This window comes from Oratosquilla oratoria, chromosome 12 (assembly GCF_046742065.1).
Source record: "Oratosquilla oratoria isolate Oo_2021 chromosome 12, ASM4674206v1, whole genome shotgun sequence".
Taxonomy (NCBI): domain Eukaryota; kingdom Metazoa; phylum Arthropoda; class Malacostraca; order Stomatopoda; family Squillidae; genus Oratosquilla; species Oratosquilla oratoria.
Window position 1 is genome coordinate 61,600,697 of NC_134788.1, and position 72,089 is coordinate 61,672,785.

The 72,089-nt window shown below is 38.9% G+C and overlaps 3 protein-coding genes across 3 annotated transcripts; all 3 read right to left on the bottom strand.

Moving 5' to 3' along the window:
• Positions 1–9,990: 9,990 nt before the first annotated feature.
• LOC143030825 (uncharacterized) lies at positions 9,991–20,567 on the bottom strand. Its single transcript, XM_076194042.1, has 2 exons — positions 20,505–20,567; positions 9,991–12,412 (listed from the first exon to the last, which is right to left on the bottom strand). The coding sequence occupies exon 2, from the start codon at positions 12,285–12,287 to the stop codon at positions 11,664–11,666; it is 624 nt and encodes a 207-aa protein (XP_076050157.1). The 5' UTR covers positions 12,288–12,412; positions 20,505–20,567; the 3' UTR covers positions 9,991–11,663.
• A 6,102-nt stretch (positions 20,568–26,669) lies between these two features.
• LOC143030445 (uncharacterized) lies at positions 26,670–37,337 on the bottom strand. Its single transcript, XM_076193594.1, has 2 exons — positions 36,924–37,337; positions 26,670–26,857 (listed from the first exon to the last, which is right to left on the bottom strand). Exons 1-2 carry the CDS (start codon positions 37,237–37,239, stop codon positions 26,670–26,672), a joined length of 504 nt encoding a protein of 167 aa, XP_076049709.1. The 5' UTR covers positions 37,240–37,337.
• A 14,182-nt stretch (positions 37,338–51,519) lies between these two features.
• LOC143030826 (uncharacterized) lies at positions 51,520–53,430 on the bottom strand. The gene has a single exon (XM_076194043.1). The coding sequence runs from the start codon at positions 53,231–53,233 to the stop codon at positions 52,022–52,024; it is 1,212 nt and encodes a 403-aa protein (XP_076050158.1). The 5' UTR covers positions 53,234–53,430; the 3' UTR covers positions 51,520–52,021.
• Between the last annotated feature and the right edge of the window lie 18,659 nt (positions 53,431–72,089).

Genomic DNA, 72,089 nt, shown 5'->3' on the forward strand with positions numbered 1-72,089 from the left:
TCATGAGCAAGAGATAAAACAACAGGGACTGAGGTGTCACTAACTGTGCCACGTCGTGCTCAAACACTTTTACTTCATGAGGGATAACACTGTCTTGCAAGGAGAATTAAGACAGACGAACAGGCAAGTTTGACAAGGTATCGTCATTGGCAAAGTCTAAGGCATAAATGACAACAGACCAAATGGGATTCTCACGTTGAGCTTTGGCTAAATCTCGCAGGGAGAAGTTGTGAATTACTGCAACAGTAGCTGTAGGTACATTTCGTGAAAGTGCACCAGCAACATTGTTTGCACATCCCAGGATATGCTTAAGGGCTGGATTGAACTCCTCAATAGTAAGAAACCATCTGGCTAGGTGGCCTGAAAGATTTTTGCCCTTGAAAATCTGTGACAGCGATGTGGTCTGTGTGAACTGTGATAGAATAACCAAGGATGATGTCACGATTTTTTTTTTAGAAACCACACCACTGCTAAAGCTTCCAGATGTGTAAAAGAGTAGTGAGACCCAGCATGCTTGAGTATGCGACTAGCATATGCAATGGCATGTGGACGACAACCATCTAACTGCATTAGGGCAGCTCCAATACCTAAACCAGAAGCATCAGTGCAAATGGTAAAGGGGAGACTATAATCTGGGAATGTCAACACAGGCGCTTTAATAAGTGCATGCTACAAGGAGTCAAAACATTTCTGATGAGCATCATACTAGTGGAAAGAAGCATCCTTTTTGGGGGAGAAGATTAAGAGGTGCAATGGACGAAACTTATTTAACAAAAGCATGATATAATCCTGTTCAACTGTCTTAGGTGTAGTAAATTTTTTAACAGACTTTATCTTATTAATGAAATCTTTGTCAACCACACGAAAAAAAAAAAAAAAAAAAAAAATGCTGGACTTTCTATATATATATTTATATATATATATATATATATATAAATATATATATATGTGTGTGTGTGTGTGTGTGTATGTGTATATATATATATATATATATATATATATATATATATATATATTATATTTGGGTAAATTGAGCTGCAAGTCAGCTTCAGGAAAACGTTAGAAGACTTAAGGACAACTTATGGAAACGACTTTCCACATCCTTGGAAACTAGAATCAAGTCATCCAGATACACAAAAAGTCCATTACCCACTTGTCCATGAAAATTGAATTAATAAGGCGCTGGCGTGTTACAGAAGCACTCCGCAATCCCATGAGACAGCAGAGCCATTCATAATGACCTGACGGAGTCGAGAAGGCCGTGATCTTATGAGACTTTTCTTCCAAAGGAATCTACCAAAAGCCAGCTTTAGGTCAAAGGTGGTGAACACTGTATTAACTGATCCTATGGACTGAAGATGACTCAACACAGGTAAAGGGTAATGATCTGGAACTGTGACATTGTTGACAAGCCTATAATCCACAACAAGGGAGAATGATCTATTCCTCTTAGGTACAAGAAGGAGCGGGGAGTTCCACTCGGAACGAGACTCTTGGATGACACCCTTACTCAACAACTCGTCAACTAGAGACTGAGCTACAAGTCGACGAGAATGAGGCAACCTTTAAGAACGTACGTAGACTGGACCCACTCATGGTTTAAGATTAATGCTATGGACAACACGATTCGTAACTCCCAGTCGATCCTCAGGTAAGACCAGAGCTTGACGATGTCACAAACAATTTAATGAGACGGTCTCTTACCCCAGGAAAATCAATGGTACCTACATGTGTAGCATACTGAGAGGCTAAATGAGCTGTGTCACTTGCACGTGTAGACTATTGAATAGAAGCTGCTATGATAGGGTGTGAATCCTGGACAGTGTCGACATCAAAAGAACCCAAATGAATACCAGAAGAGAGTGTGATGGGAGCACCAGAAATATTGGTTATCAGGGCTGTGGTAACATGGTTCTCACGAACAGTGGAAAGAGTACCCTCCAATGCATGATGTCTAACACGAACAGAGTCAAGTAGAGATAAGACGTCAGAACCAATTGGAGCATCTGAAATGCACACCGGGACTCGAACTGCACTAGGACTAATATAGTGCTCACCTACAACAACAGATGACTGCCTGGTCAGACCATGCACAGAAGGTGAGCTATGTATAGAAACTGGCCTGTCCATTGCAGAAATGACTTTGTTGTCGAAAATAACCACACGGTGCCGAGGAGACTTATCTATAGTATGAGTTGCTAAAGTAACACCTAAAAGACAATCACGCTGAAATATGAAATCAGAAATTACCACAAAGTTTACATGAAACTATTTAGCATAGGAAAAAAATAAGGGAATACAAATAGATCCAAGAATAGACATGAGAGAGCCTTGTACAGCTTGCAAAACACTACAAGAAGGTAATAATGGAAAGTAAAATTCCTTGAGAGCATAATATGCCTGGTTGCCCATAAAACTACATTCTGCCCCCCAGTGCCTACCGCTATAGAGATAGGTAACTGGTCCACATAACACTGAAAGGTAAAAAGTTAGAAAGAGCAGCCAATCCACTAAAAGGACGATCTTGGACTGGTCACTGTTAGTCAGTCTTTGGGATTTTGACACGGGCACTTGTTAAGATGGGACTGAGTATGCCTGGGGATTGAATTATTTTCTACTCTAAACTTTAAAACCTTGGAACACTGATCAGAAGAGTGGCTACACTGTCCATGGACATGGCACTAGCTAGATTAAGGCTGAAATGACATTCTTGAAAATCATGTGTGATGCTAGAGGAGGAATTAGTGAAACGTCTATGTACAGGATTCTACCTAGACTTTCGCTCATGGCACTTACGAAGGAAACAGAAAACATTAGAATGACTTACTTTGTTACAATACGTACAAGTAAGCACAGTAGATACATGTGGAGATGAAGGAGTGCTCTGTGTAAGTGTCAAAGACAGAAGATATGTGGAGGAGTATTCTGTGTAGATGTTGAATACAGAGGAGGTGGAGTAGGAACCTCCGTAGTCCGCTGTGAATGAACACACATAACATTTTCAGTGCCCATAGAGGAAGAGAGTACGTCAGCCAACCTAGCACCAGAGAAAATTATCACCTACCAGGTTTGTATCAAATACTTTAAGAAAAATCACCCTGAAGGTGGCTTAATCATAGTTTTAAGAGGGTATAGGGCCGGAAGACTGGAGGAGTGACTGCAGAATTCCACTGTAGAATGGAAAGGGGGAGAAGTGTGAGTGTAGTTGTTTGAGAGGGATCAATTTGTTGAGTGTAGTTGGGAAGGCTTATGGGAGGGTGTTGATTGGAAGGATTAGGGAAGGAACAGGGAAGTAGAATGTAGATTGAGAGAAGTAACTAAATGACTTGGGGGATTACAAAATGTAATGAGAAATAGATATTTGGGAATGAATGCTAAGAGGAGAGAAGATTGTATGAAGGGTTGATTGTGCCGACAGCACTATATGGAGCAGAAACATGGAACAAATGAAAGAGTTTGAATGTGTTTGACATGAAGTGCCTGAGAAGTATGGTAGAGGTTACTAGGCCGAATAGAGTGAGAAACGAGGAGGAGAGCGGGGATGGAAAGGGAGTTGGAAGATAGGATTGATGAAAGAGTTTTGGGATGGTTTGGACACATGGAAAGAATGAGCGAAGAAATATTAGTAAAAGAGGTGTGGAAAGCAGAAGTGGAAGAGTGAACATGAGGGGGTGACCAAGGATGAGATGGATTGGGTAAAAAGGGGCATTGGGAAAGAGGAAAATGAGTGTTAAGGTAGGATGGGAGAAGACCAGTGGCGTAGCTAAGTGGGGGGCGGTAGGGGCGGCATTTTTGGTCCTTGTATGATTGATATAAAATTACGTTAATCAGTCTCTCATAGATGTCAGTTTTTTCTACGTTATTAAGCATAATAAAGCGTGACAGTTTGCAAGCGTGTTAACATCGATCCGATTGGACGGGTATAAATGGGTGAAAATGAACATACATGTGTACGATAATGTGCATTTGTAATATTGAATTCCTTTTGAGAAGGGGCGGCAAACACGAGGGCAGCCCCGGGTTGCAAAAGCACTAGCTACGCCACTGGAGAAGACAGACGATAGATGAAAGGAGAATGGTATATGGATGTTGTGATGCATGGGAGGGAGTGGGTGGGCGTCAGCTCCGTCTCCACTGTTCTCTTCTCTGGTCCCCTTTTACCACTCTGTGTTGTAGTCTTTATTACGCATGACAATCACTCACAATTTTCCTCCGTAAGAAGCCCCTTTGCCTCCGATCATCCGACTTAGTCAAGTTCCATTACTCTGTCTAAGAGAGGTGGACATTGAACAGAGCTTAATTTTTCTTTCTTTCCTTCCCGAATATCAATACACTTGGTTCGTCAAGTTACACCAAGGGAATCCCACTAGGAGTCCTCAATATGTTCACTGGGTCAGTTCTGCAATGACGTCATGATTTCTTTAGTCCAATGATCTTTACTATTACATCTAAATGCCTCCCCTAAGGGCGTGACTTTACTCTCGTGAATCAATTGAATTTTCTCCTCCTCCACCCTTTCTCCAATCAGAAAGGTTGTTACAAACCCCGTAAGTAATACTACTTACTCAAGCAATCTCGAAATCAATGCACCTATGACTTAGTTTACATATTGTTACATCAGCATAAAAATGAACATTATACTCGTACAGCGATGAAATCGAGTCCCCGGCGGCTGTTTGTAAACATTTAGGCGGGGAGCGAGATTGTGCAATTCCCTCGCCTACAAACTGTTGTTTATCAAGTACTCAACTCATGAAAAATAAATTCTAGCTACCTACCCCTCTACTTCTCTTTCTATCCACTTGTCTACCGGCCTCTTACACTGGAGGAGTATATTTGAATGTCATTTTTGACGTAATCCAGCTTTTCTCTCTGCACGAGGGGGTGGTCGCCGATTAAATGAAGCGGCCTTGCTGTGGATGTGCTGTGTCTTGCTACATTGCCTCTGTCGCAGGGCAGTGTGCGAGATGAAGGGATGACCTGTCATCCTGGATGAGCCAAGATAAGAGGGAGTGGAGTATGTGGGGATGGAATGGGTGGGATTGGATCTTATGCCTTTGACTTTGGCTACCTCCCTTGAAAGGAAGAAAAAGCCATTGGTGTATGTATGTACTATAAAGAAATATATATCAAAGTCTACAAGATGATTTAAGAAGAAATTGCTCCTCCTGAACTTTCACGTACATTGAAGCAACTTGCACACCAATGCAAGCAGTTGCATGAAGCATAATTCGTCACCCTCATAAAGAAAATGCCTAAGTCATTTATCGTCAATTCCTGGATTTTTTTTTTTCTAAATAAATTCTTCATTGCTCCTAGTGGTACAATTCCCAATGTTTTGTTTAGTGTTTGAGTAGGTTAAAACTACGTTAGGAGGAACATTACGTACATTTATAGAATAGAAAAACGATTTTTTTCGATTTCCTTAAATGTTGGACAAATGACTTAGGCACTTTTTTTTATGAGGGTGACGATATTTCAGGACGTAATTGTATTGGTGCCGGTTTAGTATGTGGCCTACCTTTTCGAAACTAGTTTGGTATGTGGCCTATCTGCAATTGATTCATTTCATTATTTTGTACAAAATAAAACAATGGATTTTTTCTTCAATTTTGGTTGAATCAGCAGATACTGAAAAATAAGTAGCCAATTCCTTGTAAATTGTAAATTTTATGAACAAAATGTGTGACACTAATCAAAAAGTATTTGAAGCAACTGGCTCCACTGACTGAATAAAGCCGAAAGAGCGGCTCCCTTAAAAAAAGCTTTAAAGTGTAAGCAATTTCAAAATTAGAATGTGTCTAATCTTATCAAAATATGTTTTTAGTACGTACCAATGTCATTAACAACTAAATAGATTACACAGAAATATTATTATTAGTATTGTTAATAGTAATAATAATGATGATGATGATAATAATAGTAATAATAATAATAATTAATAATAGTAATAATAATAATAATTAATAATAGTAATAATAATAATAATAATAATAATAATAATTAATAATATTAATAATAGTAATGATAATGATGATAATAATATTAGTAGTAGTAGTAGTAGTAGTGGTATTACTACTACTGTTATTATTATTATTACATTATTATTATTATCATTATTATTGTTGTTATTACTATTGTTATTATTATCATTATTATTATTATTATCATTATTATTATTATTATCATTATTTGACATTATTTATCGCCAAAACGTCGGCTGCCTCAGCCATTCTCGTAAAAACCTACCCGTCGCGCCATCTGCTTCGCATAGATGTCATAGATTATGTTCATTCATTATTCATCGTCATTGTGTTTGATGAATTTAGGAGTTACGAAAATGAAGAAAGGACTACTGAAGTAGATACATGACTGGGGGAAAAAAACAGGAGAAAACAGGTGGAAATAATGATATATAGTAATAAGATATAGAACTAGGAAAGGCAGAAGAAAATGTATGATAACCGTCCAGCAACAATATTATTCACATACAGAACATAGTCGGAGAGATAAATTTTGGGGCTAGATTATCTCACAATAATACTAAACGACCTTTTTCAAGCACTGTAGAAAACAAATTATAAACGATATTGCTTTTAGAAATTCTGATTGCATTTACATCAGCTTAGAAATATATATATATATATATATATATATATATATATATATATATATATATATATATATATATAATAAGATTACGTGTTGTGGTTAGGTTCGCCCGGACAAGCCAGGGAAGTGAAACTCACATTACCACTAAGGTACACAAGATTTAATGAATACCAGACTCGGAGGTCACAGACGAGGGCTCGTAGAGGGAAGATCCGGAGTGAGGGCCTTCAAGTGTCGTGGGCTGTGTGAGAAGGAGCCAATTGAAACTTGGAGATGTGCCCAAGGCAACTTGGTGGAGAGAACTGTTCCCGAGGCGACTTGCTGGAGAGAACTGCTGCTTGGAGAAATCGTGCGACTTGCGACTTGCCAGGTAAGACCACCCGCTTTCGCAAGATCGGTGTTTGTGGGAGGGGAAGAATGTCTGTAAGAAACTGAAAAGTTAGTACTGTATAAAAAAGGGCTATTGCCACCGGGCGATTGAGCTAGTGGTCGTAGCTCAGGAGAAACGGGCAGGGAACTTGGACGGCGGCGCCGACGGCCGGGATTAGAATGGTAAGAGGCGTAGTAGTAGAGAAAGGTGAAACGGAAAAATCTTTAGTGTGAGGTAAACTGAAATGAAAAGATGTAGTATAAGAGAAAGTTAGAAAGGAAGCTAATTTTAGTTGAAGAAAAAGTACGTGTACATGTTTGTGCGTGGGGTGTGGTTATGTTCGTGAGAGGTGTGTGTATGTATATTACGGGAAGTGAGTAGAGTTCACTACCCGCATGTAGAGAGCGCGTTTCTGATTAGTCTCAGGTTAAGGCATAAATGTCCCTGTTTAGCCCCAGGTCAAGGCATAAGCGTCCCTGTTTAGCCTCAGGTTAAGGCATAAGCGTCCCTGTTTAGCCCCAGGTTGGGCTTGAGCGATGAGCGAGCGATGTCTGAAGCGTAGTCAAGAGAGTGGATCCAATGGCGGTGCGAGTGTGGGTGGGCGGGCAGGCGGGTGGGTGTTGTTTTATCTTTCTTCTTCCAAGCACAACTCTGAAAGCAGAGAATTACGTGACTTGGGAATTGTGTGTAAATGTCAGAATAAACCCGCTCGCCAGCGTCAGCGAAGAGGCCAGGGCATGGGTGCGGGCCGGTCGGCAAGAGAGGCTCCCCAATTCCTATTTCGCAACCGGCCGAGTTGAATTGTAGGCCTCTGCTAAGCGAGCGAGCAGGTGTGCATGTTTCTCTTTTCATCCAAGCACAACTCAGAGGATTACGTGACTTAGAAAATATGTGCATTTGTCTTTCGTGTAAACCCGCCTGTCGTCGCCAACGAAGAGGTCAGCCTTGGGCCAGACCGGAAGCAGGAAAGGAGACAAGTCTCCTCGCCACCACCGGCCGACGAAGATTGCTCGACGCTTGTTGAGAGAGCTGAAGTGGAGAGCGACGTCCGACCTTTAGGAGCGCTGTGTTGAACTTGCGACTTGCGAGGTAAGACCACCCGCTTGCGCGGGATCGGTTTTTGTGGGAGGGGAAGAATGTCTGTAAGAAAATGAAAAGATAGTAGTGTATAAAAGAGGCCAAGACGTCGTCCTTTTAAAGGAGGCTGGCGGCTCAGCGAAGGTCCCCGGAGAGCTTTCCCGGGTTTCTGATTGGCTGCTGGATGGAGCTGGCACAGACGTCTTGCTAACTATGGCGAGTATAGAGGCCTAGCTCGAGTTGTGTGACGACTAGTTTGGTTTTGACCAGTGGCGCGTCACCACAAACATTACCCAAAAGATAGGGCACAAAAAATTATATGTATATATATATACATACATGTGTATGTACTACACACACAAATATATATATATATAAAGAAGAGTTTGTTCAGAGAAAAGTTAGATAGCACAGTGGGTCGTTTTAAAGAGGGGGACGACACCTATTATATACTGTAGTCATATGTTGAGCCAGTTAGCCTTTATGTTGATTTCTAGTTGTGTAGGCTAATTATCTAGACTAGTCTGAGGTTGTATACTTTGGTAGTGGAGGTAAGCCTTGGGTTTTGAGTAGGCTCCTTGGTCACCATGCGTGGGTTTGTATTTTGTTTACTTCCTTTCAAATTATGTGGGCTTGTGGGGTCTTCAAGCAGTTTCTCCCAGATTTAGGAGCTTATTAGGAATCAAGGTCCTCGTTAATCTAAGTAAATGTAGACTCCGATGACAAGACGTCTTGTCATTTGGTCAAATAAAACAAAAAATCATAATAAAACAACAAAATGTTTGATGATCAAACAGCACCAGAAAAATATGACGTCATATTTTTCTGGTGCTGTTTGATCATCAAACATTTTGTTGTTTTATTATGATTTTTTGTTTTATTTGACCAAATGACAAGACATCTTGTCATCGGAGTTGAATGGGTTAAGTAAATGTAGACTCTTGAGGCCCTCTACCTTAGATATGCGTACGTGACTTTTTACACGCACGAATCACCTTTCTAGTCCGACAGTACCCTTTCAGGTCGGCGGTAGACGATGCTGCCTGGCTTGGGTATTATTCCTTGCCCGAGTCCGTGAGTATTGAGCTAGGACTAAATTATCATTATTGATTTTTTTTTTTTCATTCTGTGAGTAAATAACTGGGAAAGAGGTATAATCATATAAAACAGAGATTCTAGGTAATTGAAGTCGCCCGGGGTGACAAATTAGCTGCGGTAGGAAACGACATAAAAGAGGTTGAGTGGACGAAACCAGTTCCAGGAATTAGGAATGGGAGAACACTCAGGGAGGGTTCGCCGCGCCATCAAGGGTGGCGTAATCAAATCATTACACATGGTGATGCAGCCCCTACAGGTTAGTCATAAGATGTGCTCCTCGCTTAGGGGATCTGTGTAACATAATCGACATAGAATTTGTAGTCATAGAAGGATTATGATGGGGAAGTTGATTCGATTACGCATGAGGACGACGCTCCCAAAGGTTGCTAGGTAGGGTGCCAAGCGTCCTTAACATTAAACAGACCAGTTAGGTTATAGTACAGCCGTTGCCTCTGATTGCCCACTGGCTAGTTGTTGTATGAGATAAAGTGTTCCAGAGGAAAATATCGTACCAAAGTATTGTATTCTAAGCTTGTTAGCATCATGAATAAAAGCAGCAACGACTGCAACAGCACTGTAGGAAAGAGGCCAAACGCAGAGTATGGGAGTTCAGTATATTTGACGTTTCGCCCAGCAGGGCTTCTTCAGAAATAACATAGTGGAGAAACATTTCACTCCTTTTATAGCCCGAGCTATAAAAGGAGTGAAATGTTTCTCCACTATGTTATTTCTGAAGAAGCCCTGCTGGGCGAAACGTCAAATATATTGGACTCCCATACTCTGCGTTTGGCCTCTTTCCTTGTTAGCATTATGCTCCTTGTAGATTCAGATAAATGCGTAGTTAGAATTTCTGTATGTACATGCGTGTCAGCGTGAACGTTCGAGAACTTACTAATTGCCATTGGTGCCTATTAAGTAATTATCAATTTATTTGTAATGCGAAAGTTGAATGAATGGGATATAGATCATTATTACTATCAAATTAAGTTGTTGTATAACTGAAAGGGGTATGTATGTAAATTTCTGTGCGCGAGTGAATAATCGAAATAATTGTATAAAATAAGTCATTAACAACTGTTGGAGCACGCTACCCAAGCCTAGTCACGCACGCAGTAGTCGTGAGCTTGCTTCTGGTGAGTACAGATCAATTCTTGACTGTCGTGAGGGTGAAGTGAAGACGTAGATTGTACATTCCACGTACAATTGCAATAAAAGATTACCTGCCGTGTTTTACTCCACCTTTATTATTAACCATACAATAAAAATGTTGTTGTTTTTTATTTGTTTATTTATTATGATTTTTTTTTTTTTTTACCACGGCCGGAGGGTCATGGAATAGCCTAAGCACAAACAAACACATTTGCACACACTGTCTACTGATTCTAAATTCATCAATGAATGCACTGGCTCTTGTCTGAGGTGGTCTGTAGATTACAATAAAAGCAAATTTCCTCCCACTAAATTCACAACTTTTTGCATATGCTCAAAAGTACTCCTTTTCTCTGTATCAATTAATCTGATCTTCTGGAAACACTTTTGAAATATACTATCTCAACCACCTCTTTTGTCTGTCCTTGCTTGGATCACTTTGAGCCCGACTGTCTTCTGAAGGATCTGACTCGTTCTATTGGATATTCGGGAGTTGTGTGGCCTCGTCTACAGGCAGATGTGATCCCAACGACCTTTGCAACCAAGCCAGTCCTTGGGTCGACCCCCAAAGTGACCAAAGGTCGAAGAAGTCAGGTTTTTAACAAACGCTAGAGGTGAGGTATTGCTAATTACACTGCAGCGTTTGCCACTAAGCCAACAAGGTCATTACTCTAGGCTATAGGCTTAAGTAGCTTATGTAACGCACATTTTCATAACCTGTGCATATCATGGATGTTCATAAAATGTGCTGCACCAATAAATTCAAAATTGAACCCACAGATAACGTATCCATTTGACATGCACACGTTATGAAGATTAGTGAAAAGGTTACGTTAGGTAAGGTTAGGTTCATAATGTGTGCATGTCTAATGGGTTTGTTGTCTGTGTGCCCAATTATGAATTCATTATTAGTGTTGCACATTTTAAGGAATATTCATAATCTGTGCATATTCACAAAAGGTGCAAAACAGCCTACACAAATGACATACCACATGCGTATTTAGATCTAGACACTATGATGGGCCATGATGCTGAATATGACTTTCCCAACACTCCCAAATTATGGCATATATTGTTGGCCTATGCCCACGTGACATGAGACTGAGACTGTCATGGCTGGCACTAGGCCTAAATTCCCCCTCCCCCCGACACCTCCAGCAACTACAGTACCCCCTTCACCTTAGGCCTATGGAAACAGCCCTAATTAATTGTAGGTCATCACGTGATTTTTGAGAGCATTATTTGATGAGAAAGCTGCACCGCACAGGTCACACTTGAAAGGCCTCTCTCCAGCGTGATTAATCACGTGATATTTGAGAGCACTATTCCCTGAGAAAGCTGCATCACACTGATTACATTAGAATGGCTTCTCTCCAGTGTGTCTCTTGGTGTGATGTTTCAGAAGAGCCGTTCCTGATGAGATCCACCCTGCATCACACAGGTCATTTCCGACAGGTTTCTCTCTAGTATGGGTCATCACGTGATACTTGAGATTACACTTTTTTAAGAAAGCTGTACCGCACGTGTCACATTTGAAAGGCTTCTCTCCAGTGTGGGTCATCACGTGTTGTTTGAGATGACCATTTCCTGAGAAAGCTGCATTACACAGGCTACACTTGAAAGGCTTCTCCCCAGTGTGGGTCACCATGTGTTGTTTGAGAAGACCCTTTTGTGAGAAAGCCGAATCACACAGGTCACACTTGAAAGGCTTCTCTCCAGTGTGGGTCATTGCGTGATGTTTGAGAGAACCCTTTCCTATGAAAGCTGCATCACACAGGTCACACTTGAAGGGCTTCTCTCCGGTGTGGGTCATCATGTGGTACTTGAGATGACTCTTTTGTGTGAAAGTTACATCACACAGATCACACTGGAAAGGCTTCTCTCCAGTGTGGGTCACCACGTGTCGTTTAAGATTACCCTTTCTCGAGAAAACTGCATCACACAGGTCACATTGAAAAGGTTTCTCTCTAGTGTGGGTCATTGTGTGATATTTAAGAAGACTTGTGAGATAGGTGTGCCGCAGATGACACAAGATTATATCTATATGACGAATATAGGGAATCTTCAGATACTTTTTCCCAGGAATTGTTGATAGCTGCTCTCATCCTGAAAGTAAATATGTAATAAATATGACAACTAAGTTTTTGAGAGAATGTAATAGGAGTGACACCACACCAAGGAATACAAGTAGAGTGGGACATTGACCAAAATTAAATCAGGGAAGGGAATAAACATTTCATAACAAGTTTAAAGGAAGAAGAAAGAAATGGAAGGTTGAACAAATACTAAAAAATATGGAGTAGTCAAAATGATTCAGGGAATAATAAAGCGAAAGACTCAACAAATAATGCAGAGATAGAGCCCACAAGAAAAAGAAATCAATGTATGATATAGGATACAGCACCACAGCTGGAAACAAGAAATCTAGTAAAAAGTTTTTGCAGAGGACCACTACACACACACATCAATCAAGGATTTCAAAAATCAATGTTGGAAAAATTCATGTGATTCTGATATTCATTTTTACAATAAATCACTTGTTTTCCGTTTGTCGAAGAACCCTCTCACCCTCTGCGTGATAAGTAAATTACTTATAGGTTAGGTTAGATTCACCTCTCACTTTCATCAAATACAAAGACAAGGAGCACAGTAGGAGTACCCCCACAGCAATCTTGTAAATCAACACAATATTTCATTTTCAAGGTTATGGTGAATGGCACTATTTTTTAAACCTTACAATATAGATTCATACTTGCTAATATTTTTGGAGTATCACGAAAATATACAAATACATTAACCAAAGTGCAACAAATTAAGATAACAAACAATTCATACCAAAGAAGATTAAAAAGAAAAGAATGAGAAAAAATGAACGATTAAACAAATGTAAAAACTACCGTCTGGGGTATTGGCTACTTGTTATTGTGGCAAAGTAGCATGCAGCTGATACTTTAGGGTCTATATGGGGCGCCCAGAGCCACACATCATTTTGTCTATGATAGAGGAAAACTCTGCTCATAGAGAAATGATGACACTTTTATACTACGACTGTCCCTCCGTTATGCTGTCCTCCAACCCCTTCTTACTGTCCTGTACCATTTCTCTGAGTATTCTTTTTCTGTGATGGGGGAAAAGAATACTGCCACCAAGTATTCCCACTTGGATCGTAAGAGGCGAGAAGAAAGGGACGAGGATTGGGACTAGGCATCCTTCTCCTTGTAGCCCCACAGGGGACATTCCTAAACGAAAAAGAGAAGGCATAAGAGGGGCTGGAAGTTCTCGGACAAGCACCTTAAGGTTTGGGTCTTTTAATGTGTGTGAATGTGGTATAGATGAGAGTAAAAGGGAAGAGATAGGTAGTATGTTTGTGAGAAGAAAGATGGATGTGTTGGCTTTGAGTGAAACTAAGTTGAAAGGGAAGGGTGAGTGTAAGTTTGGGAGTGTAAGTGGGAGGTTATCAGGAGTGAAGAGAGGGCGAGGGAGGGAAGGGGTGGCCATTCTAGTAAGTGAAGAGATAGGTAAACGGGTGGTGGAGTGGAAGGAGGTTTCCTTAAGGATAATGTGGATGAAGGTGAAACTGGGGAAGGAGATGTGGGTTTTTGTAAGTGAATATGGGCCTGGCAGTGAGAAGAGTGTAGAAGAAAGGGAGGCCTTTTGGATAAATTTAAATGAGTGCATAGAGGATTTAGGAAGAAATGTCAATGTAATAGTACTAGGAGACCTTAATGCTAGGGTAGGAAATGGTCCAATCGAAGGAGTGGTTGGGAAATGTGGAGTTCCAGGAAAGAATCATAGTGGAGAGTTGATGGTGGAAATCTGTCTAGAAAGAGAGTTGATGATAGCAAATACAGTGTTTCGGAAGAAAGTCAAGCATAAGTACACATGGGAGAGGGTGGTAGATAGAGCGCTAATGGATTATGTAGTGGTGAATATGATTATGATAGGAAGAGTTAAGGATGTACATGTGCTAAGGGGAGAGGGTGGGGGAATATCAGATCATTTTCTGGTGGAAGGTAAGTTGAGAGTGGAGGATAGATGGAGAAAGAGGAAAGGGACAAAAGGTAGGGAGGTTCTTAGAGTGAACTCTTTGAATGAAAAGGAAAAGGAGAAGGAGTACGGAAAGAAGCTGAAGGAGGAGTGGGAGGGAATAAAGGGTAGAGTAGAGCTGGGTGTGGAGGAGGAATGGGGATGGTTCAAGGAGGGAGTCATAAAGTGTGCAAGGATGGTGTGTGGAACAAGAAGGACAGGAGGAAATAGAAGGAAGGGTAGTGAATGGTGGGATGAGGAAATAAAGAAGGTTGTAGAAGAGAAGAAGCGAGCTTTCACAGATTGGTTACACAATAGGACGAGGGAGTCATATGAGAGGTACAAAGAAAAGAAAAGAGAAGTAAAGCAAAAGGTAAAGGTTGCAAAGAGGAGAGCAGATGTGAAATGGGGTAAGAGTTTGACAGAAAATTTTGAGAGTAATAAAAAATGTTTTGGAAAGAAATTAAGAGAGGAAGAGGAGGCGAATCAAGAAGAGAAGAAAAGGTAAAAGGTGCAGATGGAGAGATGATAATGGAAGAGAAGGCAGTAAGGGGAAGATGGGCAGAATATTTTAGGGAGTTGCTAAATGTGAAGGAGGATAGGGAAGGAAAGATTGCTGCAGTGGGAGGTGCGAAGAAAATGAGAGTGATGAGTGAGGAGAATGGAGGAGAAATAAGGAAGGATGAGGTGAAGGCAGTTGTTAAGATGATGAAAGCAGGTAAGGCACCTGGTCTGGATGGATGCCATGCAGAATGTCTGAAAAAGGGACGTACAGTGATGGTGGACTGGTTGGTGAGGTTATTTAATGTTTGCTGGAGAGAGGGTAGAGTGCCAGAGGACTGGAGGAGTGCTTGTATAGTTCCTCTTTACAAGGGAAAAGGGGACAAGTGTGAATGTAGTAGTTTCAGAGGGATTAGCTTGTTAAGTGTAGTTGGGAAGGCTTATGGGAGGATCTTGATTGAGAGGATTAGGAGAGGAACAGGAGTAATTGGTGAGGAACAGTGTGGATTTAGGATGGGTAGAGGTTGTGTAGATCAGATCTTTGTGGTAAGACAGATATGTGAGAAAGCTATAGGAAAAGGGAAGGATGTTTTTTGGGCTTTTATGGATCTGGAAAAGGCTTATGATAGGGTAGACAGGAAGGCACTGTGGGAGGTTAGGCGGATATACGGGATAGGAGGAAAGCTTCTAGGAGCTGTCAAGAGTTTTTACAACAGTAGTAGAGCATGTGTCAGGATTAGAAATGGAGAGAGTGAATGGTTTGAGGTAAAGGTGGGACTTCGTCAAGGATGCGTTAAGTCGCCCTGGCTGTTCAACTTATATACATGGATGGGGTGGTGCGAGAGGTAAATGCAAGGGCAGTGGGCAAGGGATTGGAGATGGTTAAGGAAAATGGAGAAAAGTGGGAGGTGAGCCAGCTGTTGTTTGCGGACGACACTGTGCTTCTAGCAGGGTCAGAGGAGGGATTGAGGAAGTTGGTGGCAGAGTTTGGGAGAGTATGTGATAGAAGAAAGCTAAAGATAAATATGGGTAAAAGTAAGGTGATGAGATGTACAAGGGGTGAAAGTGGCAGTAGACTAGAAGTGAGCATTAAGGGAGAGCGACTGGAGGAAGTGGATAGTTTTAGATACTGGGGTGCAAATGTGGCAGGGAAAGGTGGCGTGAAAGTGGAGGTAGAATGTAGATTGAGAGAAGCGAGTAAATGCCTTGGTGGATGAAAGAGTGTAATGAGGAATAGACATTTGGGAATGGATGCTAAGAGGAGACTGTATGAAGGAGTGATTGTGCGAACAGCACTGTATGGGGCAGAAACATGGAACATAAGAGAAGAAGAGAGGAGTTTGAATGTGTTTGAGATAAGGTGTCTGAGAAGTATGATGGGGGTTACTAGGCTAGATAAGAGTGAGAAATGAGGAGGTGAGGAGGAGAACAGGGGTGGAAAAGGAGCTGGGAGATAGGGTTGATGAAAGAATATTAGGATGGTTTGGACACATGGAAAGAATGGGTGAAGAAAGACTAGTAAAAGAGGTGTGGAAGGCAGATGTGGAGGGAGTGAACATGAGGGGATGTCCTAGCATGAGGTGGTTGGATGGGGTGAAGGGGGCTTTGGGGAAGAGGGGAATGTCTGTTGAGGAAGGATGGGAGAGGACAGAAGACAGGGGTGAATGGAGAATGGTTGTATATGGATGATGTTGTGATTGCATGAGGTGGAATGGGCAGGGGGATGGGAGATGAGGTAGTATGTGTGAGCACAATTTGATGCAGCACGAAGGGATTTCTCCCCGTCCTCTCATTTTATGCAATGGGGGGACGGAGGGGGGTCGCCGATTTAATGAAGCGGCCTTGCTGTGGATGTGCTGTGTCTTGCGACACTGCTTCTGACCCAGGGTAGAGGGGTGTGGAGTGTTTTCGGGGATGAAATGGGTGGGAATGTTATTGTGCCTTGTCCTTTTTGGCTACCCCCCTGGTAAGGGAAAAAAAAAGCCTTGGTATATGTATATATGTATGTATATATATATATATATGTATGTGTATATATATATTTATATATATATATATATATATATATATTATATATATATACATATATATGATGGAACGGTGAGCAATGGGTAGCTCCCATAAAAGTTTTCCGAAAGACATAGAAAGTTCTTGTAGATGAAGACCACTTTATTAAAACAAGTGTTCTTCATCTACAAGAACTTTCTATGTCTTTCGGAAAACTTTTATGGGAGCTACCCATTGCTCACCGTTCCATCATCAGAGATGTAGAACTTCTCAGCAAAAAAGTCGTGAACGCAGAAGCTGCTGTGAACTTCAATCAAAATTGTCTACATGAGAACCTGCTACCGAAATACACCAATATATATATATGTATATATATATATATATATATAATATATATATATATATATATATATATACATTTTAACAACCACAATGCACTTTAATTGTAAGCCATCAAAGGCCAGCATGGAAGTATACGAATGCGAGAAAGTATTTGTACAACACAGTGTTGTACAAATACTTTCCCGTGTTTGTATACCGCACTTCCAATTGTACTATCTTAGTGGAGATGGGTTGAACACAAAATTTCATATGTGTAACTCGAGCATACAAATATATAAGAAATAATGCGCTGAACTTATATCTCTCTTGATAGCCTAGTTGAAAAGTCACTATCGCACCTGTCATGAGGATGCCGGGTTTGCGTTCTGGGAAGTACCAAATTTCAATTTCAGCATGCTGGCCTTTGATGGCTTAGAATCAAAGTGCATTGTGGTTGTTAAAATTTATCTCTAATCACTGGGACCCATTCGGTGTTGTACAAATACTTTCCCGTGTTCGTATACTACCAATTGTACTATCATAGTGGAGATGTGTTGAACACAAAATTTCATATATGTGTATGTAACTCAAGCATACAAATATATAAGAAATAATGCACTGAACTTATATCTTTTTTGATAGCCTAGTTGGAAAGACACTGTCGCACTTGTCATGAGGATGCTGGGTTTCAGTCGTGGGCAGTACCACATTTCAATTTCAGCATGATGGCCTTTGATGGCTTAGAATTAAAGTGCATTGTGGTTGTTAAAATGTATCTCTAATCACTGGGACCCATTCAGTCTTGTACATATATATATATATATATATATATATATATATATATATATATATATATATATTCCTGTATATCATAATCATCAATATGCTGTCATCCTTTTTGGAAATTTGGAAAAGGCCCCCTCGTAATTAGTAAAGTGAAAATTAATGGGGAAATAATAAGGCACAGGAGTGTATGAGTAAACATTACATGGAGAAAGAAGCCACAAGAAAGAAATTAAAATCAGAATATGATGAAAGATACAATAGCAGCGAACACTTGAAATAAGAAATATTGGTAACATTTTTGCAAGTGTCTACACCCACCCAATAATCAAGGATGTCAGAAATCAATGTATGATTCTTGCAATTCCTTTAATGATTTCCATTTGTCAGGAAACATCTCAGCAGCACCCCACCCACCCCCATTGTAGAGCCACAGGATTGGCGGGTAAATGATTGAATTTTGGCACAAGTAACACACTGCATCCATAAATAAAACTATAAAATATTTGTCATCTATCTAATGAGTGAGGAAAAAGTCTACAGAACCTTAACTATTGCTAGGTTAAGTTAAACTCATCCCTCAACTACAAAAAAAAAAAAAAAAAAAAGCATGGTAGGTGTGATTTGCTGAGTTATGAATATTTACAACATATTCATGCTTGTACATCACGACAAATATTGGATGAAGCTATGGTTCTTTCTGTGACATTCCACTGCATGCATTTGAAGTATTCCACTCCCAAATAATGTATGATACTCCTACAATCCGCATCCATCGCAATGAAAAGAAGTTGCCAAGAATATATTACCCCTAGAAACGTATCCCCGAATTCGTTGCTTAGTATCTATGGTCGTTGCATGCGAGAATGTAAACAATAGATGAGTTTTGACAAGACTTCATTCTGACTACCAAATTGGAAGTGCCCAAATTCGACCAGAACTAACATGAAACCTAACGGCAACATCAAGTGATGAACAGACAAGGAAAATAACCTCCACCATACAATAAATACATGTGCACCATTGTCGAGCGTCCCCAATATTACACTTATTACCTGTAGGTAGGTCAACATGGAAATGGAATTCCTGATATTTGAGCTGAAGTAGTTCTCATGGGATGCAAAAAGTCGCTATGAGTATAATACAGTTTGAATGGCCCATCTAGCTGTCCTAGTTCTCGAGATATTGCATTTTGAATGGAATTCGGGCCGAAACGTGCGGTCTGTCTAATCGCCGATCAAACGTAAACAATGACGGTTTTTACTGACAGGCACAATTTTATATCAAAATTTAGCATATGGTTGAATTATTTAACCTATTTTCTTGATGTGTGATTTCCATGTAATATGATCATAGAATTACGTTTTTATCCTCTGCAAAATTACCCACCACAGCTACGAATACCATCAAATTACATGAAAATCACACATTTTAAAGAAAATATTTTGAATAATTCAACTATATGCAAGCTATTACACTAATAACACAATAGTAACAAACTTAATAGTGTAGTTTGATCCATACCACCAGTGATCATAGATAGCGGGCAGGACGAATCGTAGCTGTGGTCCGTAATATTACGGAGGATAAAAACGTAGCTTCTCTTTGATCAAATTACATGAAAATCACACATTTTAAAGGAAATGGTTCAAATAATGCAACTATAATCTACTACACTAATAACATAATAGTAAGAAACTTAATAGAGTGAAGTTTGATCCATACCACCAGTTATAGATAAGATGGCGGGATGGATGTTGATGTTATTATCCAATAATCCGACCCGATAGAAAAAAAACTAATTAGTACCACCGATTTCTCAGCTCTTCCGTAACACGCTGCCTTTATTTTGGTATTAGAATAATCCGCGAGACTAGTAGTGTTCGTTTATTTTGGTTAGTTGCCATAACTCTGAATTTATTTTGCTCATTTTTTATGCTGAAACATAAACCAATTTTCGAATTACTGCTGAATGCAAACCGACATGTTTATCTTTTGTTTTTATGTACCGACATGTAACTGATGATGTAATTGTTTGAAATTTACTACGATCGTAGTAAATACACTCGCATAACATTTGTATGAATGAAATTTCCGGCGGTATGTAAATTTGGCCGTTTGCATGGCGTGCGCATAAAATGACGCCCTATTGTGCTCGTCATCGACGGTGGCGCCTCTGGTGGTGTTTGACCTACCTATTACCTGCGTGCATGTCATGATGTTGTGCTTCTAAATTATATGCCACTTCTGGATATCACAGATGTCCTAGGAATCTCAAAGATTCTTTTTAGTATATATTAAGTAACTGCTCATACAATAAAGGATATATTTGTATTCAATTGATACGAAACGACTGTCTCTGGTCCCCTTAACCCCCTACGTCTGTTGTCTGTGTAACTTAGCGTAGAATAACAATCTAATGAAGACCACAATGGAAATAAGCGTACGTTTTTTTGTGTTATCCTCGGCAATTTTGTGATTATCATTTCGAAATATGTGTTATTGTATTTATTTGTTGCACTTCATGTATACTGATTCTTTGCCAAATAAGTTTACTTACTAATAACTTGTAGAGGACGAAGTGGCGGCCAGCCAAGATGAATGTAAACAAACAACATACGAGCAGAGTTGCCAGATTGGCCTTTTCTAGGCCAAAACCCTCAATTTTGGCTTCTTTTTCAAGCATTTGGCCTAAGGATATTTAGTTTGGCCTAAATTACTAAATCTGGCTTTTTTTTTTTTTTTTTAGAATGTGGCTTAAATATATTTAATTTGGCTTCAGTAAGCTCATCTGATAATAGTGAGTTGAATACTGAGTTCATTCGCCACCTCCTAAGACAAAACTAATCCATGTTATAGTCTACCATATAGTCGAGTGCGCGTATATTTTCTTTTCTTTTTATTTTGTTACCATTGTGATCCATGCAATTTGTCCCATTTACTCTTATGGCACAAAGATGAAATTGGACGAATCACCTGTGTGATGTTGATGGCGCACGGGATCCATGTGCAACTTTTGGCGTGATTTTTTTTTCTTAACTGTCTGACGTAATTTTAGGCCTTCAATCAATAGTAAGCTATGTTCATAAACAAGCAAGGAGTAGGCTACATTGGTAGGGTACTGGATATAGAAATATATTGTGTTTTGATTAATAAAATTGGTAAAATCATTTTCCATCCCACAAAAGCGTTCGTTCTGGTTGTTTATATTTATGTAGAGTGGAAAAGATCGTTGACATACAATTTTCATTAGTGTTTTTAGTGATTTTCAAGTGCTTGATTATTTAGGAGTATTTATTTTTTCATGTGCATGCATTTTAGAATAAGAATCAGCCTGCAATCTTCAATAGCCTAAGATGCCGAAATGGAACTGCAGTTATGACAGTGCCAGGAGGTACAGAGCTGAGTGGGAGAAAAAGTTTATGTTGGTGAAATATGCACCTGATGGTATTGTAAGTTATGTCACTGTAATCTGAACCCCAAAATGTGCTCATTACAAAACCATGAAAAATCGGAGAAACACAAGAAGAAGACAGTACACCAGCACTTGCACCACCAATAAATTTTCAGTCAACAACACCCAACGATGTCAAACAGGCAGAATTGGAACTTGCTGTTGCAGTCTGCTGCCATTGCTTAACTTCCTCTGTGGACCACATTGGTGAAATGATAAAAAAAATGGGAAAGGTAGCATCTTAGGAAAAATCAATCTTCTTAGAACTAAATGTGGCAAACTGACTACGGAAGTTGTGTCCCCAACCCTTAAACAAGAACTGAAGAAGGATCTAGAAGGAGAAAAATTTGCCCTTTTAGTAGATGAGTCAACCGATGTTGGGACAGTGAAGTATTTATGCATTGCGATGCGTTACTGCAGCAAAAAGGGAAAGAGAATAGTAACAGAGTTTGTTGGTCTTATTCCTGTCAATGACACAACAAGGGAAGCATTATTCAGTCATTAATTAAAGCTGCTGTTACAAATCTAGGTTTAGAACTTGGTAACTGCATTGGATTTGCAAATGATGGTGCCTCAGTTATGACTGGAGTTAATAACTCGGTTTGGACCCGAATACAGCAGGAGTCTCCAGATTGTGTGCAAGTAAAATGTATTTGTCACTCTCTAGCACTGTGCGTGAAGCATGCATTTGAGAAGCTGCTTTCATGCTTGGGATTTTTAATTTCAGAAATATCAAAATGGTTTTCCAAGATTACAGTAAGGAGGGCAGCTTACAAACAATTGTTTAGCATAATGGACCCAACTGAAGAAAGGAAAGGAACCTCGCTGCCATTTCAGCAAGCTTCTCAGACCAGATGGCTAGTACGCGGGAAAGTAATGTACAACATCTTGATGAACTGGGAAGAACTTAAGGCATACTTCATGTGTGCTGAGCAGGTTAGTGGAGCTGATGCCAGGTATAAGGCACGTATGATTTCTGACATCCTAAATGACCCAATCAACTATTTGTATTTTCACTGTGTCACACCCATTGTTATGGAGTTTGAAGGCGTCAACTCATATTTTCAAGCCACGGATGCCGATCCTCAGAGCATGGAAGGTGAGCTTGCTCAACATCATCATAGTCTACGGGCAAGAGTTTTCAGCCCAGATGAAAGTGAATTAGCTATATCCGAAGTAGATTTTGGAGCTCGCTTTGCCATGGAAGTGGAGAGGTATATCGAGATGCATCAAGTTAGTGGTGAAACGAAAGTTCAGGACGTCAAGGCCCGATGTTACAGCTTTCTCGTGGAGGCCATCAAGCAAGCTGAGACACGTCTGCCTCCTACGAGGAACATACACAAGGGTCTCAGTAGTCTTGACCCATCAAAACTTTTGAGTCAAACAGCAAGGGTGCCATACAAGGATCTACCTTTCCCTACCTTACGAGCACATATATATAATGCCATTGAACAGCAGTATAGGAATGTATTACATGTAAACTGGGTTGAAGAGGCAGTATTTGACAACAAAATACCAGATAACTCTGTTCAGTTCTGGATAGGAGTAGGTAATCGCTATGATACACTAGGTAACAAATCTTTTATAGACCTAGCAACATATGCATTGTCCTGTCTTGTCACACCAGTTAGCAATGCTCTTGTTGAACGCATATTTTCTCATGCTACAATAGTTAAAACAAAATTAAGAAACAGACTGAGTACAAGAACCCTAGATGCCATTATTCGCATTAGAACCCATCTGCACTTCAGAGGTTTGTGTTGCAGGAATTTTATGGTCCCACCTGATATGTAGTGCTTATTTTCATCTGCAAATATGTATGGAGATGAATATGATGTATGTGATGATGTGATTGACTATGTTTGAACACTGGCTATGTTTCCTTGTTTACCAAAGTCTGGTGCTATAATGCAGAATATAATTTTGACTTATTTTTTGTTGCTCATGAAAAGGATTATATATATTTATATTGTTTGTGGAAATAATGACCATGAAACTTGCATGCTGAAAAAAAGTACACTTTTAATTTTATTTCTGTTTCTCATTAAAAAGAATTATGAAACAAATGATCATACTTTTGACTTACTTTTTACACCGTTTATGAAAAATAAAGAACCATTAATTCATAGCATGCATATGATCTTTTACTTGGCACCACTGAGCTATTTAAAACATCTAAGTTCGTACGGAATATAATCATAGGGGGTCCAATATGGCGGCCACTGCATCACCCGTTGCCCAGACGGAGGACTTACGAACTACGTAGCGCTTGTGTACACAGATCGCCAATCCAGTAAACCACTATAGCTCATTGCTCAGTATATACATATACCAAGGCTTTTTCCCCCTTCCAAGGGAGGTAGCCAAAAAGGACAAGGCATAAAAACACTCCCGCCCATTTCATCCCTAAATACACTCCACACCCCTCCCACCCTCCCTCTCATCTGAGCACCTCCTGGATGACGGGTCATCCCTGCACCCTGCCCACCGCCCTGGGTCAGAAGCAGTGTCGCAAGACACAGTACATCCACAGCAAGGCCGCTTCATCTAATCGGCGACCCCCCTTCTCCGTCCCCCTTTGCATATATGGCGAGGACGGGGAGAAATCCCTTCGGGCTGCGTCAAAATTTACTCACACATACTACCCCACCCCCCCGCCCATTCCTCCTCATGCAGTCACAACATCATCCATATACAACCATTCTCCACTCACCTCTGTCTTCCGTCCTCTCCCTTCCTTCCTCAACAGACATTCCCCTCTTCCCCAAAGCCCCCTTCACCCCATCCATCCACCTCATCCTAGGACGTCCCCTCATGTTCACTCCCTCCACACCTCTTTTACTAGTCTTTCTTCACTCATTCTTTCCATGTGTCCAAACCATCCTAATATTCTTTCATCAACCCTATCTCCCAGCTCCTTTTTCACCCCTGTTCTCCTCCTCACCTCCTCATTTCTCACTCTATCCAGCCTAGTAACCCCCACCATACTTCTCAGACACCTCATCTCAAACACATTCAAACTCCTTCTCTCTTCTTCTCTTATGTTCCACGTTTCTGCCCCATACAGTGCTGTTGGCACAATCACTCCTTCATACAGTCTCCTCTTCGCATCCATTCCCAAATGTCTATTCCTCATTACACTCTTTAAACCACCAAGGCATTTACTCGCTTCTCTCAATCTACATTCTACCTCCACCTTCACTCCACCTTTTCCTGCTACACTTGCACCCAAGTATCTAAAACTATCCACTTCCTCCAGTCGCTCTCCCTTAATGTTCACTTCCAGTCTACTGCCACTTTCACCCCTTGTACATCTCAGCCTTTTTGCTGCATATTTTTGGCCTTTTTCTGGAGTGCATTTGGCATTTTTGGCTCATTTTTTTGTTGCCTTTGGCCTTTTTCTGCCTCAGTAATCTGGCAACCCTGCATACGAGTGCATCGCCTGGCATGTAAGGTCAAAATGCAATGGATGAAGTAATTTTCCTAGTCCTCCCATTCCCTTTCATAAATTGTCGATTCCAACATGGTCATGTTTATATTTCTATTAAAATAAGGGTTTATAAGAGTGGATTTCCGAGCGGATAAGTGACAAAATACCATGTGATTGTTCAAATTGGGTTCAAAGCATGAAATATGACAGAATGACGTTAGACTAGAGTCCCAATCTTATGAAGAGTTTCAGATAAGGGACCATCTCGAATTCTGCCCATTAAGAGACTGGCAGTCTTTTTTCCAACATGGCCGGCATGGCTGGACATTATCTTCAGCATTACATGTCTCAAGTGGTTTAATGCTTGTACGCTTATAAACTGTTTACTGTAGCAATGAAAGGTATCTAACAGAGTTGCTCATTACTAAGTTAATGTTAAAAATATATAAATATAGCATTTCATGGGATATTTGTGGTGAATTTAAAATGATCGCCTTCTTACTTGGATTACAGGGTGTATACACCAAGTATTCATGTTTTCTTTCCCTATTGGGTAGTCGGGTTGATAATGAACACTACTAGAAAGTGGAGTTGCTCCCTCGAGATGGCTTGCAGCCAGGAAAACTCAATGTTATTAGACAGCCTCTTGTAGACCTTACCAAAGTGTTGCTATACTCACTTCATATAAAGCTTGGTTTGATCAAACAGTTTGTAAAATCATTAGTTCATAGTAGAAAAGCATTTCAAGAGATTCGTCAACTCATTCCAAAAATATCAGAGGCCAAAGTTAAGGGTGGTATATTTACTAGTCCGCAAGTAAGGAGAGTGTTGAAGTCAATGCAACTTGAAAATGCAACGAGTACTGTCGAAAGCGAGTCGTGGTGTGCATTTCGAGGTAGAGTTCATGGATTCCTTGCTAATAATAAAGACCCAAAACACAAGCCGCTCGATGTAGCAAAGCTTTTGGAAAGCTATAAGAACTTAGGATGTAGAATGTCATTAAATGTGCACTTTTTGCATTCCTATTTGGAATGTTTCGTGAAAACTTGGAAGGAGTGACTGAAGAGCATGGCGAGAAGTTCCATTAGGACATTGTTGCAATGGAAAAATGATACCAAGGACGATGAGACACTGCTATGATGGGAGGCTGTGGTTACTGGTGCGTAAAGATCAAGTTCACAGTAAGAAGTCACGCTCATCAATGCATTTCTAGTGGGCTCTTCCGTATCATATCCTTTTATATTTACATTCTTTCATTATTTTCAAAAGGAAATACAAGGATAAAACATCAGCTACAATTTATAGACAATGGGAATATGCTAAATATAGTGTACTATCGTAGTTTAATATAGTTTGTTTTTGTATATAAAACATTAATTGTATTTTGAAATCTCGATTATATGCAATTTCCAATTGCGTTTCTAAAATCAGAAGAGAAAACAACCTTAGTAACAATAAAGACATTTAAAGAAACAAAACTAGTGTTACCCAGTGGTATTGGTCTCACCAATTAAGGCTTTAATTTGGTCTAACATTACTTTGAATCTTCTTAGTTCTATCGCAATTACTTATGCCCTTTTTCTTCCCTCCCTCTCTCTTTTACTGGGTGAGAGACTAGTAAAGTCGGAAGAGGGCCGCGGCCTGAGAGTTGGAAAGGAAATAGGGGACGGCACTTCTTGTGTAATCATTAGGAATAGCTAAGCTAGCTAGGATATTTTCGTTTCTACTTGTTCAGTTTCATTTCAGTTAACTTAATCACTAGGTTGGTCTGATGCAATGTATACTGGTTGTGGCAGTAATGTCTGGATTCTTGGTAGACTCTCTGGCCACCACGCATGGGGCTATACTCTTTCCTCTTGTTCGTTTCCTTTCGGATGCTCTGGGGTAGTGCGGTCTTCAAGTAATTTGTCCCAGGTTTGATTCCACATACGGTGGTGTGTGATGTTGAGAAGTTCTACGTTGATTCTTTTGTGGATTTCTTCCATTGTTTCGTCAAATGGTGGGGTTTGGCCACTGGCAAAGTTGAGGGCTGCACGGACAAAAAAACCCAGTGCTCCAAACGGACAAAATCCCAGCATTATAAAACACCAGTCGATTTAGATTGACACAATTTTGGTACATACATACATATATACATATACATACATATAACAACGGCTTTCCCCACCCCCCTTACACGGCGGGTAGCCAAAAAGAAAAAGGCAGAGAAACCACTCCCACCCATTCCATTCCCTACATATTCCACTCCCCTCCAACATCTTCCCTCCCTCTTATCTTGGCATCTCCTGGATGACGGGTAATCCCTGCATCATGTCCACTGCCCTGAGGCAGAAGCAGTGTCGCAAGACACAGCACATCCACAGCAAGGCCGCTTCATAAATTTGGCGACCTCCCCTCTCCGCCCCCCCATGCAGAAACGGAGAAGACGGGAGGAAATCCCTTCGGGCTGCGTCAATTTTTTCTCATACATACTTCCTCACTCCCCATCCCCCACCCGCTCCCACTCATGCATCACAGCATCATCCATACACAACCCTTCTCCATTCACCCCTATCTTCTGTCCTCTCCCGTCCTTCCTCAACAGACATTCCTCTCTTTTGTAATGCCCCTTTCACCCCATCCATCCATCTCATCCTAGGACGCCCCCTCATATTCACTCCTTTCACCTCTGCCTTCCACACCTCTTTTGCTAATCTTTCTTCACTCATTCTTTCCATGTGTCCAAACCATCCATCCAAACCTCTTTCATTAATCCTATCTCCCAACTCCCTTTCCACCCGTTCTTCTCACTTCCTTATTTCTCACTCTATCTAGCCCAGTGACCCCTATCATACTTCTCAGACATTTCATCTCTAACACATTCAAACTCCTGTTTCATATTTCTGCCCCATACAGTGCTGTTGGCACAATCACTCCTTCATATAACCTCCTCTTAGCATCCATTCCCAGATGTCTATTTCTCATTACATTCCAATCCACCAAGGCATTTACTCGCTTCTCTCAATCTATATTCTACCTGCACCCCCACTCCTCCCTTTCCTGCTACATTCGCACCCAAGTATCTAAAACTATCCACTTCCTCCAGTCTTTCACCCTTAATGCTCACCCCCAGCCTACTGTCACTCTCTCCCCTTGTACATCTCATCACCTTACTTTGTCACATATATTCCCATATATGTAAGGTGGGAATAGTATTACTTTGGATAACGGCGCCCCGCGATAACGTGGGCGTCAGATTACAGGACGAGTACTGAGGAGGCGTGGGAAGGAGGTCCATCCATACAATGGAGTATTTGTTCTAACACTCAGCCTAGAACGAAGGAGAACGTTTTTAGTTAATTGACCAATGAGGTTCAACCACCATAGACGCAATTCCTATGGGCCAATCAGAGGATTTTGTAGAGAAGAACCAGAGCGCCTTGGGCGTGTCAGAATCAGTTTTAGAGTAGAGGGTACGATGTAAAGGTGTCGCCTCGAAGGGGTCGTCGGCTGAAGTCCTCTGTACTCCCCCTGTATTAGTCGTAAGATCATTAACTCAGCTAGGGTATAATCTAGTGTTTCATGTAGTGGTGTGAAATGTCTATAGTAGTGACTTAGACAGTGTTTTTCGTTGGTAAAGTATTAATTAATTAATTAATCTTCTTTCACCCCCGTTAAAAGTTTTCGAGCGGGAATCTTCTGTTTTGAAACTTATTTACTCACTTGAATGTTCAGTGATTGTAATCCTTCATGTAATCCTATTAACTTTAATGAATAGTGTTAAACGTTATCTGTGCGTTTCATTTTTTTTCTTGATTTTAATAAAATCAAGTGGCGACCTTGTAATTTCTATTGGAGTTATCCCAAAGACATGGGGTCTTGGGAACTCAGTCACCCATTCACTCTTACTATGTGTTACGAGTCTGACAACTTTACAATTTCTATTTGAGTTATCCCAAAGACATGGGGTCTTGGGAACTCATTTCACATACTTAATCTATTGCAAGTCAGATATGTGAGCGAGATTCGTAACAACTTTTGCCCACATTTATCTTCAGCTTTCTTCTCTCACACACCTTCTCAAACTCTATCACTAACTTCCTCAATCCCTCCTCTGATCCTGCTACAAGTGCAGTGTCGTCAGCAAACAACAACTGTCTTGTTAGTTGTTCACAGTGTGAGTTAAACACTATGCGAACTGTTCCTCAGTTTATTTGCACAGCACAGTGTAACGTAATATTAGATATTACGTCATATGTGTAATTATGTTATTTCTTGTCTATGTATGTATTGTAACAATGTTAAGCAGTAACGCCCGTCCACTATATGTAATCTTGCCTACGTGCGGAGAAAGGTGCGCACTCTTGTAGAACAAACAGACAAGCGAAATCCTGAATAGTTCGGAGCGCACAGATTTGACAGTTACTAAATAAGTAGATTGTTCAAGCGAGTCGAGGGTCTTAAAACTACCCATGTTGACGTGTGTTAACTTACCCTCCTCCCCCCCTTTCGCTCACCCGCACCCTTAACCGGAAGTATCCCGCTTCCGGTCCAATGGTATATAAGCGGTGGAAATCGCTCACACCTTGTCATTTCTCGCATATCGATCTCTTGATAAAAATACAAGTTTGGACTCATGAGACGATTGGTGTGAAGTGATCACCCTTTTTGCCTACATTACGTGTCTGATATACATTGCATTACTTTATACTTATATTTGTACTTATTACTTATTTTGATGCATGTTCCTGATCTCTTTGTACTTAGTACCATATTGTATACGTATCTTGTTTCTTATTTGAACGATAATTTCCATATTCTTATAATCATGTAACGGTCCCATTGACCCCTACTGCCCATTCTCTTTTGTGTTGATTGCCTGTAAATATTTTTCATGTTAATAATTTCGTTCACTAGTTTTATCGCTAGTTTAATATTCCTTTCCTGGAATCTTCTTTGTTACCTTTACTTCTAGTCTTACGAATTATCTAGGCCCTGACCAGATAGTTCAGTCCTACAGTGGCTTCTAGAAGTGAGCTGGTTCTTAAGCACTTATCCGTTATACGTAACGTCTCTTCACTAACCAGCCCGTCCCGTAACAACAGCACCACAGGAGATGAATACTTAAATTCTACACTCACACGAGGCACTTGTCTCTCTCAGCTTGCTCGCTCAATCTGACTCATATGAGTCACTTCTAGCTTGGGCATGGCGATCGTGATAGTTGCGTTCATCCCATTTTCTCTGATTAATTCTTTGCACACAGAAATTTACATACATCCAAATCTCAGTTATACAATAATTTAAATTTAATAGTATTAATAATCTATATCCCATTCATTCAACTTTCGCATTACAAATAAAATGATGATTAATCATGTAAACAGAAGTGGCAAATAGTAAAGTTCTGGAACATTCATGCTTGCTATACGTACGAACACGCACACAATGACGCATCACTTTTCATTGTACATCTACACATAATGCTTAATAGAATTAAATACAATAGGCTTATTTCCCACTTTTCTCCATTTTCTTTTACCATCTCCAACCCCTGACCCATTACCCTTGCATTCACCTCTCGCACCACCCCATCCATGTATAGATTGAACAACCAGGGCGACATAACACATCCCTGACAAAGTCCCACCTGTACCCCAAACCATTCACTCTCTCCATTTCTAATCCTAACACAAGCTCTACTACTCTCGTAAAAGCTCTTGACTCCTCTTAACAGCTTTCCTCCTATTCCATATATCTGCAGTACCTCCCACAGTGCCTTCCTGTCTACCCTGTCGTAAGTCTTTTCCAGATCCATAAAAGGCTAGAAAAAAAACCATCCTTACCTTTTCCTATAGCTTTCTCACATATTTGTCTTACCACAAAAATCTGATCTACACAACCCCTACCTGTCCTAAAACCACACTGTTCCTCACCAAGTACTCCCTTTGTTCCTCTCCTAATCCTCTCAACCAAGACCCTCCCATAAGCCTTCCCTACTACACTCAACAAGCTGATCCCTCTGAAACTACTACATTCACACTTGTCCCCTTTTCCTTTGTAAAGTGGAACTATACAGACACTCCTCCAATCCTCCGGCACTCTACCCTCTCTTTAACAAACATTAAATAACCTTACCAGCCAGTCCACTTTAACTGTACCTCCTTTTTTCAGACATTCTGCATGGCATCCATCCAACCCAGGTGCCTTACCTGCTCTCATCATCTTAACAGCTGCCTTCACTTCATCTTTTCTTATTTGTCCTCCATTCTCCTCACTCTCGTTTTCTTAGTGCTTCCCATTACAACTACCTTCCCCTCCCTATCCTCCTTCACATTTAGCAAATCCCTAAAATACTCTGCCCACCTTCCTCCCACTGCCTTCTCTTCCATTATCATCTCTCCATCTGCACCTTTTAACTTTTTTTTCTCTAATTGATTCGCATCCTCTTCCTCTCTTAATTTCTTTCCAAAACATTTTGTTTTTACTTTCAAATTTTTCTGTCATTCTCTTACCCCATTTCACATATGCTTTCCTTTTTGCCCCCTTTATCTTATGCTTTACTTCTCTTCTCTTTACTTTGTACCTCTCATATGATTCCCTCGTCCTATATTGTAACCAATCTATGAAAGCTCGCTTCTTCTCTTCTACACCCTTCTTTGCTTCCTCATCCCACCACTCACTACCATTTTTCTTCTATTTCCTCCCGTCCTCCTTGTTCCACACACCATCTTTGCACACCTTATGACTCCCTCCTTATCTCTTCCTACTATACTCCTGGTTACCTGTATGTAGCCATTAATGCTCTATCTACCACCCTTCTATCCACCACCCTCTCCCATGTATACTTATGCTTGACTTTCTTCCTAAACACTGTATTAGCTATCATCAACTCTCTTTCGAAAAAAGGATATCAGGACAATATAGAATCGGAGCAGAGGAAGTAAAGGAAGTGGAATGTCAAAAACAGATAAACAGATAAACAAAATTGTCGGAGAAACCTATAACTTGCTAAGGACAATAAAGGTGGCTCTTACTTAGTTGGACAAAGAAATTGTAAAGAAAATACTTGTCACACTGATAAGGCCAAAATTAGAGTACCCAGCGACACTATGGTCACCCAATGCCACAAAGAATATAAGGAAAATTGAGAGAATCCAGAGGGCAGCTACGAAGATGACCCCAATAATTTCAAAATTGTCATATGAACAGAGATTGTCAAAACTAGAATTATCGACTCTGGAACTAAGGAGAGAAAGAGGCGACTTGTTTACTACCTACAGAATCATGAGAGGTATGAAAGTCCTTGATAGAGAATACTTATTATATTGGGATAAGAGAAATACAAGGGAACATGGAAGGAAGCTCATAAGGACAGTTATACAAGAGACCTGAAAAAGAAAAAAAAAATCCCCACAGAGTTGTGGATGTATGGAGCAAACTAGACGAAACAATAGTGTGTGAAAAACCATACACGAATTTAAGAATAAGTTAGACATGGTGAGATGGAGACGGTACACCACGAGCACAGCTCCTTTTCCTGTGAGATACTAGGTAAATGCACACTGCTACGTCCAGACATATATTTTTATGCAACTGGTTGCGTCGGTTTTGTAAGCTGCCTAAGCGTACCTGTATAGCCCTGTACTCAGTGTCGATATTTACAAATGTGGAAATGGATTTTAGCATACTGTCTTCAGTATACGTCAAAGATCAGGAGGACCAATTTCATCTTCAGCTATTTTGTACAATTTTAATCAGTTTTGTTCTTTAAAACAATCAAAAACTAATAAATTATATTAAAGATAAGAATCACAGGCTGTTTATATCTAAAATTGTATTTTGAATAGAAGATTTGTCATGCTTATATTATTGTTAGTTTCGTTGACACTAACACTTAGTAAAATTTATCTTCTGTAGGTCCCATGCCATGTCCTTCTCTTTAATTATCTTTCCACCATATCTTCTCTGACAAGTTAATAATGTTTCTGGATGGGATAAGCAAGCTGGTCCTAAATCTTCTTGATTTTCTTCTTCACTAATTCTCTACATCGCTTTTAGAGAAGGTACACCAAAGGACTCCCACCTGGAATCCTCTTACACCCACCAAGCCAAGTCTGCTCCGACGTCAAATTTAATTCATCCAATAACTTTGAACGTTACAAATAAGTGCCACCCTTTTAGGGCGTGACTTTACCTCCATGCACCAATAATTGTTCTCCTCCACACTTTTCTCCAATCAGAAAGACTGTTATACTGTCTCAAGCAATACTGTTTACACAAGCACTTGTGACATAAGCAGAACAAGCTCTGTGTTTACATTTCATCACATCAGCCCCTTTGATCGCCACTCTAACCAATGTTTACAAATACAAGATGATAAGCTAGAATATGCAACTCTCTGCAACTTCCACTCGGCCATTGTTTCATAACATCCTAATATAAAATTAATACAAAATATACATTCCTCTCCACCTACCCCTCCGTCTACCTAAATGTTTACCTTCTCTACCTAAAGGCCTCTTACACTATTGACGAGTCAGTAGAACTGTAGAAATTATTTTACACTTTGGAATTGAAATTCAAGTTAGCCTTAACGGTATACGCTAAAATAAAGACTATGCAAGGCACCTCGCTGTGATATAGACTCGATTTTTTTTTTTTTTGTGTGTTTCACTGAAGAGGATCGGATACTTGCAGTCTCTCGATTCACCAACTCAGCAGCCTGCGTGAGTGCGTCATCAGGCCGGGTAATTGCGCTAGCCTCAGCCTGTGTTGGAGAAGTGCGTGTGCTTCACGCTCTCCACTCTTCTCGTCCCCATTGACTGGACGAGATGCCAGGTACAATATTTCATAGATCTACTGAGGCAGCATCACTGCATAAGGAACATCAAGAGCAAGGAATACAAAATGAGAAACATAAAGATTACGAGCCTTAATGGCACGAGCTATTCTGAACTGTGACATAAAACGTTTTTAGATTAGGTTATTCTCTACGGCAGCCTCCGAATAAAAATGTTTCTTACATCGCTACTGTCGTTACTATCAAAATCCCTCTCCAATCTGAGAGTGCCGAATGGTGCGCTGGGCCTTGCCCGAGGGGGCCATCGAATTGGCCTGGAGTGGCCTAAATCGGTGAGCTGGATCTCATGAATTTTGCCCAACACGCCCTGTGTCACTCGAGTTCTACTGCAACTCCCTCCGACTCACAACCCGATTTCGTAACTCGAGTCTCGAGGCTGGGACCCATAGCTTATTATGAGCTTCTGATCAATGAACAGCCAATAGTCCTGTGGTATAAGTGGTGGGTGGTGTGTACTCACACCACTGTTCAAACGAGGACCAATCAGTACGTGATATGACCAATATACATAATTTATATACCACTCCGAACAACCGACATATACATAATGCTAGTGTGTTAACAAACTCCAAGTAAACGATTTAATGGAAACGATGACACGATTCACCAGATTCGGTGAAAAGAGTCGTTAGTTTTGAACGAGTGATTTGCGAGTCTTACATTACTACTGTATTAATGAAATGCAAAAGGACAACATAACAAACCAATCATTACACACAGTTACTACACACTCTGAGCTCACCATCGAGAAAGCTCTAGTGTATATTGGCTAAGAATCACTTGTATAATGACATGATAGATGCAGAAACGCCAATCAACAATTACATTTGATACAGTACGGACAGAGACACCAGAGGCCATGGAGGCGTCATGATACTTTTCAGAAATCATCTGACACAAAATTTCTCATAACGAAGATCACGTGGAAATAATTGCCCTCCACCAAATACTTGTAGAAAGATTAATTGTAAACTGATATGCGTCACAAAATATGTAAAATTCACGAACACAACAAATTGAGCAGAAAAAAAAAGACATCACAACTCGACCTAGCAAAGAGGTTCTGTCCCATGAGTCAAGAGGGAACAAGTACATGCACAACTGCTACTAAACACCACGAACAAGCTATTCTTGGCACAAATAATGATGTAATTAATGAATAGAATAAACATGCAATGCAGTTCAGTTCGAAGCTTTAAGAATCATTTAGATACCTAAGCAAGATGCTGTAATGTCATTTATTTCATATTATTCATTTTTGATATCATGTCTGATTATTTACTTGATTCACATTATTAGATATTTGTTGATTTATTATCATTTATCATTTACCCGTTTTTTATTTGAATATATCTATGCATCTATTATTGTCTATATTATTGTGTTTTTATTGTCATTACTTTTTTCCACATCTGACCTAGATATGGACCAAAAGGTCTCCTGTCGGCATGCTCCGCCCTTGTAATCCTTTGTCATGAAGGCGTCATGACATATTTCAGAAATCATCAGACCATGAAATTCTGTCTCAGGAGGTACTAAAGAAGAACTACAATCAAATCTACTAGACTCCGGAAATTCCTCTTGCTACAAACAATAACAAAGCTTAGGAAACAAATTGGTTTTCTTCTTTATTAAAAATGAACAATTCATCATACAGATTACAAATAACTATGGCGTATACTCCCAACTACTTTACACAATACTAAGGTAAACAGAACTGTATCCATCATGACATACAGATATCAATATCCACCAGGTGCACAATTTTCTAATGTTTTCAATTTCTTCTTTTTGTAATTGCAAAAATATTCATGCACTTGATGGAACACTCAAGAATTTTGAAAAAAAAAAGAACAAGCAAAAACACATTATGCAATAGGCCAATGGTCACTCAAATAACTTCACAACTGAGAGTAAATCATCTGACAGTATGCACATGATAATCCATGAACCAAATTGGTTTATAACAGTGAATCAGTGCTTAATAGCTGACAGTACCATCATACAGGGAAATTATATCACTTAGGTCACACGGGAACAAGCAAAAATGAAATAACACAATAGGCCAAAGGTCACTCAAATAACTTCACAACTGTGCGTAAATCAATTAAGATTTCAACTGACAGTATGCATGTGATAACCCATCAACCCAACTGGTTTATAATAGTGGATCAGTACTTAATAGCTGAAAGTATCATCATACAGGAAAGTTAGATCACTCAGGTCACACTGGAAAGGCCTCTCACCAGCAAAGGTCATCATGCAACACACGAGATCAACTTTTCGTGAGGAAGTGCGAGTCATTACGTGACGTTTGAAATAAGTCCTTCGTGTGAAAGCTGAAAAGGCTTCTCTCCAGTGTGGGTCACCACATGACGTCTAAGTTTACTTGGTTCTGAGAAAGCTGCATCACACAGGTCACACTTGAAAGGCTTCTCTCTAGTGTGGGTCATTATGTGATATTTGAGACTATTCTTTTGTGAGAAAGCTGCACCACACAGGTCACACTGGAAAGGCTTCTCTCCTGTGTGGATCATCATGTGTCGTCTGAAATCATTCTTTCGTGAGAAAGACGCATTGCACATGCAACACTGGAAATGCTTCTCTCCGGTGTGTGAAACTATGTGTTGTTTAAGATCACCCTTTTTTAAGAAAGCTGCATCGCACAGGTCACATTTAAAAGGCTTCTGTCCAGTGTGAGTCATCAGGTGTTGTTTGAGATGACTCTTTTGAGTAAAAGCCGCATCACACAGGCCACACTGGAAAGGCTTCTCTCCAGTGTGAGTCATCAAGTGTCGTTTAAGATAAATCGATCGTTTGAAAGCCGCATCGCACAGGCCACACTTAAAAGGCTTCTCTTTGGTATGGGTAATCATGTGTCCTTTGAGATTATTCTTTCTTGAGAAGGCTGCATCACACAGGTTACACTTAAAAGGCTTCTCTCCAGTGTGGGCCATCATGTGTTGTTTGAGATTAAACTTTCCTGAGAAAGCTGCATCACACAGGTCACATTTGAAAGGCTTCTCTCCAGTGTGGGTCATCACATGATATTTGAGAGTACACTTTCGTGAAAAAGTTGCATCACACAGGTCACACTTGAAAGGCTTCTCTCCAGTGTGGGATACCATGTGACGTTTGAGATGATTCTTTTGTGAGAAAGCTGCATCACACAGGTCACACTGGAAAGGCTTCTCTCCTGTGTGGGTCATCATGTGTTGTTTGAGATAATTCTTTTGTGAGAAAGTCGCATCACACAGGTCACATTGGGAAGACTTCTCTCCAGTGTGGGTAACCATGTGTCGTTTGAGATGACACTTTGCTACGAAAGCTGCATCGCACTGGTCACACTTGAAGGGCTTCTCTCCAGTGTGGGTCACCACATGTTGTTGGAGATTATTCTTTTGTGTGAAAGTTGCATCACACAAGTCACATTGGAAAGGCTTCTCTCCAGTGTGGGTCACCGCGTGTCGGTTAAGATTACTCTTTGTCGAGAAAACTGCATCACACAGGGCACATTGAAAAGGTTTCTTTCTAGTGTGGGTCATCGTGTGATATTTAAGATGACTCATGAGATGGGTGTGCCGCGGATGACACAAGATTATATTTATATGACGAATGTAGAGAATCTTTGGATATCTTTTCCCAGGAATTGTTGATAGCTACTCTCATCCTGAAAGTAAATATGTAATAAGTATGACAACTAAGTTTTTGCAAGACTGTAATAGGAGTGACACCAAAGAATACAAGTAGAGTGGGGCATTAACCAATATGAAATCAGGGAAGGGAATAAACATTTCGTAACAAGAAGTTTAAAGAAGAAAGAAATGGAAGGTTGAACAAATACTAAATAATATGGAGTAGTCAAAATAATTCAGGAAATAATAAAGCGAAAGACTGAACAAATAATGCAATGAAATAGAGCCCACAAGAAAAAGAATTCAATTCTAGGATACACCACAGCTGGAAACAAGAAATATTTGGAAAAAAAAATTACAGAGGACAACTACACACACACATCAATCAAGGATTTCAAAAATCAACGTTGGAGAGATTCATGAGATTCCGATATTCATTTTTACAATAAATCACTTGTTTTCCGTTTTTTGAAGAAACCCCCACCACCACCCTCTCCGTGATAAGTAAATTTTTTATAGGTTAGGTTGAATTCACCCCTCACTTTCATCAAATATAGAGACAAGGTGCACAGTGGGAGTAGCCCAACAGCAATCTTGTAAATCAACATATTTCATTAAGGTTATGGTGAATGGCACTATTTTTCAATCATTACGATATAAAGATTATTATTTGCTAATATTTTTGGAGTATCACAAAAATATACAAATACATTAACCAAAGTGCAACAAATTAAGATAAACAATTCTTACCAAAGAAGATTAAAAAGAAAAGAATGAGAAAAAATGGATGATTGAACAAATGTAAAAACTATGAAGAACCACAGAAACTGGAAAAAGTAGTGAAAAGGTAATGAAAATCTATAGATAAGAAGTCACAAGAATGTATATAAATATTACATACATACATACATATACCAAGGCTTCCTCCCCCTTCCAAGGGAGGTAGCCAAAAAGGGAAAGGCATAAAAACACTCCCACCCATTTCATCCCTAAATACACTCCACACCCCTCCCACCCTTCCTCTCATCTGAGCACCTCCTGGATGACGGGTCATCCCTGCACCCTGCCCACCGCCCTGGGTCAGAAAGAATAAGGGGAGAAATTGGAGTATGATGGACGCAGTAACACAGATAAATGGACCTATTTTATGTTATCATTATTTTTTTTTTTTTCAGAGGTCAACCATCCGATAATATAATCGAAGATGCCAGGAATCAATATGTGATTCATGTAAATCCTTTATTGGATTCCATTTGTCAGGGAACACCTCCGATCCCGCCCCTACACACACACCAATCACGCATGTCATAAATCAACATTTGAGAGATTTATGATAATCTAATACTGTATTGGTTTCTACAACAAATTACTTGTTGTCCATTTTGGAGGGAAACAAGTAAAATTTCACACTAATACCACCAGAATCCTATAGATAAAGATATAAAATATTGAGTGAGAAGTAAATGATTTCTAATCAATATACCCTAAACCTGTCCTACCTACAACTATGTTGGGTTAGATTCACCCCTCACTTCCATTAGTTACTATAACAAGGCCCACGAAGGAATCAGCTTGTTGATTTATAGTTCAGTGAAAACAAGCACTTCAAATGAATTACGTGTGATCTGTGTAAATATTTGTGCTGTGTAGAAAATCTACTTGTAAATCAACATGGTATTCAATTTCCTAGGTGACTCATTGGGAGGCCAGATGTCTTCCTTTTGAGCCCTTTGTCCTCTATCCGGCACAACCTCACGCCAGACGTGCATTTGTCCTCCTTTCTTGGAGTGAATAAACAAATAAATAAAAAAAATAATAAAGAATATATAAATAAACAAATAACCCTAGGTATACTATAATGCCATACAATTAAATTATGTGGGAGTACCCAGGCCAAGGTCAACATCAGAACTCAGTAGCCAAAGTAGACAGGAACTGCACAGGACCAATGTTGTGAACGTGTGATAGCATGATTCACATCTCATATATTGGGCTGCAGTCCTGCGGATGGCCATGGTGCAGTGTGGTTTGGCAATTAATTTATGAGGTTAAGGAGTCTGAAAATGCTGAAAAGAAAGACTTTGCTTTACTCTGACTGGGCCATAGAGATTGGATTCATTGCTAAAAGCAGAAAGGATGAGTTTCATGCTTTTTGTACACTGTGTCATAGTGATGTCGAGATAGCAGGTTAGGGAAAGAGTGCAGTCGAACGATACGCAGCCACAGACAAATGTAGACTTAACACTCGCAGTATTGGCACATCATCATTGCTATCATTTATTTCTTCAGCTCGGTCCTCTCAGGATGACAAAATTACAGCTCCAGAACTTTGTAAAGTGTATCATACTGTGAAACATCAACAGTCATATAGGAGCATTGAATGTGCAGCAAAAGTTGACAGAGAGGTATATAGTGACTCCTCGGTAGAAAAGGTGTAAGAACGTGTGGAAGAACCAAAGGAAAAGCTCTGTGTGAAAATATTGGAGCACCATATTCTGCACAGAAGCACTTGGAATATGTAAAAGAACATGACTTGCACTTTTCAATAGCAACTGATGCTTCAAACATAGGTGCAACAATATGTTTCCCAATTCTTTTTGAGATAATTTAATTTTGAGGAGGGAGTGCAACATCTGTTACTTGACTTTTACTTACACTGATAATGATGAATCATCAAAAGCTATCACAAATCAGTTATAATAGTCTAAGTTAGAAGTGTTGGCATACACAGTTGACGATGCAACTGTAAACTATGGAAAATATTAGTGTTTATCAGAAACTGAAACTGGCCCAAAACAACATTATTGCTGCTAACTGTTTGACTCAGGTTTTGCACAATGCAACAAAATTTCCTGCTGGAAAACTGGACACTGACGTTGAAAATATTGTGCTCAAGGTGTACAGCCATTTCAGCATCTAAGCAAGAAGAACACAGCAGATGAAGTTCTGCAAATTTGTGGAGTCTGATGAATGCAATCTATTGTGATATATTGTAACTAGATAGCTATCTCTTTTGCCATTGACAGAATACTGTAGTACTGGAAAATCCTAAAAAGTTATTTTCAGAATTTAGAAGAGGAATGTCGCAAGGTTCTGTGGAAGTGCTTCAAAGATGAAAGAAATGACTCTGAAGTGTCAGAGATCTATTTCCTCTTCCTCAGTCACATTCTTAAATTATTCTCAGATACTACCAAAGCACTAGAAGCCAAATCATTCAGCATGATTTCAGTATATAGGTTAATGACTGACCTGAAACACAAGTTCGAGAGAAGAATGAAGGATTTGTTTTTTTGGGTATTCAGCAAACACCAAGCTTAGCCAGCTTACTCCAGACGTGGTTAAGAAACGTAAAACAAAATTCACTGTTTTCTATGAAAGGGCCAGAAAGTACTTAAGTGACAGATATGACTTTTCTGAAAACATTTTTCACAATAAAGTATCAAAATTGGGCCTGTCAAGTGATGTATCTTTTGGAGAATTCAGTGATGCAGTCAAGACCTGTAACCATCCAGATATTAATATGGATGATTTCTATGAATAGTATGGGATTGTGGACACAATTATTACTACTCCTGAAATGGTAGATTGCCACAGTGATGAACGCTATCTCCAACTGTCCAGTGAATACAAATCTCAGTTCTCATTCACAAGCCTGAAGAAAGTGAGTGCTTATATATTCTCCATTCCATCCAGTAATGCTCAGTTGGAGTGAGCTTTTTCAATGATGACATCAGCTTGGAGGAATGAGAGAAACCATTTGGAAGAATGCACAACTATATACAAAACACTTCTGGCCAACAAGAAACTATTGGAGATGGCCAGTAGAGAGCAGAAGTACAAAAAAAGATAAACCTCCAGGCAATCAAGGTGAGGATACAACTAGGTTTTGTTTGTGTTGTAACTTAGCAAGAAATACAGGTATTTGTTTTTTCTTGGTTTCATTAGAAGTGAAAAATATGATTGACTTTCAGCTTTTTGTTATATATATATATATATATATATATATATATATATATATATATATATATATATATATATATATATTTATATGTATACATATATATATACATACATTTTAACAACCACAATGCAATTTAATTGTAAGCCATCAAAGGCCAGCTTGGAAATATACGAATGCAGGAAAGTATTTCTATGACACAGTGTTGTACAAATACTTTCCCAAGTTTGTGTACCATACTTCCAATTGAACTTTTATATTAGAGATGGGTTGAACACATAATTTCATATATGTGTATATAACTTGAGCATACAAATATATAAGAAATTATGCACTGAACTTATATCTCTGTTGACAGCCTATTTTGAAAGTCACTGTTGCACTTGTCATAAGGATGCCGGGTTTGAGTCCTGGGCAGTACAACATTTCAATTTCAGCATGCTGGCCTTTGATGGCTTGGAATTAAAGTGCATTGTGGTTGTTAAAATGTATCTCTAATCACTGGGACCCATTCAGTGTTGTAGATATATGTATATATATATATATATATATATATATATATATATATATATATATATATATATATATATATATATGTATATATATATATATGTATATATATTCTCTTGTAAACATACGAGGTTGAAGGCTTAAGAGGATTAACTGTTGATTATATTATTGCGTGTAGCTTCAACAGTGAATAATCAACAGTGAATGCTCTTTAGCCTTCAACCTTGTATGTTTACAAGAGAATATACTACCTGGCTATGCAATATATATATATATGTATATATATATCCCTGTATATTATAATCATCAATATGCTGTGTCCTCCTTTTTGGAAATTTAGAAATGGCTCCCCAGTGATTAGTAAAGTGAAAATTAAATGGGAAATAATAAGGCACAGGAGTGCATGAGTAAACATTCCATGGAGAAAGAAGCCACAAGAAATAAATTAAAATCAGAGTATGATGAAAGATACAATAGCAGCGAACACTTGAAATAAGAAATATTGGTAACATTTTTGCAGGTGTCTACACCCACCCAATAATCAAGGATGTCAGAAATCAATGTATGATTCTTGCAATTCCTTTAATGATTTCCATTTGTCAGGAAACATTTCATCAATACCCCCACCCACACTGTTGCAGAGCCACAGGATTGGCGGGTAAATGATTGAATTTTGGCACAAGTAACACACTGCACCCATAAATAAAAATATAAAATATTTGTCATTTATCTAATGAGTGAGGAAAAAGCCTACAGATCCTTAACTATTGCTAGTTTAAGTTAAAGTCATCCCTCAAAAAAAAAAAAAAAAAAAAAAAAAGAATTACATTGTAGGTGTGATTTGTTGAGTTATGAATATATACAACATATTCATGCTTGTACATTACGACTACAATATGAAGCCTTTGGGCGGGGGGGGGGGTTGGTTTCTGGTGAATCACTGCTCCTGGAACCTTCCAATATAAATTACAAATATTGAGTGAAGCTATCGTTCTCTCTGTGACATTTCACTGTATACATTTGAAGTATTCCACTCCCAAATAATGTAAGATACTCCTGCAATCCGCATCCATCGCAATGAAAAGAAGTTGCCAAGAATATATTACCCCTAGAAACGTATCCCCGAATTTGTTGCTTAGTATCTATGGTCGTTGCATGCGAGAATGTAAACAATAGTTGAGAGTTTTGACAAGACTTCATTCTGACTACCAAATTGGAAGTGCCCATATTCGATCAGAACTAACATGAAACCAGGCAACATCAAGTGGCGAACAGACAAGGAAAATAACCTCCACCATACAATAAATACATGTGCACGATTGTCGAGCGTCCTTAATATTACACTTATTACCTGCGTGCATGTCATGATGTGCTTCTAAATTCTATGCCACTTCTGGATATCACAGATGTCCTAGGAATCTCAAACATTCTTTTAAGTATATATTAAGTAACTGCTCACACTATAAAGCATATATTTGTATTCAATTGTTACGAAATGACTGTCTCTGGTCACCTAACCCTCTACGTGTGTTGTCTGTGTAACTTAGCGTAGAATAACAATGTAATGAGGACCACAATGGAAATAAGCGTACATGTTTTTTTGTGTTATCCTCGGCAATTTTGTAATTATCATTTCGAAATATGTGTTATTGTATTTATTTTGTGCACTTCATGTATATTGATTCTTTGCCAAATAAGTTTACTTACTTATAACTTGTAGAGGACGAAGTGGCGGCCCGCCAAGATGAATGTAAACAAATAACATACGAGCAGAGTTGCCAGATTGGCATTTTGTAAGCCAAAACCCTCAATTTTGGCTTCTTTTTCAAGCATTTGGCCTAAGGATATTTAGTTTGGCCTAAATTACTAAATCTGCCTTTTTTGGCTTTTTTTTTTAGAATGTGGCTTAAATATATTTCATTTGGCTTCAGTAAGCTCATCTGATAATAGTGAGTTGAATACTGAGTTCATTCGCCACCTCCTAAGACAAAACTAATCCAAGTTAAAGTCTACCATATAGTCGAGTGCGCGTATCTTTTCTTTTCTTTTTATTTTGTTACCATTGTGATCCATGCAATTTGTCCCATTTTCTCTTATGGCACAAAGATAAAATTGGACGAATCAGCTGTGTGATGTTGATGGCGCACGAGATCCATGTGCAACTTTTGGCGTGATTTTTTTTTTCTTAACTGTCTGACGTAATTTTAGGCCTTCAATCAATTTTAGGCCTTCAATCAAAGCTATGTTCATAAACAAGCAAGGAGTAGGCTACATTGGTAGTGTACTGAATATAGAAATATATTGTGTTTTGATTAATAAGATTGGTAAAATAATTTTCCATCCCACAAAACCGTTCGTTCTAGTTGCTTATATTTATGTAGAGTGGAAAAGATCGTTGACATTAAATTTTCATTAGTGTTTTTAGTGATTTTCAAGTGCTTAATTATTTAGGAGTATTTATTTTTTCAGGTGCATGCATTTTAGAATAAGAATCAGCCTGCAATCTTCAATAGCCTAAGATGCCGAAATGGAACTGCAGTTATGACAGTGCCAGGAGGTACAGAGCTGAGTGGGAGAAAAAGTTTATGTTGGTGAAATATGCACCTGATGGCTCTGGTGAGGCGTATTGTAAGTTATGTCACTGTAATCTGAACCCCAAAATGTGCTCATTACAAAACCATGAAAAATCGGAGAAACACAAGAAGAAGACAGTACACTAGCACTTGCACCACCAATAAATTTTCAGTCAACAACACCCAACGATGTCAAACAGGCAGAATTGGAACTTGCTGTTGCAGTCTGCTGCTATTGCTTAACTTCCTCTGTGGACCACATTGGTGAAATGATTAAAAAAAAAAAAAAAATGGGAAAGGTAGCATCTTAGGAAAAATCAATCTTCTTAGAACTAAATGTAGCAAACTGATTACGGAAGTTGTGTCCCCAACCCTTAAACAAGAACTGAAGAAGGATCTAGGAGAAAATTTTGCCCTTTTAGTAGATGAGTCAACCGATGTTGGGACAGTGAAGTATATATGCATTGCGATGCGTTACTGCAGCAAAAAAGGAAAAGAGAATAGTAACAGAGTTTGTTGGTCTTATTCCTGTCAATGACACAACAGGGGAAGCATTATTCAGTCATTAAAGCTGCTGTTACAAATCTAGGTTTAGAACTTGGTAACTGCATTGATTTTGCAAGTGATGGTGCCTCAGTTATGACTGGAGTTGATAACTCGGTTTGGACCCGAATACAGCAGGAGTCTCCAGATTGTGTGCAAGTAAAATGTATTTGTCACTCTCTAGCACTGTGCGTGAAGCATGCATTTGAGAAGCTGCCTTCATGCTTGGGATTTTTAATTTCAGAAATACCAAAATGGTTTTCCAAGAGTACAGTAAGGAGGGCAGCTTACAAACAATTGTTTAGCATAATGGACCCAACTGAAGAAAGGAAAGGAACCTCGCTGCCATTTCAGCAAGCTTCTCAGACCAGATGGCTAGTACGCGGGAAAGTAATGTACAGCATCTTGATGAACTGGGAAGAACTTAAGGCATACTTCATGTGTGCTGAGCAGGCTAGTGGAGCTGATGCCAGGTACACGGCAAGTATGATTTCTGACATCCTAAATGACCCAATCAACTATTGGTATTTTCACTGTCACACCCATTGTTATGGAGTTTGAAGGCGTCAACTCATATTTTCAAGCCACGGATGCCGATCCTCAGAGCATGGAGGGTGAGCTTGCTCAACATCATCATAGTCTACGGGCAAGAGTTTTCAGCCCAGATGAAAGTGAATTAGCTATATCCGAAGTAGATTTTGGAGCTCGCTTTGCCATGGAAGTGGAGAGGTATATCGAGATGCATCAAGTTAGTGGTGAAACGAAATTTCAGGACGTCAAGGCCCGATGTTACAGCTTTCTCGTGGAGGCCATCAAGCAAGTTGAGAAACGTCTGCCTCCTACTAGGAACATACAGAAGGGTCTCAGTAGTCTTGACCCATCAAAAATTTTGAGTCAAACAGCAAGGGTGCCATATAAGGATCTACCATTCCCTACCTTACGAACACATAAATATAATGCCATTGAACAGAAGTATAGGAATGTATTACATGTAAACTGGGTTGAAGAGGCAGTATTTGACAACAAAATACCAGATGACTCTGTTCAGTTCTGGATAGGAGTAGGTAATTGCTATGATACACTAGGTAACAAATCTTTTATAGACCTAGCAACATATGCATTGTCCTGTCATGTCACACCAGTTAACAATGCTCTTGTTAAACGCATATTTTCTCATACTACAATAGTTAAAACAAAATTAAGAAACAGACTGAGTACAAGAACCCTAGATACCATTATTCACATCAGAACCCATCTGCACTTCAGAGGTTTGTGTTGCAGGAATTTTGTGGTCACACCTGATATGTACCGCTTATTTTCATCTGCAAATATGTATGGAGATGAATATGATGTATGTGATGATGTGATTGACTATATTTGAACACTGGTTATGTTTCCTTGTTTATCAAAGTCTGGTGCTATAATGCAGAATATAATTTTGACTTATTTTTTGTTGCTCATGAAAATGATTATATATTTTTATATTGTTTGTGGAAATAATGACCATGAAACTTGCATGCTGCAAGAAAAAAAAAATAATAATAATAATAAATAAAAATTATTTCTGTTTCTCATTAAAAAGGATTGTGAAACAAATTATCATACATTTGACTTACTTTTTATACTGTTTATGAAAAATAAAGAACCATTAATTCATTGTATGCATATGATCTTTTACATATGATCTTTTACTTTGCACCATCTAAATTCGTACGCGGCCACTGCATCACCAGTTGCCCAGGCGGAGGACTTACGAGCTACGTAGCGCTTGTGTACACAGATCGCCAATCCAGTAAACCACTATAGCTCAGTGCTCAGTACAAATCGTATAGTATTTGGTGAATTGAGAAGTGGAATAATTAAATATTTGGCCTTTTTACTGCATATTTTTGGCCTTTTCCTGTTGTGCATTTGGCCTTTTTGGCTCATTTTTTGGTTGCCTTTGGCGTTTTTCTGCTTCAGTAATCTAGCAACCCTGCATACGAGTGCATCGCCTGGCATGTGAGGTCAAAATGCAATGGATGAAGTAATTTTCCTAGTCCTCCCATTCCCTTTCATAAATTGTCAATTCCAACAGGGTAATGTTCATATTTCTATTAAAATAAGGGTATATAATAGTGGATTTCCGAGCGGATAAGTGACAAAATACCATGTGATTGTTCAAATTAAGTTAAAAACATGAGATATGACAGAATGATGTTAGACTAGAGTCCTAGTCTTATGAAGAGTTTCAGATAAGGGACCATCTCGAATTCTGACCATTAAGAGACTGGCAGTCTTTTTTCCAACATGGCCGGCATGGCTGGACATTGTCTTCAGCATTACATGTTTCAACTGGTTTAATGCTTGTACGCTTATAAACTGTTTACTGTAGCAGTGAAAGGTATCTAACAGAGTTGCTCATTACTAAGATAATGTTAAAAATATAAAAATATAGCATTTTATGGGATATTTGTGGTGAAATTAAAATTATCTCCTTCTTACTTGAATTACAGGGTGTATACACCAAGTATTCATGTTTTCTTTGCCTATGGGACAGTTGGGCTGATAATGAACACCACTGGAAAGTGGAGCTGCCCCCTCGAGATGGCTTGCAGCCAGGAAAACTCAATGTTATTAGACAGCTCCTTGTAGACCTTACCAAAGTGTTCATATACCTACTTCATATAAAGCTTGGTTTGGTCAAACAGTTTGTGAAAGCATTATATGATAGAAAAGCATTTCAAGAGATTCGTCTACTCTTTCTAAAACTATCAGAGGCCAAAGTTTAGTGTGGTATATTTACTAGTCCGCAAGGAGAATGTTGAAGTCAATACACCTTTGAAATTGAGAACTATCAAAAGAGAGTCGTGGCATGCATTTCGAGGTAGAGTTCGTGGATTCCCTGGTAACAATAAAGAGAGCTGTGGCCTGAAAGTTGGAAAGGAAATACAGTGTGTATGGGAAAGAGATGGACGACACTCCTTGTGTATTTGTTGGGAATAGCTAAGCTAGCTAGGATAGTTTCTTTTTCCTTGTTTAGTTTCATTGCAGTTTACTTAACCACTAGGGTGGTCTCATGCAATATATACTGGTTGAGGAGATAGTGTCTGTACTCTTGGTAAACTCTTTGGCCACCATGCATGGGGCTGTACTCTGTCTTGTTGTTCGCTTCCTTTCGGATGCTCTGGGGTAGTGGGGTCTTCAAATATTTATCCCAGGTTTGATCCCACATACGGTAGTGTGTGGTGTTGAGAGGTTGTGTGTTGATTCTTTTGTGGATTTCTTTAATTGTTTCATAAAATGGTGGGGTTTAGCCACTGGCAAAGCTGAGGGCTGCACGGACAAAAAAAACCAGCAAACAAAAACCCAACAGACAAAACCGCAGTGCTCCAAATGGACAAAAACCCAGCAGAGGCAGGACAAAACCCTAGCGGACAAAAACCCAGTGCTCCATACGGACAAAGCCCCAGTGCTCCTAACGGACAAAACCCCAGCATTATAAAACCCCAGCATTATAAAACCCCAGAAGATCTAGATTGACGCACCTTTGGTACTATATGAAAAATATGTGGCATTTTTCAACTGAGTTTAATACCAGTAAAAAGTAACTTAGCAGTGTCTCTCCTTGTTAGTTTGGGGTGAATTCACATCCACTATAGTGACACTTTAATGAGGTGTGAATACAAGGGTAACATTCATTTTGATTTATTTTATTTATTTTTTATTTTTGCTCACCCACAAATATACTTAACATTACTGGGGTTTTAAAATTCCTGCCCTGCTGGGGTTAAGTATCCAGACTGAGGCAGGTGTCGATTCGCTCAACAAATGACAGCTGAGGCACTGCGCACCTAACAGTCAACATTTGAATAGTGTCCTCTCAGAGGTGTTACCCTGAGATGTGTGAATGATATGGGGGTATATCAACTCTTATGCCGGATGGACTAACCAGTAATCCAACAATCCCAGAAGAAGCATGGAGGTGATAGAGAACAACAAAGGCGGTCTGGAGATTTGTTCTGAAGGCTATGTCTACACAAAGAAGACCAATTCAAAAAGCACTATCCGGTGGGAATGTTCACAGCGAGCAGCATATTCATGTAAAGGTGCAATCAGTACAAACCTCACTATGGACTCAACTTTGAACTTCAGAGAACATAATCATGAACCAAATTCTAATGCTGCTTGAGTTGCAAAAGTACGGTCTCAGATCAAATCTGATGCGAAAATGAAAAAGGGGAAGGGAGTCTAAGTGTATGCTGAAGCTATGCTTGGAGCAACAGATGAAGTCCGTATCATGGTTGAAAAACCAGAATCGATTAAGCGTGATGTAAGACGCCAAAGGCAAGGAGTCAGACCTGTGGAACCTCCCTCACTAAAGGAACTAATCCTAGAGGGAAGTTGGACAACAACTGGTGGAGATAACTCAAAAGCCTTTCCTGATTCATGACAGTGGGGTTCGATGCTGCCAACAGATTACTAGTATTTGCATCTCAAAAAGGTCAGGGACTGTTGGCCAGGTCTCCACAATGGCATATGGATGGTACATACGCAATGGCACCAAATATTGCTGAGCATGTTTATGTCATCCTCATAGTTTAGAGTGAACCAGTTCTGAGCTATCATGTTCCAAAGGTAGCCCTTCGTGTGTGATGGATAGCAATGAAATTATGTATATATACAAGAAATAAATATATATAAAGCTTGTGTTAAGGTGACTACAACAGGTAAAAACCGCGACATTCAAGTACACTTAGAAAACACTCAAGAAACACTTTAAGGAGTGTTGGCTACAGATTGCATCGACAGAAGAGACTTTTTGATTAGAAATACGAGACATTAGGAGGTCATGGAAACAAATTAAGAAAGACCTCATGTCTAAAGGATGTGAAGGTGATATAGCCCAAGCTCAAACAGTACATGAGTTAAAATCTAAATATAATTGGATATCTAAGGTGTAAATTAAATTTGAAGTGTACATTAATTTGAGACTAAGTATGATAAAGAGTTAGAGAATAAGGGACAGAATCCAACGAGTGTTGTTCCTTTTCTGTATACTGCAATTATTTAATTACAATTACCTAAACACACACAGGCACACACACAAATACTAATATAGACGGGTTAGTTTCAGAATTAAATGAACCAAATGATTACCCGTCAAAAGAAAAAAACAACATAATTGTAGAGACAAAATTAAGGGTTCCAGTATTACTAGTGTTGGACATGGATTATAATCATTGCCTTAGAAATAAAAAGGAGGAACAAGGCTTTCATTAAATATGCTGAAGGATGGAGGAAACGTGGTACTTATGGGAGATTTTAACTGCAAAGAAATCTGTTAGGAAAAGATGATAGTGAAAGGTTTAGAGGATCGACGGGGAAATTTATTACTTGACATGACTATAGAGCATGCAATGACACAATGGGTAAAAGGAAATACTAGATTGAGAAATAATGAAGAACTGTTAAGACTAGATTCATTATTTACGTCAGAACCTGAAATTGTGGATAAAATTGAATACAAGACACCAATTGGGAAGAGTGACCATATATTACTTGAGTTAGAACTAAAGGAGGAAATATATAGAGATAGAAATGAAAAATACAGAAAGGAAAGACTGATGCATAGTAAAACGGACTTTCAGATTTTTTTTTTTTTTTTAAGCGGATTGGAAAAAAAATCTACAATGGAGAAACACAAGTGGAAGGAAAATGGATGATTTTGATGGAAATCTATAAAGCAGGAGTGGATAAATATGTCCCAAAGCAAAAACAGAAAAGGTGTATTATTAGTGCTGGTTTGATAAAAGGTGCAGCGAACAGAAAGATAGAAGAGATAAAGATGGGGAAAACAAAAATAGAAAGTGGCAAATATATATAAAAGGAATGACCATGTATATATATGCATGGAGGAAAAAATAAAATATGAAAAAGACAAAACAGGAAAATGTAAGGATAAACCAGAACTATTATATATATACATGTGTGTGTGAACGGTAAAATAAAAATAAAAACAATCAGGAAATAGTGAACCACGAACAAGCTATTCCTGGCACAATGCAGTTCAGCTCGAAGCTTTAAGAATCATTTAGATATCTAAGCAAGATGCTGTAATGACTGTCATTTATTTCAATTTTATTTTTATCATGTCTGATTCTTATTTGCTTGATTCACATTATTAGTCATGTCAATTTATTGTTTACTGCTTACCAGTTTTTTTTTATCTAACTATACCTATGCATCTTTTATTATCTATAATAGTATGTTTTTATTTATTGTCATTACTTTTTTCCACATCCGACCTAGTTACGGACCAAAAGGTCTCCTGTCGGCATACTCCGCATTTGTAATCCTTTGTCATGGAGATGTCGTATTTATTTCAGGAATGATCAGACCATGAAATTCTGTCTCAGGAGGTACTAAAGAAGAACAAGCACAATCAAATCTACTTGACTCCAGAGATTCTTCCTGCTACAAACAATAACAAAGTTCAGTAAATAAATTGTGTTCTTCATTAAAAATGAACAATGCATCATATGTCTTATATCACTCTTGGAAAGACTTAATTGAAGTGTGCGAGTTGTGTCTTATAGGATAAATCAAACACTGTTGAATATATTACCGAAGATATATATATACGGTAAGACAGATTACAAATAACTATGGCGTATGCTGTACTCTGAACTACTTTACACAATACTAAGGTAAACAGAATTGTATCCATCATGACGCACAGATATCTATATCTTCCAGTTGCACACTTTTCTAATATCTTTGACGTTTTTCCTTAAGTGCAAAAACATTCATGCACTTAATGGAACACTTAAGAATTTTGAAAAACAAAACAACGAACAAGCAAAAATGCAATTACGCAATAGGCCAAAGGTCACTCAAATAACTTCACAACTGAGAGTAAATAAATTACTACTTCGACTGACAGTATGCACGTGATAATCCATCAACCAAATTGGTTTATAACAGTGAATCAGTGCTTAATAGCTGAATGTAGAATCATACAGGAAAGTTATATCACTCAGGTCACACTGGAAAGGCCTCTCGCCAGCATAGGTCATCATGCAACACACGAGATCAACTTTTCGTGAGGAAGTGCGAGTCATTAAGTGACGTTTGAAATAAGTCATCCGTGTCAAAGCTGAAAAGCCTTCTCTCCAGTGTGGGTCGCCACATGACGTCTAAGTTTACTTGGTTCTGAGAAAGCTGCATCGCATAGGTCACACTTGAAAGGCTTCTCTCCACTGTGGGTCACCACGTGTTGTTTGAGATTACCCTTTAGTGAGAAAGCTGCATCGCAGAGGTCACACTTGAAAGGCTTCTCTCCAGTGTGGGTCATCAGGTGTCGTTTAAGATCACCCTTTGCTAAGAAACCTACATCGCACAGATCACACTTAAATGGCTTCTCTCCGGTATGGGTCATCAAGTGTCGTTTGAGACAATCCTTTCGTGGAAAAGCCGCATCACACAGGCCACACTTAAAAGGCTTCTCTCCGGTATGGGTCACCATGTGTCCTTTGAGATTACCCTTTCCTGAGAAAGCTGCATCACACAGGTCACACTTGAAAGGTTTCTCTCCAGTGTGGGTCATCACATGATATTTGAGACCACTATTTTGTGCAAAAATTGCATCACACAGGTCACACTTGAAAGGCTTCTCTCCAGTGTGGGTCACCATGTGATATTTGAGACTAGCCCCTCTTGAAAAAGCTGCATCACACAGGTCACACTGGAAAGGCTTCTCTCCAGTGTGGATCATCACATGATGTTTGAGACTACTCTTTCGTGAAAAAGTTGCATCACACATGTCACACTTGAAAGGCTTCTCTCCAGTGTGGGTCATCACATGAAGTTTGAGAACACCCTTTCCTGAGAAAGCTGCATCACACAGTTCACACTTGAAGGGCTTCTCTCCTGTGTGGGTCAACATGTGTTGCCTGAGATCATTCTTTCGTAAGAAAGCCGCATCACACAGGTCACATTGGGAAGACTTCTCTCCAGTGTGGGTAACTATGTGTCGTTTGAGATTACACTTTGCTACGAAAGCTGCATCGCACTGGTCACACTTGAAGGGCTTCTCTCCAGTGTGGGTTATCATGTGATACTTGAGATGACTCTTTCGTGTGAAAGTTGCATCACATAGATCACATTGGAAAGGCTTCTCTCCGGTGTGGGTCATCATGTGATACTTGAGATGACTTTTTTGGGTGAAATTTGCATCACATAGATCACACTGGAAAGGCTTCTCTCTAGTGTGGGTCACCCCGTGTCGTTTAAGATTACTCTTTGTCGAGAAAACTGCATCACACAGGTCACATTGAAAAGGTTTCTCTCTAGTGTGGGTCATCGTGTGATATTTAAGATGACTTGTGAGATAGGTGTGCCGCAGATGACACAAGATTATATTTATATGACGAATATAGTGAATCTTCAGATACTTTTTCCCAGGAATTGTTGATAGCTACTCTCATCCTGAAAGTAATTATGTAATAAATATGACAACTAAGTTTTTGAAAGAATGTAATAGGAGTGACACCAAGGAATACAACTAGAGTGGGGCATTAACCAAAATGAAATCAGGGAAGGGAATTAACATTTCATAACAAGAAGTTTAACGGAAGAAGAAAGAAATGGAAGGTTGAACAAATACTGAATAATATGGAGTAGTCAAAATGATTCAGGAAATAATAAAGCAAAAGACTGACCAAATAATGCAAAGAGATAGAGCCCACAAGAAAAAGAAATCAATGTATGATATAGGATACAACACCACAGCTGGAAACAAGAAATACTTGCAAATTTTCTTGCAGAGGACCACTACACACACATCAATCAAGGATTTAAAAAACCAAAGTTGAAGAGATTCATGAGATTCTGATATTCATTTTTACAATAAATCACTTGCTTTCCGTTTTTCGAAGAACCTCCTCACCCTCTGCGTGATAAGTAAATTACTTATAGGTTAGGTTAGATTCACCCCTCACTTTCATCAAATACAAAGACAAGGTACATAGTGGGAGGAGCCCTGTAGCAATCTTGTACATCAACATATTTCATTTTCAAGGTTATGGTGAATGGCACTATTTTTTCTAAACATTACGATATAAAGATTATAACTTGCTAATATTTTTGGAGTATCACAAAAATATACAAATACATTAACCAAAGTGTAACAAATTAAGATAACAAACAATTCATACTAAAGAAGATTAAAAAGAAAAGAATGAGAAAAAATGGATGATTGAACAAATGTAGAAAACTATGAAGAACTACAGAAGCTGGAAAAAGGAGTGAAAAGGTAATAAAAATTGATAGATAAGAAGTCACATGAGCAGATGAATAAATATTACAAACGAAAAAAATAAAGAGGGGGAAAATTGGAGTATGATGGACACAATAACACAGATAACTGGACTTATTTTATTTCATTTTTTTCAGAGGTCACCCACCCAATAATAAGAGATGCCAGGAATCAATATGTGATTCTTGTAAATCCTTTATTGGTTTCCATCCCCGCCCCTACACACACACACACACCAATCACGGATGTCATAAATCAATATTTGAGAGATATATGATAATCTAATACTGTATTGGTTTCTACAGCAAATTACTTGTTTTCCATTTTGGGGGGAAACAAGTAAAATGTCACACTAATACCACCAGAATCCTATAAATAAAAATATAAAATATTGATTTATGATATCTTTGAGTGAGAAGTAAATCATTTCTAATCAATATATCCTAACCTGCCCTTACCTACAACTACGTTGGGTTAGATTCACCCCTCACTTCCATCAATTACTATAACAAGGCCCACCAAGGAATCAGCTTGTTGATTTATAGTTCAGTGAAAACAACCACTTCAAATGAATTACGTGTGATCTGTGTAAATACTTGTGCTGTGTAGCAATTCTACTTGTAAATCAACATGATATTCAATTTCCTTGGTGACTAGATGTCTCGCTTTTGAGAACTTTGTCCTCTATCTGGCACAACCTCACGCCAGACGTGCATTTGTCCTCCTTTCTTGGGGTGAGGCAAAAATAAATGAATAAACAAATAAATAACAAAAAAATAAAGAATATATAAATAAAAATATAAATAAATAAATAAATAACCCTAGGTATACAATAATGCTACACAAATAAATTATGTGTGAGTACCCAGGCCAAGGTCAACATCGGAACTCAGCAGCTGAAGTAGACAGGAACTGCACAGGACCAATGTTGTTTTCGTGCAATTGCATGATTTACATCTCATACATTGGGCTGCAGTCCTGAGGTGGCCATGGTGCAGTGTGGTTTGGCAATTAATTTATGAGGTTAAGGAGTCTGAAAATGCTGAAAAGAAAGACTTTGTTTAACTCTGACTGGGCCAAAGAGATTGGATTCATTGCTAAAAGCAGAAAGGATGAGTTTCATGCTTTTTGTACACTGTGTCGTTGTGATGTGTAGATAGTAGGTTAGGGGAAGAGTGCAGTTGAACGACACACAGCCACAGACAAACATAGACTTAACACTCGCAGTGCTGGCACCTCGTCACTGCTATCATTTGTTTCTTCAGCTAAATCCTCTCAGGATGACAAAATCACACCTGCAGAACTTTGTAAAGTGTATCATACTGTAAAACATCACCAGTCATATAGGAGCATTGACTGTGCAGCGAAAGTTGACAGAGAGGTATATAGTGACTCCTCGGTAGCGAAAGGTGTAAGAACATGTGGAAGAACCAAAGCAAAAGCTTTGTGTGAAAATATTTGAGCACCATAGTCTGTACAGAAGCACGTGGAATATGTAAAAGAACATGACTTGCACTTTTCAATGGCAACTGATGCTTCAAACATAGGTGCAACAATATGTTTCCCAATTCTTTTGAGATACTTTGATTTTGAGATGGGAGTGCAACAGGTGTTACTTGACTTTTACACTGATAATGATGAATCATCAAAAGCTATCACAAATCAGTTATAATAGTCTAAGTTAGAAGTGTTGGGTCTGGATCTGAATAAAGTGTCGGCAGACACAGCTGACAATGCAGCTGTAAACTATGGAAAATACAACAGTGTTTATCAGAAACTGAAACTTGCCCAAAACAACATTATTGCTGCTAACTGTTTGGCTCATGTTTTGCACTATGCAACAAAATTTGCTGCTGGAAAACTGGACACTGACATTGAAAATATTGTTCTCAAGGTGTACAGCCATTTAAACATCTAATTAAGCAGAACACAACAGTTGAAGTTCTGCGAATTTGTGGAGTCTGATGAATGCAATCTATTGCGATATATTGTAACTAGATGCCTATCTCTTTTGCCATCAATTGACACAATACTGAAAAACACTATAAAGTTATTTTCAGAGCTTAGGAGAAGAGGAATGTCCCAAAGAACTTCTGTGGAAGTGCTTCAGAGATGAAAGAAATGACTCTGAAGTGTCAGAGATCTATTTCCTCTTCCTCATTCACACTCTTACATTATTCTCAGACACTATCGAAGCACTAGAAGCCAAATCATTCAGCATGATTCCAATATATAAGCTAATGACTGACCTGACACACAAGCTCGAGAGGAGAATGAAGGATTTGTATTTTTGGGTATTCAGCAAACACCAAGCTTAGCCAGCTTACTGCAGATGTGGCTAAGAAATGTAAAACAAACTTCAGTGTTTTCTATGAAAGGGCCAGAAAGTACTTAAGTGGTAGATATGACTTCTCTGAAAAGAGTTTTCACAATAAAGTATCAAAATTGGGCCTGTCAAGTGATGTATCTTTTGGAGAATTCAGTGATGCAGTCAAGACCTGTAACCATCCAGATATTAATATGGATGATTTCTATGAATAGTATGGGATTGTGGACACAATTATTACTACTCCTGAAATGGTAGATTGCCACAGTGATGAACGCTATCTCAAACTGTCCAGTGAATATAAATCTCAGTTCTCATTCACAAGTCTGAAGAAAGTGAGTGCTTATATATTCTCCTACCATGCAGTAATGCTCACTCGGAGCGAGCTTTTTCAATGAAGACATCAGCTTGGAGGAACGAGAGAAACCATTTGGAAGATGCACAACTATATACAAAACACTTCTGGCCAATAAGAAACTACTGGAGATGGCCAGTAGAGGGCAGAAGTACAAAAAGAAATAAACCTCCAGGCAATCAAGGTGAGGATACAACTAGGTTTTGTTTGTGTTGTAACTTAGCGAGAAATACAGGTATTTGTTATTTCTTGGTTTCATTAGAAGTGAGAAATACGATTCAATTTCAGCTTTTTGTTAATATATATATATATATATATATATATATATATATATATATATATATACATATATATATACATGTATATATATATACATATATATACACATTTTAACAACCACAATGCACTTTAATTGTAAGCCATCAAAGGCCAGCATGGAAGTATACGAATGCGGGAAAGTATTTGTACAACACAGTGTTGTACAAATACTTTCCCGTGTTTGTATACCGTACTTTCAATTGTACTATCTTAGTGGAGATGGGTTGAACACAAAATTTCATATATGTGTATGTAACTTGAGTATACAAATATATAAGAAATAATGCGCTGAACTTATATCTCTCTTGATAGCCTAGTTGAAAAGTCACTGTTGCACTTGTCATGAGGATGCCGGGTTTGAGTCCTGGGAAGTACCAAATTTCAATTTCAGCATGCTGGCCTTTGATGGCTTAGAATCATAGTGCATTGTGGTTGTTAAAATGTATCTCTAATCACTGGGACCCATTCAGTGTTGTACAAATACTTTCCTGTGTTCGTATACTTCCAATTGTACTATCATAGTGGAGATGGGTTGAACGCAAAATTTCATGTGTATGTAACTCAAGCATACAAATATATAAGAAATAATGCACTGAACTTATATCTCTCTTGATAGCCTAGTTGGAAAGACACTGTCGCACTTATCATGAGGATGCTGGGTTTGAGTCTTGGGCAGTACCACATTTCAATTTCAGCATGCTGGCCTTTGATGGCTTAGAATTACAGTGCATTGTGGTTGTTAAAATGTATCTCTAATCACTGGGACCCATTATATATATATATATATATATATATATATATATATATATATATATACATATATATATATATATGTATATGTATATATTCCTGTATATTATAATCATCAATATGCTGTGTTATCCTTTTTGGAAATTTGGAAATGGCCCCCTCGTAATTAGTAAAGTGAAAATTAATGGGGAAATAATAAGGCACAGGAGTGTATGAGTAAACATTACATGGAGAAAGAAGCCACAAGAAATTAAAATCAGAATATGATGAGAGATACAATAGCAGCAAACACTTGAAATAAGAAATATTGGTAACATTTTTGCAAGTGTCTACACCCACCCAATAATCAAGGATGTCAGAAATCAATGTATGATTCTTGCAATTTCTTTAATAATTTCCATTTTCAGGAAACATTTCAGCAACACCCCACCCATCCCCATTGCAGAGCCACTGGGTTGGCGAGTAAATGAGTGAATTTTGGCACAAGTAACACACTGCACCCATAAATAAAATTATAAAATATTTGTCATTTATCTTATGATTGAGGAAAAGTCTACAGAACCTTAACTATTGCTAGGTTAAGTTAAACTCATCCCTCATGCATGGTAGGTGTGATTTGTTGAGTTATGAATATTTACAACATATTCATGCTTGTACATCACGACTATAATATGAAGCATGGAGGGGGGGTTAGGTTATGGTGAATGACTGCTCCTGGAACCTTCCGATATAAATTACATATATTGGGTGAAGCTATGGTTCTCTCTGTGACATTTCACTGCATGCATTTGAAGTATTCCACTCCCAAATAATGTATGATACTCCTACAATCCGCATCCATCGCAATGAAAAGAAGTTGCCAAGAATATATTACCCCTAGAAACGTATCCCCGAATTCGTTGCTTAGTATCTATGGTCGTTGCATGCGAGAATGTAAACAATAGATGAGTTTTGACAAGACTTCATTCTGACTACCAAATTGGAAGTGCCCATATTCGATCAGAACTAACATGAAACCAGGCATTATCAAGTGACGAACAGACAAGGAAAATAACCTCCACCATACAATAAATACATGTGCACCATTGTCGAGCATCCTCAATATTACACTTATTACCCGTAGCTAGGTCAACATGAAATGGAATTCCTGATATTTGAGCTGAAGTAGTTCTCATGGGATGCAAACAGTCGCAATGAGTATAATGCAGTTTGAATTGCCAATCTAGCTGTCCTAGTTCTTGAGATATTGCATTTTGAATGGAATTTGGGCCGAAACGTGCGGTCTGACTAATCGCCGATCAAACGTAAACAATGACGGTTTTTACTAAAAGGCACAATTTTATATAACAATTTAGTATATGGTTGCATTATTTGACCTATTTTCTTTACGATGTGTGATTTCCATGTAATTTGATCATAGAATTACATTTCTATCCTCTGCAAAATTACCCACCACATCTACAAATACCGTCAAATTACATGAAAATCACACATTTTAAAGAAAATAGTTTGAATAATTCAACTATATGCAAGCTATTACACTAATAACACAATAGTAACAAACTTAATAGTGTAGTTTGATCCATACCACCAGTGATCATAGATAGCGGGCAGGAAGAATCGTAGCTGTGGTCGGTAATATTACGGAGGATAAAAATGTAACTTCTCTTTGATCAAATTACATGAAAATCACACATTTTAAAGGAAATGGTTCAAATAATGCAACTATAATCTACTACACTAATAACATAATAGTAAGAAACTTAATAGAGTGAAGTTTGATCCATACCACCAGTTATAAATAAGATGGCGGGATGGATGTTGATGTTACTATCCGATAATCCGACCCGATAGAAAAAAAACTAATTAGTACCACCGATTTCTCAGCTCTTCCGTAACACGCTGCCTTTAATTTGGTATTAGAATAATCCGCGAGACTAGTAGTGTTCGTTTATTTTGGTTAGTTGCCATAACTCTGAATTTATTTTGCTCTTTTTTTATGCTGAAACATAAACCAATTTTCGATTTACTGCTGAATGCAAACCGCCATGTTTATCTTTTGTTTTTATGTACCGACATGTAACTGATGATGTAATTGTTTGAAATTTACTACGATCGTAGTAAATACACTCGCATAACATTTGTATGAATGAAATTTCCGGCGGTATGTAAATTTGGCCGTTTGCATGGCGTGCGCATAAAATGACGCGCTATTGTGCTCGTCATCGACGGTGGCGCCTCTGGTGGTGTTTGACCTACCTATTACCAGCTTGCATGTCATGATGTTGTGCTTCTAAATTATATGCCACTTCTGGATATCACAGATGTCCTAGGAATCTCAAAGATTCTTTTTAGTATATATTAAGTAACTGCTCATACAATAAAGGATATATTTGTATTCAATTGATACGAAACGACTGTCTCTGGTCCCCTTAACCCCCTACGTCTGTTGTCTGTGTAACTTAGCGTAGAATAACAATCTAATGAAGACCACAATGGAAATAAGCGTACGTTTTTTTGTGTTATCCTCGGCAATTTTGTGATTATCATTTCGAAATATGTGTTATTGTATTTATTTTTTGCACTTCATGTATACTGATTCTTTGCCAAATAAGTTTACTTACTAATAACTTGTAGAGGACGAAGTGGCGGCCAGCCAAGATGAATGTAAACAAATAACATACGAGCAGAGTTGCCAGATTAGCCTTTTCTAGGCCAAAACCCTCAATTTTGGCTTCTTTTTCAAGCATTTGGCCTAAGGATATTTAGTTTGGCCTAAATGACTAAATCTGGCTTTTTTTTTTTTTTTTTAGAGTGTGGCTTAAATATATCTTATTTGACTTCAGTAAGCTCATCTGATAATAGTGAGTTGAATACTGAGTTCATTCGCCACCTCCTAAGACAAAACTAATCCAAGTTATAGTCTACCATATAGTCGAGTGCGTGTATCTTTTCTTTTCTTTTTATTTTGTGATCCATGCAATTTGTCCCATTTACTCTTATGGCACAAAGATGAAATTGGACGAATCACCTGTGTGATGTTGATGGCGCACGGGATCCATGTGCAACTTTTGGCGTGATTTTTTTTTCTTAACTGTCTGACGTAATTTTAGGCCTTCAATCAATAGTAAGCTATGTTCATAAACAAGCAAGGAGTAGGCTACATTGGTAGGGTACTGAATATAGAAATATATTGTGTTTTGATTAATAAAATTGGTCAAATCATTTTCCATCCCACAAAAGCGTTCGTTCTGGTTGTTTATATTTATGTAGAGTGGAAAAGATCGTTGACATTAAATTTTCATTAGTGTTTTTAGTGATTTTCAAGTGCTTAATTATTTAGGAGTATTTATTTTTTCAGGTGCATGCATTTTAGAATAAGAATCAGCCTGCAATCTTCAATAGCCTAAGATGCCGAAATGGAACCTCAGTTATGACAGTGCCAGGAGGTACAGAGCTGAGTGGGAGAAAAAGTTTATGTTGGTGAAATATGCACCTGATGGCTCTGGTGAGGCGTATTGTAAGTTATGTCACTGTAATCTGAACCCCAAAATGTGCTCATTACAAAACCATGAAAAATCGGAGAAACACAAGAAGACAATACACCAGCACTTGCACCACCAATCAATTTTCAGTCAACAACACCCAACGATGTCAAACAGGCAGAATTGGAACTTGCTGTTGCAGTCTGCTGCTATTGCTTAACTTCCTCTGTGGACCACATTGGTGAAATGATTAAAAAAAAAATGGGAAAGGTAGCATCTTAGGAAAAATCAATCTTCTTAGAACTAAATGTAGCAAACTGATTACGGAAGTTGTGTCCCCAACCCTTAAACAAGAACTGAAGAAGGATCTAGAAGGAGAAAAATTTGCCCTTTTAGTAGATGAGTCAACCGATGTTGGGACAGTGAAGTATTTATGCATTGCGATACGTTACTGCAGCAAAAAGGGAAAGAGAATAGTAACAGAGTTTGTTGGTCTTATTCCTGTCAATGACACAACAGGGGAAGCATTATTCAGTCATTAATTAAAGCTGCTGTTACAAATCTAGGTTTAGAACTTGGTAACTGCATTGGTTTTGCAAATGATGGTGCCTCAGTTATGACTGGAGTTAATAACTCGGTTTGGACCCGAATACAGCAGGAGTCTCCAGATTGTGTGCAAGTAAAATGTATTTGTCACTCTCTAGCACTGTGCGTGAAGCATGCATTTGAGAAGCTGCTTTCATGCTTGGGATTTTTAATTTCAGAAATACCAAAATGGTTTTCCAAGATTACAGTAAGGAGGGCAGCTTACAAACAATTGTTTAGCATAATGGACCCAACTGAAGAAAGGAAAGGAACCTCGCTGCCATTTCAGCAAGCTTCTCAGACCAGATGGCTAGTACGCGGGAAAGTAATGTACAGCATCTTGATGAACTGGGAAGAACTTAAGGCATACTTCATGTGTGCTGAGCAGGCTAGTGGAGCTGATGCCAGGTATAAGGCACGTATGATTTCTGACATCCTAAATGACCCAATCAACTATTGGTATTTTCACTGTGTCACACCCATTGTTATGGAGTTTGAAGGCGTCAACTCATATTTTCAAGCCACGGATGCCGATCCTCAGAGCATGGAAGGTGAGCTTGCTCAACATCATCATAGTCTACGGGCAAGAGTTTTCAGCCCAGATGAAAGTGAATTAGCTATATCCGAAGTAGATTTTGGAGCTCGCTTTGCCATGGAAGTGGAGAGGTATATCGAGATGCATCAAGTTAGTGGTGAAACGAAAGTTCAGGACGTCAAGGCCCGATGTTACAGCTTTCTCGTGGAGGCCATCAAGCAAGTTGAGAAACGTCTGCCTCCTACTAGGAACATACACAAGGGTCTCAGTAGTCTTGACCCATCAAAATTTTTGAGTCAAACAGCAGGGGTGCCATATAAGGATCTACCATTCCCTACCTTACGAACACAAATATAATGACATTGAACAGCAGTATAGGAATGTATTACATGTAAACTGGGTTGAAGAGGCAGTATTTGACAACAAAATACCAGATGACTCTGTTCAGTTCTGGATAGGAGTAGGTAATCGCTATGATACACTAGGTAACAAATCTTTTATAGACCTAGCAACATATGCATTGTCCTGTCTTGCCACACCAGTTAGCAATGCTCTTGTTGAACGCGTATTTTCTCATGCTACAATAGTTAAAACAAAATTAAGAAACAGACTGAGTACAAGAACCCTAAATACCATTATTCACATCAGAACCCATCTGCACTTTAGAGGTTTGTGTTGCAGGAATTTTGTGGTCACACCTGATATATACCGCTTATTTTCATCTACAAATATGTATGGAGATGAACATGATGTATGTGATGATGTGATTGCCTATGTTTGAACACTGGTTATGTTTCCTTGTTTACCAAAGTCTGGTGCTATAATGCAGAATGTAATTTTGACTTATTTTTTGTTGCTCATGAAAAGGATTATATTTTTATATTGTTTGTGGAAATAATGTCCATGAAACTTACATGCTGAAAAAAAATAATAATGATAATAATAATATGGTTTCTCACTAAAAAGGATTATGAAACAAATTATCGTACTTTTGACTTACTTTTTATACTGTTTATGAAAAATAAAGAACCATTAATTCATTGTGTGCATATGATCTTTTACTTGGCACCACTGAGCTATTTAAAACATCTAAGTTCGTACGCAATATAATCATAGGGGGTCCAATATGGCGGCCACTGCATCACCCGTTGCCCAGGTGGAGGACTTACGAACTACGTAGCGCTTGTGTACACAGATCGCCAATCCAGTAAACCACTATAGCTCAGTGCTCAGTACAAATCGTATAGTATTTGGTGAATTGAGAAGTGGAATAATTAAATATTTTGCCTTTTTACTGCATATTTTTGGCCTTTTTCTGGTCAAAATGCAATGGGTGAAGTAATTTTCCTAGTCCTCCCACTCCCTTTCATAAATTGTCGATTCCAACATGGTAATGTTCATATTTCTATTAAAATAAGGGTTTATTAGAGTTGATCTCCGAGCGGATAAGTGACAAAATACCATGTGATTGTTCAATTTGAGTTAAAAGCATGAAATATGACAGAGTAACGTTAGACTAGAGTCCCAATCTTATGAAGAGTTTCAGATAAGGGGCCATCTCGAAACCTGCCCATAAAGACACTGGCAGTCTTTTTTCCAACATGGCCGGCATGGCTGGACATTATCTTCAGCATTACATGTCAGTGGTTTACTTGGATTACAGGGTGTATACACCAGGTATTCATGTTTTCCTTGCCTATGGGACAGCCGAGATGATAATGAGCACTAAGAAAAAATGGAGTTGCCCCCTCGAGATGACTTGCAGCCAGGAAAATTCAATGTTATCAGATAAGCTTTTGTAGAGCCTACCAAAATGTTGCTATCTTCACTTTATATAAAGCTTGGTTTGATCAGTTTGTATAAGCATTAGTTCATAGTAGAAAAGCATTTCAAGAGATTCGTCAACTCATTCCAAAAATATCAGAGGCCAAAGTTAAGGGTGGTATATTTACTAGTCCGCAAGTAAGGAGAGTGTTGAAGTCAATGCAAATTGAAAATGCAATGAGTACTGTCGAAAGCGAGGCGTGGTGTGCATTTCGAGGTAGAGTTCATGGATTCCTTGCTAATAATAAAGACCCAAAACACAAGCCGCTCGATGTAGCAAAACTCTTGGAAAGCTGTAAGAACTTAGGATGTAGAATGTCATTAAATGTGCACTTTTTGCATTCACATTTGGAATGTTTCGTGAAAACTTGGAAGGAGTGACTGAAGAGTATGGCGAGAATTTCCTTTAGGACATTGTTGCAATGGAGAAAAGATACCAAGGACGATGAGACACTGCTATGATGGGAGGCTATGGTTACTGGTGCGTAAAGATCAAGGAGTTCACAGTAAGAAGTCACGCTCATCAATGCATTTCTAGTGGGCTCTTCCGCATCATATGCTTTTATATTTACATTCTTTCATTAGTTTTAAAAGGAAATACAAGGATAAAACATCAGCTACAATTTATAGACAATGGGAATATGCTAAATATAGTGTACTATCGTAGTTTAACATAGTTTGTTTTGTATATAAAACATTAATTATACTTTTAAATATCGATTATATGCAATTTTCAATTGCATTTCTAAAATCAGAAGAGAAAACAACCGTAGTAACTATAAAGACATTTAAAGAAACAAACTAGTGTTACCCAGTGTTATTGGTCTCACCAATTAAGGGTTTGATTTGGTCTAACATTACTTTGAATCTTCTTAGTTCTGTCGCAATTACTTATGCATTTTTTCTTCCCTCCCTCTCTCTTTTACTGGGTGAGAGACTAGTAAAGTCGGAAGAGGGCCGCGGCCTGAGAGTTGGAAAGGAAATAGGGGACGGCACTCCTTGTGTAATCATTAGGAATAACTAAGCTAGCTAGGATATTTTCGTTTCTACTTGTTCAGTTTCATTTCAGTTAACTTAATCACTAGGTTGGTCTGATGCAATATATACTGGTTGTGGCGGTAGTGTCTGGGTTCTTGGTAGACTCTGTGGCCACCACGCATGGGGCTGTACTCTTTCCTCTTGTCGTTCGTTTCCTTTCGGATGCTCTGGGGTAGTGGGGTCTTCAAGTAATTTGTCCCAGGTTTGATTCCACATACAGTGGTGTGTGATGTTGAGAGGTTCTACGTTGATTCTCTTGTGGATTTCTTCGATTGTTTCATGGTGAGGTTTGGCCACTGGCAAGGTTGAGAGCTGCACGAAAAAAAAAAAAAAAAAAAGTGCTCTAAACGGACAAAACCCCAGCATTATAAAACCCCAGTGGATTTAGATTGACACAACTTTGGTACATACACATACCAACGGCTTTTTCCCTCTTACAGGGGGGGGGGGTAGCCAAAAAGAAAAAGGCAGAGAAACCACTCCCACCCATTCCATTCCCTACATATTCCACTCCCCTCCAACCTCCTCCCTCCCTCTTATCTTGGCACCTCCTGGATGACGGGTAATCCCTGCATCCTGTCCACTGCCCTGAGTCAGAAGCAGTGTCGCAAGACACAGCACATCCACAGCAAGGCTGCTTCATAAATTCGGCGACCCCCCCCCTCTCCGTCCCCCCATGCAGAAACGGAGAAGACGGTGAGAAATCCCTTCGGGCTGCGTCAATTTTTTCTTATACATACTTCCTCACTCCCCATCCCCCACCCGCTCCCACTCATGCATCACAGCATCATCCATACACAACCCTTCTCCATTTACCCCTATCTTCTGTCCTCTCCCGTCCTTCCTCAATAGACATTCCTCTCTTTTGTAATGCCCCTTTCACCCCATCCATCCATCTCATCCTAGGACGCCCCCTCATATTCACTCCTTCCACACCCCTTTTGCTAATCTTTCTTCACTCATTCTTTCCATGTGTCCAAACCATCCTAATACTCGTTCATCAATCCTATCTCCCATTCCACCCGTTCTCCTCCTCACCTCCTCATTTCTCACTCTATCTAGCCTAGTAACCCCTATCATACTTCTCAGACATTTCATTTCTAACACAAACTCCTTCTCTCTTCCTCTCTCATGTTCCATGTTTCTTCCCCGTACAGTGCTGTTGGCACAATCACTCCTTCATATAACCTCCTCTTAGCATCCATTCCCAGATGTCTATTTCTCATTACATTTCAATCTACCAAGGCATTTACTCGCTTCTCTCAATCTATATTCTACTTCCACCCCCGCTTCTCCCTTTCCTGCTACATTCGCACCCAAGTATCTAAAACTATCAACTTCCTCCAGTCTTTCACCCTTTTTGCTCACCTCCAGCCCGCTGTCACTCTCTCCCCTTGTATATCTCATCACCTTCCTTTTGCGCACATTTATCTTCAGCTTCCTTCTTTCACACACCTTCACAAACTCTGTCACTAACTTCCTCAATCCCTCCTCTGATCCTGCTACAAGTGCAGTGTCGTCAGCAAACAACAACTGTCTTGTTAGTTGTTCACAGTGTGAGTTAAATACTATGCGAACTGTTCCTCAGTTTATTTGCACAACACAGCACCACAGGCGATGAATACTGAAATTCTACACTCACACGAAGCACTTGTCTTTCTCTCTCAGCTCGTTCGCTCAATCTGACTTATATCAGTCACTTCTAGCTTAGGTATGGCGATCGTGATAGTTGCGTTCATCCCATTTTCTCTGATTATTTCTTTGCACGCAGAAATTTACATACATCCAAATCTCAGTTATACAATAGTTTAAATTTAATAGTATTAATAATGTATATCCCATTCATTCAACTTTCGCATTACAAATAAAATGATGATTAATCATGTAAACAGAAGTGGCAATTAGTAAAGTTCTGGAACATTCATGCTTGCTATACGTACGAACGCGCACACAATGACGCAGCACTTTTCGTTGTACATCTACACATAATGCTTAATAAAATTAAATGCATTAGGCTTATTTCCCACTTTTCTACATTTTCTTTTATCATCTCCAACCCCTGACCCACTACCCTTGCATTCACCTCTCGCACCATCCCATCCATGTATAGATTGAACAGCCAGGGTGACGTGACACATCCCTGTAAAAGTCCCACCTGTACCCCAAACCATTCACTCTCTCCATTTCTAATCCTAACACAAGCTCTACTACTCTCGTAAAAGCTCTTGACTACTCTTAACAGCTTTCCTCCTATTCCATATATCTGCAGTACCTCCCACAGTGCCTTCCTGTCTACCCTGTCGTAAGCCTTTTCCAGATCCATAAAAGGTTAAAAAAAACATCCTTACCTTTTCCTATAGCTTTCTCACATATCTGTCTTACCACAAAAATCTGATCTACACAACCCCTACCTGTCCTAAAACCACACTGTTCCTCACCAATTATTCCCTCTGTTCCTCTCAACCAAGACCCTCCCATAAGCCTTCCCAACTACACTCAACAAGCTGATCCCTCTGAAACTACTACACTCACACTTGTCCCCTTTTCCTTTGTAAAGTGGAACTATACAGGCACTCCTCCAGTCCTCCGGCACTCTACCCTCTCTTAAACAAACATCAAATAACCTCACCAGCCAGTCCACCATCACTGTACCTCCTTTTTTTTCAGACATTCTGCATGGCATCCATCCAACCCAGGTGCCTTACCTACTCTCATCATCTTTTCCTTATTTGTCCTCCATTTTCCTCACTCTCGTTTTCTTAGTGCTTCCCATCACAATTACCTTTCCCTTCCTCTCCTCCTTAACATTTAGCAACTCCTTAAAATACTCTGCCCATCTTCCTCTCACTGAATTCGCTTCCATTATCTTCTCTCCATCTACACCTTTCCCTCTCTATTTGATTCGCCTCCTCTTCCTCTCTTAATTTTTTTCCAAAACATTTTGTTATTACTTTCAAAATTTTCTGTCATACTCTTACCCCATTTCACATATGCTCTTTTTTTTTTTTGCCTCCTTTATCTTATGCTTTACTTCTCTTCTCTTTACTTTGTACCTCTCATATGATTCCCTCGTCCTAATTTGTAACCAATCTATGAAAGCTCTCTTCTTCTCTTCTACAGCATTCTTTGCTTCCTCATCCCACCACTCATTACCCTTTCTTCTATTTCCTCCCGTCCTCCTTGTTCCACACAACATCTTTCAACACCTTATGACTCCCTCCTTATCTTTTCCTACTATACTCCTGGTTACTTCTATGTAGCCATTAATGCTCTATCTACCACCCTTCCATCCACCACCCTCTCCCATGTGTACTTATGCTTGACTTTCTTCCTAAACGCTGTATTAGCTATCATCAACTCTCTTTCGAAAAAAGGATATCAGGACTATATAGAATTGGTGCAAAGAAAGTAAAGGAAGGGGGATATGAAAAACATATGGGAGTAATCATCACAAAGGACATGTCTCCTGATAAACAGATAAACAAAATTGTCGGGGAATCCTACAGCTTGCTAAGAACAATAAAGGTGAACGAAGAAATTGTAAAGAAAATACTAGTCACACTGATAAGGCTAAAATTAGAGTACGCAGTGACACTATGGTCACCCAGTGCCAAAAAGAATATAATGAAAATTGAGAGAATCCAGAGGGCAGCTACGAAGATGGTACCATCAATTTGAAAATTGCCATAGGAACAGAGATTGTCAAAACTAGAATTACCGACTCTGGAACTAAGGAGAGAAAGAGGTGACTTGTTGACTATCTACAAAATCATGAAAGGCATGAAAGTCCTTGATAGATAAGAGAAATACAAGGGAACATGGAAGGAAGCTCATAAGGACAGTTATAGAAGAGACCTGAAAAAAGAACAATGTTCCCCACAGAGTTGTGGATGTATGGAACAAATGGGACGAAACGATAGTGTGTGCAAAAACCATAAACAAATTTAAGAACAAATTAGACATGGTGAGATACAGAGACGGGACTCCACGAGCATAGCCCCTCTTTATCATGTTTATATTATTGACAAGTCAGCAGAACTGTAGGAATTGTTTCGTTATGTTTTGGAGCTGAAGTTCAAGTTAGCTTTAACGGTAAACGCTAAAATGAAGACTGACTAGGCAAGGCAGCTCGCTGTGATATAGGACAACATAACAAACAAATGATTTGACAAACACAGTCACTAAAGACTCTGAGATCACCTTCGAGGAAGCTCTAGTGTATATTGCCAGACTCACTTGTAGAATGACATGATAGATGCAGAAACGCCAATCAACAATTACATTTGATATAGCACTGACAGAGACACTAGATGCCATGGAGGTGTCATGATATTTATCAGAAATCATCGGACACAAAAGTTCTCATAACGAAGATCATTACGTGGAATTGATTGCCATCCACCAAATACTTGTATAAAGATTAATTGTAAACTGATATCCATCTCAAAATGATATGTGCACTTCACGAAAACAACAAATTGAACAGAAAAAAGGCATCACAACTCGACCTAGCAAAGAGGTTCTGTCCCAAGAGTCAAGAGGGAACAAGTACATGCACAACTGCTACTAAACACCATGAACAAGCTATTCTTGGCACAAATGATAATGTAGTTAATGAAAAGAATAAATGACATGCAGCGGCAGTGGAATGCAGTTCATTTTGAAGCTTTAAAGATGAAAATCTTTATCAACTGGGTTATTGCACAGAAATTTATGCCAGGAGTTAGGGACACCATATACATCTTTCCTAACCCAAAAATACTAATCTGCAACCCTTTCATGTTTGGCCCCCCACCTCCCTTTCAATTTTTTTTTATAATATTGAAATGGCTACTCCTCCTATAGTAATTGCTCTACATGAATGAAATTAATATGGTGGAAGGACCTCAACCAGACCTTCAAACTAATAGAAATTTTAAAGTAATTAGTTTGTGGAATTTTAATTTTTATATTTTTCCCATCCCGTCCCCCTTCAAATTGGGGAAAAATGGCAAAAATTAACCCTTTCAGATATTAAAAAAAAAACGTTCTATTTCATCAATCAGGTAGATTTAGACATATTATGTGTGAGTTTTCATTGAAATTTATTAAGATGTTATGGAGGAATAGAAGTTTGACGGTATAAAACTTTTGAGATACGAGCCGTCAAAGTTTTCACTAACTTTGAACCCCTACATACTAATATAAATAAGGGATATCATGGCATTTCCTTATTTAGTTTTTTAGGCTTGAATGTTGATAATATTTAGAATAAAATTTATTTATATTCAGTCATATATGTTGATGTCCAGTCATATAATCTTCTGTCTTCTGGCTCTTGGTCCCCACCTGCATTTTAGGCAGGTTATTACATTAGGGTGTCATAGTTGCCAACACTACTCATTGTTGCCAGGTTTTCAGTTCAATGTTCCAGGAGCGTATTCTTTTACACTTTTTTTTCACAGTTTTGGGTTTCTTCTTCCTCAGACTCATCAACTGTCTTTGATTTTCCTGCATCGTTAGGGAGTGGTCAAGGGATGCAGAGCCTAATTTCAGGGCTTTCAATAAACTTGCCTGCTGATACCCAAAATTGTGATCCAGAATTGTTGCTTGGCACACAAACTGCAGTCTTGATGCCCCAGCAAACTTGGTCTTTTGAGCTCTCTTCGTCACAGTCTCCACTCGTTCCTCATCACACAGCTTCCTCAGTCTTGTCCCCATCCTCTTCTGTACATGATTCATACATTCTAATTTGTTGACCTTGATGTTTTCATAGGGGCCACGGTCATTGTTCAGTGCACAAACTGCATTGTAGGCGCTGGAATCCCCATCTCCAACAAAATTGACGTATCGGAATCCTAGAGACTCAGACCGTGCAAACATTCTTGTAGCTCCTTCTTGTTCCATTCCTCCATGCTGGGGTCTATATATAACCTCTGGTACAGAGACAGAGTTGCCAGAAGTCACTAGCAATAACACTCAATCATTACAAATTATTGTTATTTATTGCAATAATATATATATTGTACTGACCAATACGTATCATAGGGCCGAGATGGTGGTAGGAGGGGGTTTATTTGCCATAACTACGAAAATAAGGCGAATTTTGATGAAATAATCTGCATACAGACTGTCGATTGCCGTACGCAGATGTAGAAAAAATTTCCAGTTTTTCATTTTTTCCCAATTTTCATCGATTCTTGACCAGCCGGTCCCCTTAAGAATCATTTAGATAAATACCTAAGCAAGATGCTGTAATGTCATTTATTTTATATTATTCAGTTTTCAAATCATGTCTGATTGTTATTTACTTGATTCACATTATTAGATATTTGTCAATTTATTATCATTTATTATTTACCTGTTTTTTATCTAAATAAACCTATGCATTTATTATCTATTTTATTGTGTTTTTATTTATTGTCATTACTTTTTTCCACATCTGACCTAGTTACAGACCAAAAGGTCTCCTGTCAGCATGCTCTGCCCTTGTAATCCTTTGTCATGAAGGCATCATGATATATTTCAGAAATTATCAGACCATGAAATTCTGTCTCAGGAGGTATCGAAGAAGAACAACTACAATCAAATCTACTAGACTCCAGAAATTCTTCTTGCTACAAACAATAACAAAGTTGAGGAAACAAATTGGATTTCTTCTTTATTAAAAATTAACAATTCATCATACAGATTACAAGTAACTATGG

Excerpts from the sequence above, each read along its gene's own strand:
- LOC143030826 (XM_076194043.1), bottom strand. The coding sequence starts at position 53,233 with ATGACCCACACTAGAGAGAAACCTTTTCAATGTGACCTGTGTGATGCA.
- LOC143030825 (XM_076194042.1), bottom strand. The coding sequence starts at position 12,287 with ATGACCCACACTAGAGAGAAACCTTTTCAATGTGACCTGTGTGATGCA.
- LOC143030445 (XM_076193594.1), bottom strand. The coding sequence starts at position 37,239 with ATGAGTCATCTTAAATATCACACGATGACCCACACTAGAAAGAAACCT. Across the intron at positions 26,858-36,923 it reads GTCTTCCCAATGTGACCTGT|CCCTCAACTTTGCCAGTGGC; the intron begins GTGATGCGACTT and ends TTGTCCGTGCAG.